General features: G+C 30.9%; 1 protein-coding gene across 1 annotated transcript; it reads left to right on the plus strand.

The window, feature by feature from the left end:
- Positions 1–24,131: 24,131 nt before the first annotated feature.
- On the plus strand, positions 24,132–41,581 carry LOC127701040 (iroquois-class homeodomain protein IRX-6-like). Its single transcript, XM_052204814.1, has 5 exons — positions 24,132–24,565; positions 26,055–26,303; positions 30,409–30,521; positions 31,266–31,630; positions 39,741–41,581. The coding sequence occupies exons 1-5, from the start codon at positions 24,506–24,508 to the stop codon at positions 40,412–40,414; spliced, it is 1,461 nt and encodes a 486-aa protein (XP_052060774.1). The 5' UTR covers positions 24,132–24,505; the 3' UTR covers positions 40,415–41,581.
- Positions 41,582–60,948: the final 19,367 nt, after the last annotated feature.

Genomic DNA, 60,948 nt, shown 5'->3' on the forward strand with positions numbered 1-60,948 from the left:
ATCTGTTAAGAAAGTTTTTCATTTAAAAAAAACGCAAACACTGGAATATTGTATCAACACGAACACAGATATTCCATTCGCAACTGCATGTTGCTGAAAATGGAAAGTTCACAAAAAGAAAACTGAACTTAAATATTTTATTGTAAATTTGATTATCAACTGACCCTCCTGTATGTTCTTAAATTGAACTGTACGATATAAAGCAGATCCTATATACCATAGATTTGTATCCATAAGTTCAAGTTCAATCAGATGAATGCAATCACCATATTAACGAAACTCTGAATTTTGCAGTGAAAGGAGTACATATCTTTATCACAAGATGAACTAAAAGAAAAAAGCTTGCATTCTTTGAATTTTTCAGCGCCTGTATGGAGTCTGCGTGTAAATAAAGGAACGAATCGACGTGAAGAGCACACAGTTGTTCAAGATAGGAATACCAACTATATGGTGTAAAACACCTTCACCATAACAAACATAACAAAAGATATGGTAATCAATAAAAAATCGAACATGTTGACGGTAGATGACGCAAGTTTCAAAATTTTGGGATATAAAGTCACGAGAGTTTTTTCATCTTTTTTGATAGTATGATTTCTCTCGTCCTAAAATCTCATTAATGAAAGCAGACTTAAAGTTAATGGTGTCAGACTCCCAATCAAACAATAAAAAATCAAAAGCCAAATAAAAACAGAACTCCATGTCCATAAAGAAAAATAACGAAAAGACAAACAAAACTACACAGAAAACTAAAGATCGATGAACATTAACACCACTAACACCGATATGAACTCAGGTGTTCCGGAAGGGTTAACAGTTTCTGCTCCACTTATTAAAAAATGCTAATCAGTCTTATGTAGGGATAAGCCATCCCACATTAGCGAAAGGGTCGATGTCTCTTATCTAAGCTTAAATATCCCCATTTCATAAACCCTTGGTCATGTAATTCTCTAGCAATTAAGCTGGTATTTTCTGGGGCATTTGATAGCTCCATCAACATAACAGTTTTAATACTTTCGAGATCACACTTAAGATAATCTGACGCGTAGTTAAATAAAAACTACGTAATCTATTATCTAATAGCTTTTATATCAACTGTGGCATATATGTGTTTCAAATCCAAGGAACCTGATACCAGGTACAGTTCGATCAAAAAGAGATAGCGAAATTCGTTATAATCTGAATGGTATGGCGACATTAATATAAAGTCATGACTTTGGAGGAATATTACAATATCCTTTAAAATTATTCCAATATAAAATTGTGAACAATAATCATATACGACTCGAGAGCAAAATTTTTGAAAGCAAACTTTACACGTTTTTAAATTTAAACCGTATGGGCCTAAACAGAAAAGCTATTATTGCAATCTTAGTTTTAGGAATATTTACATAATTGCTTTATGTTATATGTTTTCATAGAATGAACTTGTCATGCATGTATGTAGATATTTTATTCAAAGGGAAATTAAAAAAAAAACCAGACACATCATACGGTAAAAAGAAACCAGAAAAACAGACAACATCATACGGTCAAAAGAAACAAAAAAAACAGACAACATCATACAGCCAAAAGAAACCAGAAAAACAACACTCATCAAAACGCTACAACGAAAACAAGACATTCGGCAACATGAATCCTATCAAGAAAAAGACTGAGATGACCCAGAAAGGTAAGCCGTTTCGTGGCATCATTATATGTAGCTATGTCAAGTAAATTCCGTTGATAAGTCGCGTTTGGTAATAAAAGTTATTAACGAAGAAATCGGCACTGAAATGTGTCAAATTGTATCATTTTATACGACTCTTATAAGGATATCTTAAAGGATACCATAAAAACATTGGTCCAATGAATGCATGTAAACAGTAAGTATATATATCAAGGAAATGACGATCGAAATACCTGAAATATCGTATCAACTTGGAGATATATAATTAATACTAGTATGCAATGGCTGCTAGAATGCTGATGCATAACAACTGAACATTAAAACTAAGAAATTTGACCATATAAAGCATCATGAGATCTTAACGTACTTAAAAATCTGAACGCAAATAAATGTACAGACATTAATCGTTTAATAATCTTCCAAAACAGGAAAATTTATTATTAAAAGCAGCACAATATCTTTTGGATATTTCGCTCCGTACCATGAAAACATAGAATATACAGATGTGATATTATTAATCATAGACTGGAAAAGACAGTGAATGCAGTGCAAGACAGTTTTAACCATCGACCACAAATCATAAGACAGAGAGAGAAACAGATACACTATGAATATTCAAACTCATAAGTCGAAGACAATAAGACAACGTCGTGTCAAAAAACAACAACAAAAAGACAAACACAACTTCGAACCCGAAAGACTGAACGACACCAACCACACCAAAACCAGAGCTGATCTCAGGTGCTCTGGCAGGGAAAGCAAAACCTGACTCACAAGTAAGTACACATTTGGTGATCAGTCTCTATCGGTGATGTCACATTCGCGGAAAAGATGACGGGTGTGTGAGTACGATAATTGGAACATATCCATCGACATCTGTCAAACAGATTTATTCCTCCATAAAACAAGACATGTGTATCTACGTTGGTCATGCTTTAAAAATAAAGTAAGACCAATTCTTTCAATATATTGCATTGGGAATACTTAGGTAAAGGATAGAAAGTCCAATGTTATTATACTATTGCAAGATGAAAGAAATTTAGATTAAACGTACTGTGACATGCAGATTTTTTTCGTATCCGCATCTGATTCATATCGCCCTTAGAGTAGGTAATTTTCTGAAACCGGGCTTTGAAAGATGATATAATTCATAATAATAGTTTGGAAAAAGGTTTGTGGAGCACTAATATAAAATTTTATGTAACTTAGGTATACATACAAAGAAGGAAGATCCAGTTCTCCATCTTTGTTTGAATTTCCAAAAAAACATAGAACAGACCTATATTTATTCAGGATTTCCTCTTATGTAAGTGCCGTGGGGTAGATGTTGAGTTTCCGAGTTAATAGTCAATATATAATTCCTTTATCAGTCAGTTGATGAAATGTAATTTACACAAAAACACGATGTCGTTTGGGACTTTATATGCGTGGTCAACAACATATTTGTCATGGATGTAGGACAGGTGCTTATCAAAATTTGGGTCTCTGAAGATCGATGTTGCATGAATGTTCATAGACCCATTCATTTTTTTTTTTTAATTCTAACTTGATTCAACAAGCAGAATTGAAAATATTCATCACATTGATCGAGCTAGAGGAGGGACTAGATATAATACCTATACCATCAATTTTGTCATTGCAACCATATCGTGTAGTCTTCCTTTTGTCTATGGGAAGGTGGTGCAAGATGAGGATTTTAAGACATAAGTATATTGGTGTATATTCTGCAAATATAGATAGATATATTTACACTTAAAAAAAATTACTGCATCGTCAACACTACTAAACCGGGCATTAACTATAAAGTTAATCAAAGATTAAGATTTTGTACGCAAGACGCACATTTCGATTGTACATGACTTATAAGTGACGCTCTAATCAAAAAAGTTAAAAGGCCAAATAAAGTACGAAGAAAGTATAAATGTTCGACGGAAATATAATTATATTCTCCTTCCTTGCTTACAAAATTCTGAATATACGCTCCTCATCATTTGTGAAATTTATATTTTGTAACAGTCAATTGTACGGTCATGTTGACTTCATCTCGATCAGGAGTGTCTCTGCATTAAAACAATCCTTAGATGAAATACAGGTCATGAAAGAGATTCAAAAACAAAATCTCAAACAACCTTCAAAAGAAATATGTGTTACCTCATAGTTATTACTTGGAGATACTCGTTTTGTATTATGCCCAAATTGAATTTATAAAAACCCATTTTAAGTGTTTGATACATCTCTTAAGAAATCCTTTTATGAATCAAATTCCAACTATAATAGATAAGAAATCAAAAATGCATGAGTTCAATATAATAAAGTAACTGCACATTCTTTTAGTTTTTTAATGTTTTAATTCTATTATTAATATACATTTAAATGTTCTAATTGTAATATTTTATAAGACTTTAAAACTGTCAAACTGTTAAGCAAGAAAAACTGTATTGAAAATCCATAAAATGGCAAATCGTGAAAGGAAATAAGAAATCTGCCACTCAAGTTTTAGTTTTCCCACAGTTCTCGTTTTTGTTTTGTTTCAGAATCGCAGTCAGACCGGATTGAAAATTGATAACCGAGGTCCAAAAATGAAAAGCCACGGAGACGGGATACTGACGCTGATGGCTGACAGGACAGTTAGAGAAAGCTTAATGTCACCGTCAGAAACTTGTCAAGAAAAACGACTAGGGTAATTCCAGCGTGTTAATAACTTGTAACCACGGACAAATGGCTGTCAAAAGCATTGAAAACGTGATTGAAGATTAGAAAACAATATCCGTTGATATGGGTAGGATATTAAGTACGATGTCCTCGGACTGGCTAGGTCAAAGTTACCGTAGTTCCATACTGTTATATTAGATGAGGGTCTTCCTGATATTCAACGATCGGGTAAAATTGAAGTTATCATATATCTGTTTTTGTTTTGTTTCAGGGCATGTGCTATCGATCATGTCCAAATAAACGTTAAAATTACTATTATTAAAAAGATGATGGTCTCTACGGTGACGTCAAAAAGTTTCGGAAAATCCTCTTTGTATTAATTAAGGTTTAGCTAAGGGTATTTATAGCTCTCCACACATTTTTAAGTCAATTATTCGTCACAAAAAATAAACATATCTTAAGTATATATTGTAGATTTCCCGTTTGAATGGTTTTACACTAGTAATTTTTTTTGGGGCCCTTTATAGCTTACTGTTCGGTGTGAGCCAAGGCTCCGTGTTGAAGACCGTACTGTGACCTATAATGGTTTACTTTTATAAATTTTGACTTGGATGGAGAGTTGTCTCATTGGCACTCATACCACATCTTCTTATATCTATATAGATGCATTTTTCTTGGATTGAAAAAGTCAATAGTAAATACAAAAATATAATAATTTTGTTAACTTAAGATAAATTTTCGATTTAAAATTGTGGCAAAACCATAGCTTGGCTTGTTTCCATCTATATAAAAGTGTAGTTGATATTTTTCACTGTGTTCAACGTTCCCATTGTTTGGCTCCACTATTAATGTATAATATATCACTACATACTCTGTTTATTCTTAGTGGTATTGCATTCCTGACTCATGACTTAAAAGCAAACATTTTTAAAAATGTTGTGGTATTGATATTTAAAGTACAACATGTCCGGTATGGTTTATTCCGGTCAAGGTTACAGAAACTATGTCTATGTCTAAGAATCTTTTGACACTTTTTACAAGTTAACATCATAAAAATATTTCACTTTTGGGGTTTTAAGATATGACATGGTGTTTCTGATCAAAGAATATTTATATAAAGTTATGCTTATACTGTATCAATATTGAAATTAGTAAATAGGATGCACTTAAAACTTGAATGTTATTGAAGACATGTTAATTCTAACACATGTACGCAGATTACTTATCTGCATTTGGCAAAACCTTTCTGAATTTTGTGCCCTCTTTGTTCTTCAACTTCGTGCCTTATTTGGTCTTTTTAGGGTTTTTTTTATTCGAGCGTCATTGATGAGTCTTTTGTAGACGAAACGCGCGGCTGGCGTACAAAATTACAAGCCTGGTATCGTTGGTGATTTTTTTTACCTCATGTCCGTTATATCATCCATATGAAACAATAATCTGATATGTCATTCTCATGGCTCCGTCACGTCCCACTGGTTATGACTCCATAGCAGGAATTATGCACCATTTTTAATTGAGTTATACAATTCTTGATAGTTTAACCCCCAAATGTGTCTCCTCATTGCACCACACATCGGTATACTATCTGCATAGTATTCACACCTCTTTTAGTAGGTTGGCGCTTGATTAGGTTGTACATTTGACACTTCAAATACCTAATTTTAATGCATGCTTAAGAATGGCGAGAAACTAATTTTTATGTCAGAAAAGGGAAAAAAAACTTTTGCATATTAACTGCAATATTTTTCAGTCTATTCCCAATTGATGTGTCCCATAAGGAGCCACTTTGATCGTATCGATTTCAAATCCAATATGTTATCGCTATTAGCAATGCATTTGTAAGTTCATTCTGAAAAAGATGTAAATGAACAGGAAAGAACTAGTCATAACAGTGAGCACTAAATGAAAACGGCAAGACTCGATGTACAATCAATTAAAGTGCCAACTTTTGTTTCTAAACGCTGCAAAAATCATTATTAAAGTTTATGAGAAATTTGAACAGGATTGTTCATAAAGGTCAATTAAACGAATCTAAACATTTGAGATTTTCATTAAAACGATAAAAACGTTAATAAAGCGTTTAGTAAGAGGAGTGAAATTAAAAGACAGACGGATAGAAACGCACTTGTAGCTAAATATATATGCACTGACATGATCTCAATGGGACTATTGATACTGGGCTATTAATTTGTTCTATTCATTTGACTCTTTAATGTTTGCTTTTCAGGCCGTTACACAATTGAAGCAGTTTCGCTTGACTTTTTTTATTTTAAGTCAGAAAAAAAAATTAAACTGAATATATTCATGCTTCATAATTTAGGAAGTATTGACAAGTATTAATGATATTACTTATTAATCCACATATACATGAGCATTATAGTAGTAGACAGAAAGTTATGTTTTTTTCTCTAACCTGGAATGTAAACAAACTACTCAAGAAATAATTTACACATTAAACTGGTTACTCTACATGTAAAACAAAATTGTAAAAGGAAAATAATTAATTTTACTTTACTAAATACATACAAAATGTAGAAAATGTTTTAGATTGTTTTTAATATAATGATCTTATACATCCAACAAGGTTGTTTTGGTGTTTTCAAATTTTATTGCATATGTTGCATAGTTGTGGCGTTCTTTGTCAAGAAGCAATGAAAATTGTTCTCTTGCTTTTCCTCATTTTTCAGGTCTTTGTAGCATATTATTTTTGTTAAACCCATTATGACAGTTAGTTGACTGAAACATTATATACAATATAAATTTTCGAAAGTATGATAGTAGTTCTAAATCATAACTATTTGTTTTTCCTTTTTACATCGCGATGACCTTGAGGTCATTCCGATGTATTGCTATCGCCTAGATTTCCATTATGTAAATTAGTTTTGGGTTTGTAACCGATCTATAAACATGATAAATATGCGCACATAAACGAGTGCCAAATAACATTCCTTGTCATTTGATATAAATACATCTCTTCAATGAATACTGATAAAATATTTTTGTTTACAACATAAATTAATAATGTGAAAATGTTTTGTAGTTAGATATATATATATAAGTAAAAAATCATTGATAATATCAATGCACACGTACCGAAAAATTGTGTTAAAGCATGCGGAAGAATATCTCAAAGAACGTTTTGCGACAGGACCGGTAACTCTGTAATTGTTTTTGCGGGAAAATATGAATGCCTACTCGTATCCAATCTTAGAAAAATCGAATTTTTACAGAAAAGTGTCCACCATGCACTTGCATTGCACTATTATTAGAACAGTAGAATAGAATGATATACAAACGGATGCAAATCATATATATATGTAACTGTTATTTTAATATAATATATAACAACAAATCAGTGTATACTGATACTGATTTGTATCACTACAATATAATAGTTATTACGGTGAAGTTGAATTTCCTGTCATTTATTCATCATACTCGCACGCACTTGTCTAGAAAAAAATATATCTCTGTACATTAACCTCAGTTTCAAGTAAAGAGATATGTTGTTTTTTTCTGAGACAAGTGCTTTTGACCATCCTCAAGAACTTGAGGTCATCCGATGTTCAGTACTTCAGTACTTTGATTTCATGATGTTATCTAATCCTGATATTTTTTTTATTTAACTCTTGTTTTATTTTAATTCATTTCTCAACACATTTGATATAATTTATCTTTTGATAATGTACTATCTTATCGATTACTAGTCTTATGTCTAACAAAAGGGAACCTTTTATTCATTCATTTTCATGGAATAAGGTTGCCCTTTTGTGCTTCGTACCCAGGTGAAATTTCGGAGCGTTCTGATTGGATGTATGAAAAAGATAATTGTTATGTCATGTAAACAAATACGTATATGTAGTCTTACAGGAAAAATGTTGAATTACGTGGAATATTCTTTGAATTTTTTTCTTTCCTAAAAATGCTGGAAACCAAAACTAAATACCAAAGCTCTTCAAGCACAAATACCTATCTTTTCCTGGGTTTTCTTAGTAAGGACCAACTTCAGAAAAGATGAGCATAATCGGCTATATGGCTATACTGTCCAATATGCACTTCACAATACAAATAGTAAATTATTGGCTCATCATTGTTCGAACAAAAAAGAATGTATTTGGAATAACAAAATATAACATGCAAGTATATAACAGCCATCAATTCTTTACCAATAAATTCATATATCTGAAAAAAGTGCAGTAGTGGCTCCTTAAAAAACCGGTGTTAATCGATAATGTTGACAGTACAGTTTACCGATATTCAAATCTCGTAAATCGACAAAGAAGTTCCAAATCACGGTAACAACAAAAAAAAACACTGAGGGATTAGCAATAGCAATAGCAAAAAAGGGAAATAAAAGGGAGAGTTAAGAAATTTTTAGAATAGTGATTTTTTTTTGTCAATGTACCTGTAGCTTGTAAAAATTAAGGTTTTGAAATATCAATAACTGGAAATCTAATATCAATATAACAAGCTTCAAACTGGTTTCTGACCTTTTTCAATTCGCAATTTTTGGTACTGAATGCTCTTCAAATTCGTACTTTATTTGGGCTTTTAACTATTTTGATTCGAGTGTCACTGATGGGTCTTTTGTAGATGCAACTCGCGTCAGGCGTACAAAATTGTAAGCCTTGTATCTCTGATGAGTTTTTTGTTATGAATTCATAGAAGTATTTAGCGTGTTGAACATATAGATCTGGAATTTGATAAATGTTTATTACTTTACCCGTAAGATGTGTTCATCAAACGAAAATCGATAACGATCGTTGACCAGTATGACGTAGGGAACGTCAAGATATATTTCTTCAGACATTTCAGATGGATATTAGTAGCCCATTTAATTAAAGGTGTACTTGATAACGATATTTATCGGCGTCTTCTGATGGTAACTTGTTAATCCAGCCGGACAGTTTTTGACATTGGTAAATCAATTATGCATGTGGATCTTCTTCTGTTCATATAACAATGGCTATTCTTATTTTTTTTTATAACAAAAAAAAAGTAAACAGTTCATTATGCCAGTATCAAGTTTCAAGAAATGAAAAGCAATTCCAAATGTCCTTGTGTTATACTGATGGAAACAAAACTCCTGATCAATGATAAGCAAGGTCAAACAAATTTAAAGCATTGCATAATGTGCGAAAAAAAAACTAGTGGATTATGATACAACGGAACATTTATAATTTTGAACTCTTAGTGTTATGGGAGTTCTTATAACATACTTAAAGTAAAGTGCATTTTCATATAGAGAGTGCACTGGTACTCGTAATATTTACAAGTGAAAAACCTTAATGTGTCTGCTTAAATTAATGTCATAGATGATTTCAGTTAATGTCAGGTATAAATGGCCTAAGCATGATTTGGCACAACTCCTTTTGAATTTTGGTTGTCAATACTCTCAGTTCGTAATTAATTTGCTCTTTCAACTGTTTTGATTCGAGTCCTACTGCGATAAGTCTTCCTTAGACGAGTGGCCATGTCGTACTAAAATTATAAGCATGGTATATTTAGTGAGTTTTAGATTTAAGAATGTAAATGTGGAATAAACGACTAATGAAACATCAAATCAGATGTGTTTTCATTTTATATGGATGTCCTGTATTATTTACATATAATGGAGGGATTCAATTTCAGAAAAAGAACTGTTTTGTCTGTTAACTCGTTTCACAATGAATCAATTTACTCATATAAGTGTGAAATAAAAGGTTAGTATACCGATGTTCAGTTAATATCATAAATCAGTCATAGAACAGACAAACGTATGATTAAATTTTTTTAGATCGCATAAACTTCAAACGGATCAGATCTTTCGCGTCTCCTGGATTGCTTGCATTATTCGTCAATTGATTCCAAAGTTACATCCAATAAGGAACATATCCAGACAAGTGAAGATGCCAGATTGGCAAAACTGGACATGTTATCCCAGGAAAGAACAAGTCACAATAGGAAAACTTAACCGTTACGTTTTTCATAGACAATTTAACAAAATAAAAGATGAACTAACATATGCACATCAATAAATAGTAGTTTAAACGTCACAAGTGACTTAAGAAACTAAACACGTTTAATTTCAACCAAAATATGATGGCATGTGAGGTGATAATTCACATATGCATAGTGGGGCATATGTTATGTTACTCAAGAATGGGAAGTTATCAATTGGAAAACTGAAATCCTCGCCAGTTTGGTCATTTACAACACATTTAGAAAAACCTAATAAATACACATGAATAAATGGTCTTGGCATAGATGTACAATGATTTCAAACCATTGGTTGTAATTAATACATACTAAATGTTTATATGGCTTTTCACTTAGTTTATAGTCTGTTAATATTGAAGTGTGTTCTTATAGTCGTATTAGCTCTAGTAAAGGTTTCTAAATATGTAACAAACGACACTTGTTTATAGCAAATATTAAAACAATAAATTTTTGTCAATTATTAGAATGTCCACGTATTCATTCATTGACTAAGCTAATCTTTTTTTTATTTATTTTCAAAGATCTTTGTCCTATCATATCAATATAAAAATAAGCAGATGTGGTCTGATTGCTAATTAGAAAACTATTCGTATGTTTTGATTCAGAATGCATCTATTAAAATAAATTGATTTCGTTAATAATTCAGTTTAGAAAGATAACATTATTAAATTTGCACTGTATTTATTGACATTCTTTTCATACATTTTTGTTAAGTCATCAGTTTTTTAAACATCCGAATTTAAGCCTACATGAAGATTTTAGTTACAGAAAAAAACGTCTCATATACAATAAACTGTATACACGTGTGGTGCGTACATTCATTTATATACATCCACTGGCTTTATATTGCTAGTGTTAATAACTCGCTCTGTTGGTAGTGTCCGCCTTGCTGTTAATAGATCGTCTGTGGGTGTGTCGTTCTAGTGTAATTAGTATTTCTATATACCGGACTTTCTAGATATTTTTTTCGATTATTCAACATGTATACCTCCATTTTGATTCCATTTAGAAGTCCTATGGATATTTTGGGTTTTTTCTTATTTTTGTTCTCGATGTTTAATGATCTTTTACGTATTCTGTAATATATTAAAAGAATAAAAAAAAAACACAATGATGTGACTATACGTGGTAAGTAATCATCATCATTTACGACTGACAAAAATAGCAGCGTCTGCATAGTTTTCCATCTACACGCCACCATGCATCATATATTGTATTACAGTCCTAGATGAAGCCGGCAAGGAGAGTCATCACTCGATTAAAGAAAGCTATATATATATTATATTTATACCCTAGCTGATCAAGTGGCTTAGGTCGTTGGACACTGTGCAGGCGGAGTTGCAATTGTGTAACAGAAGCATGGGTTCAACCCACTCAAAGAAAGAAAGAATTTGCTTCCGCAAATTTGCGGATCAAACATCGTCTGACTTCATTTCAGACGAATATATCAATAGGGAGATGTGGTATGCTTGGCAATGAGAACAAATGGTGTGAATGTAAGCAACTATAGGTCACTGTACGGCTTTCAAAAAGTATAAGTATATACTAGAACACGACATCGCTGGTCCGTGACTGAATTAAAGTACCTTTGCCTTATTTTTAGCCTGGAGTTTTAGTATTCGTATTGTCATCTGATAAAGTCAAGAAGAAGGTAACAGGTAACTACAACAACCGGAAACTACATTTGACATATATTATTGGTATAGGTATCGGATTCGACCCGGAACTTGTTAATTATGGTAATATTAATTAAGTGGAAAACAAAAGGGCCTCGAATGGTGTAATTTTTAAACAACACCATTGTCCAGTATTAGTTACATTTAAAGTTGAATTCTTTGATTCGTCGTTTTTACGTCTTGCCGGCTAACAAATTTGGACATCGTTATTTTAGTAGTATAGAAGGATAATTTATTATATAAATATATATATATATATATATATATATATCCTTGCATCTCTCATAGTGGAGCTAGAACTTTTTACCTTTCTCGAGCTCTTGAGTTTATCTCCGGTTTATGTATTCTTTCTTTAATTGTTACAATATAACTGAGTAGTTGATTTATAATACACTACTAATCCTTGGGATCGGAACAAACTGTAACTAACAACAGATTTTCCCCTTAACATTGTATAAGATTCCTCTTATAATCCACTAGCTTGTGTTTATCGTTTTATACGTGCCCCTCAAACAACTTATTCATATACAATAAAAAGTAAAATAACAAAAATTACTTAGATAAAACTGCTGCAACGTTTTTTTCCCCCGCTGGTTATTAATTCAATATTCACTCGAAAGTGTCTGTTATTGTTTCTCCAACAAAGTTATGAGGAAGAACGACTTAAATCGACAGTACATAAGTTTAAAGGTCTCCTTCACAAATTGGTTGATGCATACGATGTATTTGTGGTCTTAGCTATTTAGATAACTGTAAAATCGTCTGATATGAAATTTTACCGATAATTAAAGTCTTATGCCGATTGTCACATTTTGACTGAGTGTGTATTCGAATGATGGGTGATGCATACATAGGAGGAAACGTTTACCTTGTCGACTCACCAAGGTCTCGCTCTTTTTAGAGTTCATGAGATTCCATCAGTATTTTGTATGCTACCTTGATTTGTCTTTTCTTAATAAATTTACGAGATTTCAACACCGGTAAACTACAGTCGCCTTATATTGTACAGTATATTATCCATAGTCTTGATTCTACCCTTTTGTCACTTTAGATGAGACTACTAAACACCAGAGGCCCAATGATGTAAAAGTTAGCAACTATAGATCACCCTACGGCCTTCGCCAATGAGTATAACTCATACAGCATAGCAGGCTAAAAAGGCCCCAAAATGACAAATGTAAAACAATACAAATCGGAAAACTAACAGCCTGATTTAAGTACAAAACAATGCTCAAAACTAATATGATAGACAGCAACAAATGACAACCACTAAATTACAGGCAACTGACTTGGGACAGGCATGTATAGAATGTGACGAGGTTAAACATTTAGTGGGCGCCCAACCCTCTTCTAACCTCGGTCAGTGGTTCACCAGCACAACACAAGAACAAACTGTACAAAACAATAAACGAAAAATAAAAATGATAAAGAGCAACAAACGACAACCAATCAATTACAAGCTCCTGACTTGGGACAAGCACATATAGAATGTGGCGCAATCCTTAAGCATGGAACAAGTTATCGTACTTTATTTGGCCGTTTTAACTTTTTTTATTCGAGCGTCACTAATGAGTCTTATATAGACAAAACGCGCGTCTGGCGAACAAAATTCATGATGAGTTTATTATCAACAGCCAATACCTTTTCCTTTGCGATTTTCCCCCTTTTTTGATTTTTCGGTTTCGACTAGGCTTAATGATGAATAAAAAAGCAAGAAATTTTGAAATGAATTCGAATAGTCGTTTGCCGCTTTTTCAAAATACTTGGTACAAAATACTTACCGAAAATTGAGTCGGAGAAAATACAAAAATGTTGAGTCCATTAAAGACATCACTTTAACGGGATTTATTTTCGCAACAGCATGAATATCCATTTGGATATTACTTTATTTACTAGTATTCTTTAACAGAGCATTAATAAGTATCAAATGAAGACCCACATGCATTGGTTATACCGTATGTTCACGATAAAGTTGGACTGGTATATTTTAATACATCGGTAGATAAATTTTAAACTGACAGTCTGCTTTCATTTTGAAATTGAATTTGTTTTACAATATACAAAAACCAAATTTGCATGCACATTAGAGCTACAGAGAAATTTTTATATACAGTTTGATTTTAAAAGAACGGTCAAAAGCGCTTAACATTTTTTACGTATTCTCAAAAAGGCAGCTTTTAAACAGTTTCTTAAATATAAGACCACATATTTTTATTGCAACTTATTGATAATAAGCCTTGAAAATCAAAAAAGCAAGACCTGAAGAAATAAAGCAATTGTATTGTCACCACTTTTGACTTTCCTGTTCGGTACTTTATGCTCTTGTCTTTTGATTTTGGCAGTTATTTAAACTAAGTACCGACTTTTGTACCGGTCTCATTGACATGCAATAATACCGCATATCCTTATGTCATGTTAATTTGATTTTTTTAAAGGTAAGATTTTACGTGTATGATAATTGTATGATAAATTTATTATTACATTAACTATTTTAACAAGAAATTTAAATGTACTTGAAATGATATTTTTTTATTTCAAATGTGTCGTTTCTATGGAGCCGCAAATATGTGTAACATGCAAAAGAAAAAAAAATGCATGTTTGTTTAGTCTTGTTTCAACCACCTTTGTATGTTGTTCCCGAACAAAACAATTGTTTCCTTATTTTATGACTCTTCTTTTCCTACAGCATTTACATTTCACAACTGATCACTTAAATCCGGGTTATAAAATTAGAATTTTTACCATTTCAGTAGCTGAGTTTGGTGATTAATGGACAGAGGCCGAGTGTTAATTGCGTGTACATATGTTTAATAGATGAATTGTTGGAACCCGTCCGACTATAAGCATCATGTTTTTATGAACGACGTTAGACATCCTCTTGACAGAATTGTTGGATGTTTTTAAATATCTCGAAATTTATACAGCCCTGTTATACCAATATTAAATTTATGTTTGATCATGATTTTGTGCAATTTTATACTGCCAAAAGCTTCCAAGATATATTATTACTAAAAAGAAAAGGTGTTTATATATTTTATAATTTTACATACATACGTTTTGTGTGTGTCCTTTTTAAATGGTCTTTCATAACCTATACTTTTAGAGTGGTTTGTGTGTGTGTTCGATGTTGTTTACTTTTTATGTAGCGTTATTTTGAAAATTGATTGTACATCTAATAATTATAATAACTAATTTTCAACTCAGAAAGATATTCCTGGATGATTTGTTTACCCTTTTCTATACATTTTTGTCTTTCTCATATTCCGTTTATCCTTTTCTTGCTCCGTCTTTCCGTTCCATCTAAATTTGTTATATCCTCGCGATTTTCGATATGGTCTTTTTATGAATGTTTTTCTCGTATTTTTGTTACTACAGAAAGATCTGTTTATTTTAATTTATTTCCATGCTATTCATGCTACAATTATCAAGACTTATTAATATTTTGACTTTTACAAAAATAGATGAAAAGAGGCTTAATCGTATCTTTTAAAGAGGTTCCATTTTAATTTATTTCAATGAAATTGATTTGATACTTAATTTACAGAGAAGAATACAGGACATCTGTCTTTTTGATAAATTCTTTTACCAAGACGAATTAATAAACTGTCCATTCTCATTAATCCTAACATTTGTAAAGCACGAGCTATTCACAATATCATTCTTTGTCAAATCCGGGTTTTAATGCTATTAAAGAATTTTGGTGTTTGTAAACACACAATTGACCATCTTCTTCTAGTATCCGACATATTAGAAATCATTGTCATTTCTGCGCTTCAAAAAGCAGAAAACTAGCAGAATATTAAATAGCAATAAAATGATTAAGCCTTTCAAAATGGGGATCTAAATGAGAAGACATTTTTTGATTAAATGATTTTAAACTATGTTTACATAGACGTGTACATTGAAATAAAACTTTAAAAATGATACTATGTATATTATATTGTATGAATTTACCGTTGACAAAAAGGAACCTATACGTGTATATATTGTGTATGTATTTTAACGTTTACAAAAAATAAATAAAAAGGAGGGAGTATGTACTGCCTAAAGAAAGTTTCAATATATAATGTTACTTAAAAAACTTGCAATTAATTTTGTTTAAATTTAAATACATTGGATTTTTAATATTCAAATAATTTTACAATGGGTGACATATGTTTTATCAAAATTTTACACAAGCGTTGTTTAACACAATATCAAATATTGTGAGTTCCATAAAATTCTAAGTTACAGCAATCCAACGATATAGGCTAGGCAAAATGGTTAAGAATTGTAGATAATTTGAACATCAAAATATATTGAATTCGGTTATCAAAGAGGTAGAAAAGGCTTTTCTGGCGAAGACATGGTAAAATTCCGTATGCTAATAAGTTCTGACAACATGTTTTTATACATTCAGTGCAAAACAACAATTGTCCGTCTACATTTGTAGAACGTCTTAACACTTTCTTAGCGTAACAACAAAAGTCTTACTGATGTTGTTAATAACAATCGGCAAGAAATTTAATATTTTGAATTTTCTCAAGTGTGTAAGGCTGACCCCAGCTGCCCTCCTACTTAAACTGTATAAAAGTCAATTAATAAAGCATCTTCAAGCAATAAACGGGTCCAGGTGATACCGATACTCTAGATTTCTTTTGAAGCTAGGGATTAGACTTTACATTTGTCTAATTACCGCCAAATCGCTCTGCCTTTATTAATATCAAGTTATACGCGAAAAAATGAATATGAGTTTTTCTGAGTATTGATTGACTTGATTGGGAAAAGCCCACCCCTTGTTTGAAGTTAAATCTTATATCAATGTGGATTAGTTTTGGTAGAATTTAAATGAAATGACTTGTGGGAATTAACCATGAAATCGACAGCTTTTTATTCTATAAGTTGACTGACATCCATCCACTAAAATTACATAATTTTGATTAAAATAACTAAATAAACTGGTGTACGGAAAGCACATGCATTTCATATATTTGCAATCAATTGTTAATTTTATTCAAAATAACCTCATTTCAGTGGTAGGTACATTTGATGATTTTTTTTTTCGGAAATAGTGAATTGAAAAACTGTCAAGTTTACTTTACAACTGTATGTTGCGTCCGCCTTGGGGAAACCTGTGGTAAATTAATATTTGATGAATGAATTGTCACTTTATTCCTTTGGATATGTTCTGTCATATGTATTTGATACATTTTACATTTTTTTATTTATTTTGAATGTATACTTTACGCAAGTAAAAGGCAACGATGCGAATATTTAATCGTTGTATCCAGAGTAAATGGATGAATCTCATGATCTGAGCCTAAGAATTTGATTCCTGCCAACCCAGAAAATGTAGACATTCTCATCTATATCATTATATTAATCAGTGTTTTTGGTAAATTTGTTAATTCCCATCTGGGACGTGATGGTTGTCTGGTATTTGTACAAACCCTCCGATCTGACATGTGCTTTTCAGTCCGTCAATATTGTGAAATTTGACCAATGAAATAGAAAATATTGTTTGTTTAATATTGATATGATCTGCTCCAATCAGTAATAATTGACAGAACTGATGCTGATTATTGATGATCAATTAACTAAGATGCACTGCGAGAACATTCGCTATTGCTGAGAATGTAACCACAGACAGGTACTCGGTCTCTTTTGAAGAGGATCAAAGAATATTCATTTAATATATATAGATATTGTTAACGATATTAATTATTTGTGCTGAGGGTCTATGATATGTAATAAGATGGACTGAGTAATTTTGGATTAAAGACTATTTATTTTATTGTTAAATTTTTTTACAGGCTGAAAGGAAAATCCTAAATGAAAAATTATTCAATTAGTATTTTTAGATGAAGACGGAACTTTGATAATGTACGTTTTACTTAGATCAATTAAGTTATCGTCAAACTGTTGATATCCTTTTTTAATGTAAGGAGCACTTAAACATGAAATATTTCACAGAGGCTGAGATGTTATATATCGGTAATAAGATGTTGTATGCTGGTAATATAGTTCTATTAAAACTATGTTGGCGACAACGTTACGCTCGTAAATACGCGAGTGAACAACTGTTCTGATGCAAGTACAGGCAGAGAAAACGTTTGTTGTCGCTCTCAAATAATGTAGAATTTATTTAAATCATGTCTTACTCAACCTGTATTCTTGAAATAACTTAGAAGTTTTTTGTTTAGCCTCTCGACCACACGAGATACCGGTCTATGAAGAAACGATTTGTACTCGAATCATGAGCATTTCATTGAAAAATGGCGCCCGTGCAATTAAGACAATTATGAAATATACATCGGTATGTCAATGATTAGAAAAAATGCTAACAACTGTTGAAATTGATATTTTCTTGAAGTTTGAAGAGTTGGGTAAATTTTAGTAATTTGTTTTATGTATTTAATAAAGACTTTCAAAAATATATGAACGCACAAAAGAAAGCTTGACTTCGCTTCTTCTACATGTCAACAACTCAGTAATGATAACACTTCTAATTTGACGGTCTTCCAATATTGATAAAAGCGACTTTTCACATTTATATTTTTTCAAATTGAAAGTTAATTAATGTGCATGTAGGTTTACAAAGTAATGTTTTAAAGACGGAAATTACTCTCAGAAAAATAAAAATCGTCTACAAAACAAGCTTGTGTTCTTCTTTCGTGTTTTTGTGAAAAATAGTGATATTTAAAATGTTTCAAGAGATCCACTTTTAATTATGTAACTCATTAAGTGCATTAAATGGCGTTTTTCCATGTTAAACAAGATATTATCGTAGCCGGAAACCATTTCTATTGACTTTAAAGAAATAAATTGCAACTTGTATTTTTCTTGGCAAATTACATGGTTTTTTATTGAAAGTTTTCTTATCCCTTCCTTTTTTTAAGTGATGATTCTAATATTTCAATTGGATGTATCGACAGAAAAATTGATTTCTATAATAACTCATACACGGAAATATAAATTGACATATTTTACATTGTACAGACTTTTATCAAACAAAAATTATTTATAACGTGTCAGATTATAATCTTTATCAATATTTTATGCATGTTCGCATAATTTACTTAAATTTCAATCGTTTGATTGACGTAAATCAGGGTCAACTTGGGGAGTAAATATGGCTAATGAGGTGCATTCTCCTGTCATTCGATTATCTTTGGCTTTATCGTTCGTCAATTAATCACTGTTTGGATAAGTGAACTTATCAATGCCGATGATAGAGAAAAGATAAACAGGAGCGACTTGAAGTCTCCATCATTTAACAGTAAATTAATTAGGATTATTAGAAGCTGTGGGTAGCCTGCTACGTTACAGATCTTTTTGAAGAAGTTCAGAATGTTAAAATCAGAAAATGTGCAGTTTTACCCTTGTTGCACATGTTACAAGTTTAAGTTAAATTGGAAGGATGTTATGTTATTGAATATTTGAAACAGATAATGATTTGTGTACAGTTAATATTGTGAATTCCCATAAACTTTTTTTTGGGCTGCTTCTCGTGAATACAAGAAACAAATTGTCCTTAGAATAAAAATATCTGACTATCATATTTAAAAAAAAATATCATTAGAATAATGCAAAACCACAAGAAAGCTTGCTTGTGATATCTGTCGATAATATGTTTTCATAAAGAAATTTAATTGCCTCCGCAAGCTTTCTATCTTCTCAGTCTTTTTGTGGAGACTCCCCCAAACTTGTATGTTTAAGTTATTTAGTATAAATCACTCTACCACTTCACTTATAAAAAAATAATCTTTAATAGATTTTCAAAACAAATCTAGCTAGTGGACGTATAAAGTTTTTGAACTTCTCTGGAATTTCAACAGGTTAGCGGCAAATAACTTGTTGATCTAATAGATCGTTACTGTTTAGTGTACTGATTTTGTGGCCGAGGTTAAATATTTCATATTTATTTAGATAGCCATTGGTATAATATTAACACCTATATTGACCACTGACCGACAGATAAGTAACAAAATAAATAAAGGATTTATGTGTAACGATAATATTTATACAGGGGAGATAATTACAGCACCTGTGTTGTGATATGTGTGTAGAAAGATTATAATAATTGTTTACAGTATTGTCAAAATAATGTTAATCACATGTAACTTATACCATAAACAAGTAAACAAGCGGTCAAAAGAATATTATATACACATGTACTGCATAGATGGACAGTCCTATAATGACATGTATCTTTCTCAAAATCAAGATCAATATATAATTATTTTGATTATGTGAGTTATCTCTCTTAGAAATTGCTAATTGGGATGCTAGATCACTCCCTGCAAGTACTTGCAGAACAGAGATCGCCACTATGATTGCGGATGTCAATTTTGCATTAATATACAAAAATTATTGTGTAAATAAACTGTTATTTGATTGCAGTGAAATATATGCGTTATAAAAAGTAATTCATGACACACCGGTTTTCATCAGTTTGTAATTGTAAATTAACAGCGGAGAGGAGAGGAGAAATACATTTGCCAAATAAAAAAACAAAAGCATGATAACACATAGCCTAAAACAGAAAGAATTATTAAACCTTTCTTTTAACTTCTGTGGCAAAGTTTTATAAATTTATCAAAATCCTTCAGAAGTTGTGTGTCAGATAGGTTTCTAATTCTGTTTAACATATTCGCTTAAGGCCTTTTTAAGCATTTAAGAAAAATCTTTAAATTGCTTGATTGGGTGATATTATTAAGAATAGTCTAACCCCAAAAGTTACGTAGTGCATTTTGCCACATGATGTACGTCTTATACAATGATTTCGATGTGAGCAAACTACTTTTTTGTCTAAGCTGTTCCCTCAGGAAAAAATTACCTTAGATGGTTTCGGCTATTTTGTGTCTTTTTTGGTCATAAAGCTCTTCAATTTTTTCTGTTCTTATAGGATAATACATCCTTGACTTTCAAATATTCGGTTTTGATCGTTCCTGCATGATGAAGGTAATTCAAGAAAAGCGCTTCGGACGCATGAAATTTTTGACGTGTTGTTTCCATTTTTTTCTGTTGCTGAGAATTAACTTTACAAAAAAACAATGTGTGATGTACATTTTGTGTTCAGGTTGTTAATGTTCACGTTTGTGTTAGGTTACAATGACATCACTAATGACATTTCGCACCGCATCCTTCCAATTAAGTTAACACAATTTTAAATTGATGGTATATAATTCAACTATTATTAAAATAATGGTTCTGTTCATACTGTCTCCTTAATATGAGTGGTGAATTGTTTTATAAACAGGGTTCGGAGTGTCCGTTTTTCTTTTACAATTCCTTATAGAAATATATCATGATAGATTGTCCTGAAACGGTTTAATTTTGCCAGTAGAGTAAACAAAACATCTGTTAAATCGAAGCTGAAATTAGATGGACACTGTTTTTGCTTCCGGACGTTTTATAGCGTAGCAGTTTAATTTTTTGTTCAATTATATTTGTATTTAACCTCAGTGAATAAACATAGGTGTATATAGAATCATTTTAACTTCAGACAATTCCTTCACTTTCACGGGAGATTTATAATAATTTATCATAAGCGTTCATGTTTTAATGTATAAACTGAACATTGGGTCATTAAACAGTTTATGATTTATAACTAAAACTCCATAAGAAATATAACTTTTACAGTATTGACTTTCTATTAGAAATCGTGCATGCTTGTTCTTGTGAAAATAATATTTTGAGACTTATCATCAAGCTAAATACTTAATGTAAATTTATGTGTAAGCGACTACGTTATTTTATTTCATCGCCATTTGGTCAAAATGAATTTGACTAGCGATCAGTTTCAGTTTTATCTCACGAAAGATGACCGATCGTCTGCTCAGCATTATCTTATGGGCTTGCAAATGATTGCAGTTTATCTATCATAAACAAGATAACATGTTGTTGAACAGCTTAATTCCTGTAAAAATGGCTTGTTAAACGGGTATACATGATATAAATTTGTAACGCATGTTACAATGTATCAACAGTATTGAACAGGAAAAACTTGTTAAAGGGTGTGTGCATATTTGGTTAATGGAAGAAACACGGTCGTTTTGTAGGTGTGAAAATGTAATAGTTAAAAGTATAAATACGTTGAAAAATTAACAGTATAAATAATGCTTATTAAATCTTATTGTAACAAAACTCGTCATATTCATTTCCATTAACTAACTAGAAGTAGAAATTAATCATATTTGATTCCTGAATCGAAATTAGTATTTCTCCTTTTTTGTTATTTTGTCGTTTTTACACTCCGATTTTCGACCATCGTTGCGAAATATCTAACCAGTATGCTTTTTCAACAGCATAATTTTTTGGGTTTTGTTGTTTTATTGGTGTTTATTTTAAATGTAGAAAGAATTCTTCCAGTTTCGACACAAGTTTAGTACGATGTATTCAGCATGAAATTGGAATATGTTTTTGACTGAAATTTTCTTTAATCCGATCTATATACCAGTGAAAAGATTGGGATACATCTTTTCGGAACACATGCATTCCCTATCCTGATTGGAATCAGTTTATCTTTGGTATGAAGCAAGCACGTCCAAATCCCACTTCGACGCCGATCTCTGATTACTAGATTAACATTGGTTCTGCAGGTCTGACACACAAGTAACATGTGTTTATTTTTATCTAAAATAATTTTCACGTAAATTGTCAGTCGATCTTTGGTCAGATAAAGTCTGTTTCCACAATCTCATTGAGGCTTTCGTCGCCCAGTTTACCACCATAATAAAAGTTGCAATTCAATGAAGCCTTAAACGACGAAGACTGACAACACATTATTATTATTATCATTACTTAGGATTTCGTCATACTATAGTAATGTACAATCTGCAAAATAAATAGAGTATGCTCTATTGAAAGTGTGTGGTCTGATTAAAGATGCATACCTTTTTCCTGCAACAATATGTGTTCATTTAATTTGTTTTTATACTATAATACAATAGAAAATAATTTTATTCAATGCATTTAACTGTAATTTATGTTATCTTGAAAAATCGCAAAATAATCATATCCCATAACCTTTTATGTTAAGATGTTTGTTTCTATTTGTTTCAGTAATAAATTCATCAAAACGCTTTGAATCTGAAATAATACTTTGGCATGTTTTGTATTCGTCATGAACAACTTCTTGTTCAATGTAAGAATTTATCTTGATCGTGTGTTATTCGTGCTAATTACTAAATAACACAAACTTACAACCTCCAAATAGGAACTCCCTTCATATTTTTATTGAATAAAAAAGAAAAACTTAATTGATACAGTTTCGGAAATCCCTGCAATCGGAAATTATTTTAATATCTGAAACTTTATGGTTCATTGGAAAGTTTTATTTGGAAGCTATACATAAAAAATTCACACGGAATATTATTCTCTGTTAATGCATTTTTGTTCGAGAAATTAATTCAGAATTGCGGGAGATTCTGATCAACGGCGTGGTACAGAAAGAATTAATTGATGTTAAAGCATAGTTGTTCTTTTTGTTTAGAACCAATTACACCCATGCCACATCATAATTTAAGAGAAAACATGACAAATATCATGTTTGACATTCCGAATTAATTTTTAAGAGTCTATATGACATCGAAACATTGTTTTTATTATGGTATTGTGCTACAGTTCCATTTAAAACGTTCGATTCCAATTTCCGATTTCCGTTTCTTTCATATTTCATGCTATTCTAAAATTAACGTTGTAATAAAATCCGTTAATATTTTTTCAATTACCAGATAAATGTTATAATTAAGAAACAAATTGTCATGTAGATTGAATATTTTGACAAAAAGCTTTCTGAAAACTTAATACATGACATCTTGGATTTTATGCTCTTGTAGTTATATATTTATAATTTATAATGTGGTTCTTTCTAACATGATGAAATATATCTGCCTCATAATAAAATATAACATAAAAATCTAGTTAAATTCAGTTAAAAAGTCATAATTTTAACATGTTTTATGGTAAAAACAAGATATTATCCCAGATAATCACTTGCCGGTAGCAAATGTTAATCTAATTAGTAGGCGGAGAGAAGGGCGGGTCGAGAAATTTATCGTCTGCTTCTCACGCGCAATGCAACTAGCCAATAGAAGTTGACAAAAATACACCGACTATCCAATCGTATTGCATATATTTATTCAACATCAGGTAGAATTTCTAAACACGGACCTGTCATGTCGATTGTCAATTCAATATTTAACAGAGGTGGAAACAAGAATCATTCTCATGTCGGCCCTATGATTACTGATAGTACACTATATCTTCCTTTGTGTACTACGTAGATTTAACTAGAGTTTACCAACATATTTATCAATGAACATCATGTATAGTTATCAATAATTTATGTAAACTTTTAGTTTTATCACAAGTTTGACTGAAGTTTGTGAATTTTATTACTTTAAAGAATTATAAGTGAACACTAACAATTGTTTATAATTTTGATATAGTTTATATCAAAATACGGAGAGATTTATTGATTCTGGATTTTCACAAAAATAACTTTACAAAACTGGATTGTTGAAAAGACGGAACTGCTTCGGTGATGTCCCTGTCTCAATTCGGATATTCGTATACCCCTACAACGATTTCAACTCCATCCCAGGTAAGCTAACATAACTTTATTATATTTATATATATATCAAATTAAATTTATTCATTTAATTGTACAGCAAAATTGTTTTGTCTAGCTACTTGAAGATAATTTACGAGTTACATTATTTGCAAAAACAATTAAAAAAAAAACAACAACAAATATGTCATCTTAAAATTCCGTAAATTATTTTGTTCACTTATAAGTAAAAAAAAAGACAATAAATTTACAGAGATATTTACATCTATAATAGACACCTAATAGTTTACTTAATTGGTTCAGGCAATAAAATATATTTGAATGACAACAAAGTGATCTCTTAACAGACATCTTGAAAAAGAGAAGAGTTAAAGCTAATTGATAAAAGAAAGTGGGAATTCATTCATGTGAAATGAATGCATTAGACACGTTAAAAAAGATAAATTTCGGAATTGCTGCAAAAGTGAATGTCTATTTTTATCATTCTTTGAATAAGTGAATCCCAAAGTATACTTAAAAGATGTTTTTCGTTTTCACTGTTACACTTGGGGCTGATAAAATCAGACATATTCAGCCAGCATCCATTTTATGTGCAAACTAAATACGTTAGAAGAATATTTATTACCACTATCGACCAGTAGATGCCAGTTCATAATGTTATTTGGAAATATGGCAAGGAAATCAAGAAATTAAGGAAAAGTTTATTACTTTTAATTTACCTCCATTTATATGGAAAGAAAGTAATTTCTATCACTTTTATTTTTTATGTATGATTTTAAATATAATATATAAAATTACATTTATCTATGGATTTGGATAATCAAACTCAATTAGTTTTGCCAAAATATATTTTGAATTAAATTAGTATTCAATAAATAATAGATGATTTTATAAGATTAAGACTAGCTTCAGTCGCAGTATAAGGACAAACATGGTGTCTTTTTATTCATTTGTTTCGTTGGGCTGTTGTCTCACTGACATGTAATGTATTCTCTTTTTATACGGTGTAAAACTTGAAAGATGAATTGTGCCGTAGTGAAAATGCATCAAAATTAATCTTCTACGAAGTTGTTGCGTCCGAGTAATTTGCTGAACGATCTCAAAAATTAGCATTGCAAGAAAACGGGTTGTGTTTTGTTCCTACCCTTTGTTATGATTGTTCAGTATTAATCAATCATTCTAAATGTTCATGCATTTTTTAATCTTTTCGGATTTTGTTAGTCTGTGTTTGTTTTCGATCAAACTTGATATAATAAACTCATTAAAAAATCGTGTATAAAAGGATAATAGGAATTATCAAAAAATTATTTTATAAGACAATATCACAGACTCCACAAACCCCAAACAGCCGACTCATCCAAGAGAGAGAGAAAATACATACACAGACAAAACATAACACAAGCCCTAGATAACATGACTTAGAAATATGAAGAAGATAAATTTATATAAATATTTAAATATTTATTTAATTTATTTTAAGAATTGAATTTGTTTACTTAACAATATATTGTTATATTCACAGATCCTAATGTCTTCATCAACGACTTCTTCAATATCGTCTATATCAACATCATGCTGTGAGAACGGACGTCCCATTATGACAGACCCTCACACGGGACAGACTGTCTGTTCTTGTCAGTATGGGTCTGGTCTACTGAGTGCATATTCCCGTGTCCCGGGATTAACTGACTCTATGTACAGCACGACACCTTACCCCTCCCAAGGTTACGTCCCTCTAGGAACCGACCCGTCTGCATTCTACTCACCTTTGGTATGTATTAGTTCTTTTCGAGTGTATTACACGAACTTATTCATTAAATCTGTTTGATTAACTCTGCAAACATATCTGAGCCCACTTCATTCAATAAAAGTAAATTTCCCTAGCTTCAACAGTGCTGAAGGGATGAAATATTTGTCAAATTTGTCAAAGTCAACGAGATACGGAAATAAGTCGGAGATAAAACCGTAATTGACTTCACTTAAAGCCACTTCTGATCATAAAAATAATGTAAATATACAAAATCCAGGTGATAAATTGCGAGTTCGGTGTACATTTCATAATCGATTTCTAATTGTTGATGTTTGGAAGAAAAATGTATAATGTTTACAATGGAGAAATGTAATTTCCTTACAATAGCTTGAGGAATGTTTGGTAATTTACAAATCGATTTACAAGCTGCATTTTGTATCCCTTAAGCTTTGTGGCTAATACTAATCTTTTTAATTTCTGCAGCTGGAAGTTGATTCCAAGGAAAAAATATTGAGGAATTCTCAAATCTTAAAATCCTTTTCACCATAGCTTGTTAAACAAATGAACTTAATATATGACATAATAAATTCTTATAGACTGAATATTAAAATAATTATGTTGATCTAAATGTCTGGTGGTTTTTCAAAAGGTACCCAAATAAAATATTCATTTCAAGAAGATTTTCGATTTTTAAAATCTTAGCACAATTTTACTTAGGGGAACAGATTAATAAATATAATTTAGTCGTCCATTTATTCTCAAATTATGAACCTTGTTTAAGGTAAACAGGATTGCATCAAAATTCACGTGTCGTTCGACAACTAAAAAAAGGAATAACGAAAAGTGAAGAGTTAATTGCTAATGCAATGACCTTTTTAGATACTTTAATTAAATTTAAATATCTCGAAATTATATTTTACTTTACGCTGGTTTAAGATGAATGTATTTCTACTGAAAATTTTCAATTATGAATTATCAGTTTTTACTAAATCAAGCTGGGTGAAAACATGACCTTAGAAAGTTTTAGCTGTTTGGTTTTGACTACTGTTTTGGTTTGATTCTCTCGAACGTTTCATTTATATTTGGGCCCCCAATCTTGTGGTCACGATGTCTGGTGAAAGTTGTTCCAGATTAACATATGTCTTGCGTACAACAATCAGTTTCCTACTTTTATTTCAAAGTATACATCGCATCTTATTTTTTCTTCTAATGTGAACGATTAAACGATATACATTGTTTTGCATTAGAATATTAAAATGACCCTCATTAATTTCGTGCTTCCGGTGCACTTTCCTTGATTTACCTTCATAAGGAAAACTCAAACCCAAACATCAAACTCCAGGGATGTATAAAGCATAAACACGTGAAGAGCTGAATGGCAAAGGGGACCTAAAAATATCTAAAATATAATATTCACGAAAGAAACATCTTTAATTATCCGACTTAGGAATAAGATCTGTAAACAGATCGCCTTATTTTGAATTATACTGTCGAAAAAGATGAAATATTTTATTCATTTTTCTCTTAAAAATATATTGATGAAGGTCGTACATTGATAGACTTTCAACTTTTAATTTAAATCAATTTAAGACGTCCTTTAATAATATTTTGCTATTCAGGTAGATTCGAGTATATATAAGCGCACGTGTGCATTCGTCAAAAATAATACAAAATTCTAAATAAGTTAGTAATATTAGTGAACTAAAATCAGAAGTCTACTTTCCTGGCAAATAGAAATACAGATATAATTTGGAAAATAACCGTATTTATATATCCAACTTTCAGCTTTTTTAAAACCTATATTTAATTTCTTTAATATGCTAAGAATGATAAAGACAATATCATTTACTTGATGTTTTTTTTTTTATTGAATCACGCCTTTTTGTACCAAAATTATTTTTGCATTCGTAAATGAGGACAGGTTTTACATGTAAGGTTTTTGTATTCTAAATTGATCGTTCGTTGTTGGATGTTTAGTTATTTATTTTTTTAAATTTTATGAGAAAAAAAGAAAAACCATTTAAAAGCTAATGCACTGTAGCAAATAAAGATAAAATGACATATCCTTTCTATATTAATCAATTACAAGGCTAACAACAAATAAAACATGGATTTATCGGAAAATAATTATTAATAATTATACCTCAATGAGTTTAGAAAATTTATGAATAATCATTGATTTTTCTGCCTTTTTAAGTGTCTTTATGAAATTGCAATTCTCACATTTTTATGTAATATTTAGATAAGCGATATAATAGCATGTCATCTGTGTATTAAATGCTGATCTTCAAAAAGTCATTTATCTGATAAAACGGCCATTTAAATCTTTTCTAAGTGGTATGGAAATAAAGATTTCATACGTTTTTGAGTGTTTACAAAAGTTAAAATCTTTTCATTTTAAAAAGAGATGATTTTTTATAGATTCATATAAAGCGGATTGAATATATTTGTCAAACATATTGGCTTAGCTGAGTAGCATTAAGATTTATTAAAAGAAATTAAAAAAATCACGAACACACAACTTCTATTGATAAGTCTACAATTTTAAATTTGACAAGAAAATGAGTAATATTTTCAAACATCTCTGAAAATCAGCAATATTTATTTCATAATATATTTCATAATCTAAATACATCTTTAGAATCCTCTTCACCCTCATCAGTTTTTCACTATTTTTAATACTAGTTTTCCATTATAAAAGTTTTAGTAATATCGATCAAGAGTGTTTTAAGTGCAAAAATATTAAATAAACATTCTTCATACTTAGTTGTCTATTTTGACTTCTCCAAACTGACGCCCTATGTAAACGTCCGTTAGTCAAATGCACCGATTTCAAATTTCAAGTGAAATAAAACTTAGCAGGAAAAATTTTCGATAAACTAACAGTTTGTTGAAAATCTGATAAAAAGACTACAAAGGCCGACTGGCTGTCTACGGAACCGTCGTGTGTTTTCCGTGCACGGTAGGGCAATTAGAAGCAATCTTGTTCACAAATTTTCTAAGTCTCTCAATCGCAGCATGAAGCTCCCTCACTTATTAGTATCTCCACAGATATTACTGGGATTTTATTACGAACGAGGCTTTTATATCAACGATTTTTTCTTCCGACTTCTTGCGACAAACTTCCGTTCTTTCTTGCATACTTAACACCCCGACCTCGCGCTAACTTGTATGAAGTGTTCCTCAAAAGTACGAAAACCGTGAGAATAAAGATATTTATGTCTAACTGTGAATAGCTTCCTCTCGAGAGGTTTCTTTTGAAAAAAAGTAATATTACAAAAGTGAAATAGCACCGTGAGAATCTCTTGTATCCTAATATAATAACGAGATCTATCTATCGTATTCAGTTTCAAGACAGAATCTTGTTACTGCAAATTAAGACAGATACATAAAAACAAGATGATATGATGTCGCTAACGAAGTACGACATATCTTTTTATTTCTAGATTCTTTGAGACAATTCTGTTATACACATAAATACTTGTGTATTTGTTTAGACTTTATTATCTAGTCTGTCTGAAAAGATATACTACAAAACTCATTTCGCACCCAAACGTAGCCTTGAACTACTAGTATGTAATTCGGTGAGCATTATCGGAAAGACCGTCAAATACCCAATTTGAGCCTGGACCTGTTCTAAAACACCACTGGTGATCCTCAATTCCAAAAATGTACCTATATCTGTATCTGTCTTCATAATTTAAAATTTGTCGTTTACTTCGATAATTGATACTATTCTGGCTTAGCTTACGTATAAATCAGACAAAATATCAATTTTAACAATTCGCTAATATTCATTATAGTATATTAAAAAATGTAAAATAAAACTGGTGTTAAGCAAATAATAATGAAAATCAATGGTAAATATTTTAAGGTTAAACTATCAATCAATACAACTGGACTTGAAATTATACTAAAGTCAGATATGCTTCTTCCTTTACCAACATTTTTTTATGCGAAATAAAATATAACTAATATATCAATAAAAAGTTAATATCAGGATGACTTTATAAATCTATAGGATTTAAATCAAAGCGATTTAGGAGTGCACGTGCAGATGTATACCCTAGTTAGAAATACACGCGACGCATAAATTAAAGATGTGAATTTGATATTTTTATTACAGAATCCACATTATGATTTGAAGGAGAATAGCGAGTCACCATGGAGATCATTGACACAGCCAACAGCCTGTTACCCATACGATCCCGCCATGGCGAGTTATCCGTATGGAAATACGTAAGTGTTAAATTAACTTGGATGTTTACATTTATATAAAAAATATATAAACGTGACTTATTTCTTTTGTCTTGGATATCTATTTGTACTTATAATAGCCAAGAAGCAGCTGTAAGATCTTGTATTAACAAAACTAGTTATAATTGTTCCTCCCAGGTTTTGTTTCCGAAAGCCAAATGCTTTAAGAACATGTAAAACGCCCGAGCATGTTCAGAACGACCAGCAAGCTCGATTCCCATAAAAGATCAGAAACAGTCAAATTTTGATCGTTTCAGAACTTCTAAGACAAACTTTTTCTAAAAATAAGTAACGGGTGGAATTGATATGTTGAAATCATTGGAGACCTTGTTTTGGGCCTTACTTATATAACTTTATTTAAGATACTACACTTTAAAGCAAAGCTATTTGGGACAGCATGAATTTTGTTATAAATAAACATATATAAATATACATTTAAACAAGTCCAAATTGAAAACAACGTTCAAACCTATGATTGCGTTGGATAAAAACAGCAATTTTGATACGTGTGCATGCAAAACAAATTTCTTGGTAGAGGGGTCTAAATACTTCACAAACAAAAGACCAAAAAAGTGAAAAAGTATATTCTAACAAATCGCATTTGGCTAGCAGGTCGAACAACGGATGTTCCTAAAACCCTGCTGACTGCCATTGGCGATTGCCAAATAAACGGATCACCAGATGTAACAATATAAAGATATATTTATATATTTTTTTGAATTTTAGATATGGTGGAATGGACTTAAATGGTGCTGCAAGACGTAAAAATGCCACAAGAGAAACTACAAACACCCTTAAAGCGTGGCTGTATGAACACCGAAAGAATCCGTATCCTACAAAAGGAGAAAAAATTATGTTGGCAATAATTACTAAAATGACTCTGACCCAGGTCAGCACTTGGTTTGCGAATGCAAGAAGAAGATTAAAGAAGGAAAACAAAATGACATGGTCACCGAGAAATAGATGTGGTGATGACGGAGATGATGAAAACAGTAATGATAAACTTGACGAAGATGACGAGGAACAAAAGAAAGACAAAATAGATGAAAATAGCAACGACACAAAAGATAACATGGACAAGTGCGACAATAGTAAGTTTAATTTGTTAAATACTTATTTTATTTTGAAATTACAATTTTTTTTCAGTTTTGTTTTTAAATAAAGTTTTTATAATCAAATTCAGTTGAAGAAAATTCAATCGTGTGGTTTTTCATGGAACAGGAAATTAAAACGTAACCATTGTAGATATTACAGCAAGTTCGGAATAAATTTGGTGTTATTGTTCCCCTATCTTTACTCATTTCTTTTCACTGCAATTAATGAAATGATTGGTACCCTTCATCACAGAATTAGTTTTTTTTTCAATAATTCGTTGTAATCTCTTTTATTTATCTAATCTGAGCGTTCTTGTTCAATGTGTAAAATAAATATCCCAATTTACATTAAAAAGTTTTAACAAAAATAACGAATTTCAACGTAAATTCAAAACATGGAGACTCCATAAAATATGACAAAATTAAACGTTAGACTATATTATTTTAAAGATATTTTGTATTGAATTTCATAGAAAATAGTACCAATGATATACCTGATGCTATCGAAGATTTTTGCATATATTCCTAAAAGTATACGTTCTTAAATTATATTTTTGAATTAAATAACAATTGAAACACTTTTTATTTATTTATTGTAAACATTTCTAGATTTAATTAAGATTTTTTATTATTGAAATAATACGTTATTACCAAATTTTAAATTAAAATGAAATGCCTTATTACATTTTTGTGTAATTGCTGAAAAACTCCAATTGCACATCTAGTAGACCTCGTACGTGTTGATTTCTCTAAAAATTTGAAAAAATCACATAAATACTCATTTATTTGATTTGCACCATGTGCATGAATGAGGTTATGCAAGAAAATGCAATTTAATAGGTATATTTTTTTCAATATTACTGAAATTGATTGTATAAATGCAAAATGCATAAAGGCTAGGAGAAATAACTGTTACTGAACACTTTAACGCATAAAATTGCAGTTTAAACGGCTCATCTTAAATCGATAATTATACAGATGTCTAACAATAATAGTGATATCAACTGATTTTAGGGAAGATAATTATGGGCTTCTTTCAATTGTAAATAATTGGTCCACCCCTGTCATGTGGTCACAAACAAACAAATTGAAATTGAATCCTATCATTTTAGTCATATGCCGATGCGCATGGCACAGTTAACTTTGTAATTTTAATGAAAAACATTCAATGATGTTTGTGGATTTAAATTCTATCCATTCACGCCATTTATTGAATTTATTTTAGAAAACACGAGTTCAGTGCGGCAACGATCAATCTCCGCACGTGTTAGTCTTACAACAGTCTATGTTGAGCGATGCCTACTTTTTTAAAACTGCTATCAGATTTAAGGAATTAAGAAAGACATTTGACATCTACCGATAATAATCGCAGTTTCATTTTAGATTGTCTTTTTGAGAATTAATACTATTTCGTGCGTGGCTAAGCATCTGTAATTGAAATCAATACAATGAAACCGAGACTCCATATGATGTCAATTGTCTTGTAGAATTGTCAATGGACGGTTTGTGCTTTTAAAATCATGCAGAGTTCTACACGATCATTCACGATGATTGCGATAAGTGCTCTAGAAATACTACTTAGCTTAATATTAACTGTTTTGTGACATTTTGTATAAAATTAATTGATGTAAAGATATGAGAAAACTATGTCACATGACTATGAAACTGACAAGGTTTTATTTACCATGGGATAAATCGCATAAAAGATTTCGAGTAAAATTTTTATCAGTTAATGTATATTGTAAAAGGAAGAAAGCGGATCTGTAAACAACAAACAAAGTTGAACAGAGAAGCTTAAAACTGTATTTAAAATGAAATACATTCATTGATATCAACGATGTAAAATGAAAGCATTTTATATGCATTGTTGACTATGTATATGCCAAGCTTTCAACAGTAATGCTCAATAGACACAAACTACAATATAAAAAGAATAAGAAGCAAAAAATACCCCCACAGTAACCGTAACTGGTGATTGTGCCTTATGTTTCAAATAAAAAAATAGTAACAAAAAAACCGAACTCCATGGTAAATTAAAAAAGGGGGAGTTAATAAACCTGACAAAACCAAACGCTCGACTATATCGACTATATCAACAAACGGAACGAATAAAATGAGCCAATTCATGAATTGTGAATATATATTGAAATGTATTAAATAAAACGTATTATTACCGAAGTACTGACTGATGAGTAAATTATTCCGACCATTACAGAAAACTGTGACCACGGACATCCATAAGAAACATACTTGCTTATTTTTGATTTAGGGGAGTTTATGGTAGCTGCATTTTTGGGATATTTTGCTTATTCTATTAGTCGGTATCATATTTGTTAAGAAAGCGATACAATAGCCATTATGTGCCACTGAAATAAAGAAGAAAAAAACTGTAAAATTCTTAAATCCTTTTTAAAATGCCCTATTTTGTTATATAGAATGGTACATCTTTCTTAAATTCTCCGATGACGAAAATAGAAATCATTAAGAAACTGAGATTCCAACTATCTCAAGCAAAGTTGACCTTGGGTGGATTTGTCTTTTCTCGTTAGGTCCGTTTTTGTAATATACATGTATTATCATTGATATGGTCATAATTATAAATTAACTGTTTACAAAACTTTACATTTTTGAAAAAACTAAGGCTTTTCTACTTCAGGAATAGATTACCATAGCTGCATTTGGCCAAACTTTTAGGAATTTTTGGTCCTCAATGCTCTTCAGCTTCGTACTTTATTTGCCCTTTTTAACTTTTTTTATTCGAGCGTCACTGATGAGTCTTTTGTAGACGAAACGCGCGTCTGGCGCAAATACAAAATGTCAATCCTGGTATATATGATGAGTTTATTTGGTCTTATACATCTTTCTCTTCAAGTATAATTCAAGAACAAAATGCATTTGTGCAACCTTGGCTTTTAATTTTTAGATTTGTGCTTTCGTGGTGAAGTTAACTTCAGAAAAACGTCTCTGACTCACCAAATTTTGAAAGTCTTATTTTCGTTGGTTAATATATTGGAATAACGTAAGACCCTAAGACTAGTCTAAGTTGACACAAAGTGTTTAGAATGGACATTTTGCGCGTGGGTTTCGGCAATATATCGTTTTGGGGTTCGTAATTGCTACGTCAAATCTGAAAATGAGTGTATTTTAACATCGTTTGCAGTTTTTCTATTAATATGTAAAGTTTAGATATTTGTTAGTGTCAGATTAATGTCGTGAACAAGATAGGTCATTTGTAAACCTTTTAAATTTTCGAATTCAAGAGATAAAAACATTTTGACTCATCATTTCTCCTCTTTTTAAACAAACTACTTTTGTACGGAAATGAAATTGCTTAAGATGAATAGACTTATTAATGAATATTCGAACCTTCTTTTATTGGTCAAGGCATATGATAACTAAATTCATGGGTATTGAACTTAGCATTGTTGCAAATCATAGTTTTTACAATATTTTGTCAAGAAGTATTAAAAAAACATGTTTTTTTTTCTCCTAGTATAGTGTAATTAGCCTGAAAAATGTTCTACGAAAAAATCAGGGTTTTTTTTCATTTAACAAAGTCCTGTATACATTCTTGAACAAACAAGAAAGGATATAAGTTTATATTTAATTTGGTTGCAAATTTGGTCTATTTTACCAAAAAAGTAATTTGTATTTAACTTCTTTGCTATAAGGGTTTCTATTCCTATAGAAACAATGTTACTTTTCCAATAACCAAAATCGTCTCACGCTTTACATTTCTCTATCAATATTTTATTTCAAGATCGCAAAAAGCTTTTTTTCATCAAGATCGCTGCCTATCCATCGAAAAGTAACATTAATCGTAGCAGATCTACATTTGAAACATGAAAAAATGTAGTTTGTTTATTTCTACGAGGTAAAGTCTGTTTTATCTCCGTCGAATTGTTTTGATGCGTCGGCGTCATTATGGCTTTACATTAACCACCTCCTTTCCGTATGTATAAATTACATATCATACTTATGTTTTCTAACTTCTTTATCCAGGAAACTAATAATGACAACTCATTTTATAAAAGGATACATTAATCAACTTGTAAACTTCGGAGCCTTCTCGACTGTTTGACAATGGATAAAACAAGATGGCGGACGTCATTTGCCGTGTCAATGTCACGGTTCAAATATTACGTTATGTTGTATATAGACCTCAAAGAAACAATGACAAGGCGACAGACATAAATTTAGTTTTTACAAATTTTGAAATACAGCCGTCTTCAGTAGAAGAAATGGACATGTTGGATCGGTGATTACTTTATGACAACAAATAATTATTACTATTTAGTGCGTGATTAATGGCGATGTTTTTAGTCATTGCCTAAGGGGCCTTCAAAGACATGTGCTATACAGAATATCGCTAATTGAATAAAACGAGAAAATTTATTATATTATACAAAAAACATGATTTATTTATTAACGTTTATTATTGTTTTGTGCAATTGTCATTATTAGAATTATGAGAAATGCATTAAATTATAAACAACTCACAATCGTCTTTCGTAAGAAACAGGGGCTTTTCACAAAAAAATCTTAGACAATAATTGATCGTAAAGTTATACTGAAATATTCATGACTTATGAGTAGTTTTTGTCGCAGACTTTACAAACTAGTTCTAATTATGGATGTTTGCGTCTGAATTTCAGAATAAAACATTAATGTATGGGAAAAAAGAGTCAAAAGTAGTTAACCGATTTTCAAATCTCGTAAATTCATATTAAATATACAAATCAAGTGAATTAAAATAAAAGGGATCACAGGAACTCTCAAAAAGGAGTGCGCTCGGGTACATCGATAGCGTATACTTCTACTACATGCACCATTCGCCATGTGAATCCAGACAGCCAAACTGTCAAAATAGGGAATATAATTACAGATCATTATTCTAGTATATTAAGATCTATAAGATCTTGTAACATTTCTCCCGTTTGTTGAGCCACAGACATATTGTATTGGTCAACTACCTTTTGGTGACAGTAAAACTTATGTAGTGGAAACTTCAGTCCTTCATCCTCTTTACCCTGCTAGAGTTTGAGTAATGAACGCACACCTGTTGATTTAGTACGTATTAAATGAATTTTAAACTGTATAAAAAAATAGAAATATAATAACAGCTAGTCCATTTAACTTGCAGAAAATACTTTTTTTTTATTTGAGCAAAATATCCAAACCTATAGTATTATTCAAATCAAAAACAGTATAAGACATAGTACTTTGATTTTTTAAAGCATGAAAAAATTTGAGCGGTTACAAATTTAAAATCCTCATGTAAAAATTTTGATATTTCAATTTATAAAACATCGCATTATAAAACGTCTTCAAGCTAATAATTAGTCCAAAACGGCCATTTGATTTTATTCTGCATTCCTTTTTGAAATCTTTTTTTAAAATGAAAGTTAATCTGAAATAATAGAACACATTATTACAAAAATATAGGGTATAAACTATTTATTATTACAATTCATGACATGTTTAGATATGAACATGTTAGGATCGATATTCTTAGCGAAACTCTTATATATATGCCAAATGCTGTGAAATTTAACACTGGAATCATAAATCCTCTTATACATGCAAACAACGATTTATTGAAATTGTTAAACATACTGTTTTGAATTCGAATATTGAGAATGCTCGAAAGTCGCAGAATGTACTTTAAAAAAAAAAAAAACTCATCATAGATACCCGGCTTAAAATTTTGTACGCCTGACGCGCGTTTCGTCTACAAAAGACGTGAATGACAAAAATTGCTTAAATATACTATTTGTTTATAATTATTATAAGTTAATACTTTTTTATCAAACTCTGCAGTTGGTTACAAATATTATAAAAGAAATAATAATGTTATTTTTTACCGAGTGTACTTCTGGAGGAACAAATTGATGCCTCGGATATAAATATATAATAAAACAGATAAGTTGCTAAAAATCCAAAAACAAAATATCTGAAAAAATGTTTGCGCAAATATGAAAGAAGTTTCCAATAATTTTTTTTAAATGTAAATCAAATGTATTCGAAGAAAATTGGATTGTTTTAATTAAAAAATTAAATGAATAAAATCCAGATACATTTACATACACGTTTTCTAGTGACCGCTGTTGTATATTTTTTTCTGTAGTTATTTTCATTTTCAGACGTCTAAATTTTTTTAATTTTGTTTTATTTTTTGTTAAAAATCTGTAGCTCCGATTAATGGTAAAACAAGTGTGTATTATTCAAATAGCAAGAGATGCATTTATGAAGTGCCCGGATCAGAACCTCTTAGTTACTGCCTACCTATAAAATTAGCTGCACGTTTTTCGAAGGTGGTGGTCCATTTTTACCTGAGTATAAATGTATTAAATTTGTCCTATGATCTGCAGGTGTTAAGAATATTGATTTTGAAACCACTTCTATTAGTCTTATACTACTTAATCTTTAATAGAATGACTTCAGACACTTTTATAAATCAATTTCCGTAATAACATATTAAACAGATTGAAATCTGTAGAAGAATAAGTCATCATATGTATTAAATGCTTAATTTACCTATACACAGAAAGCATACAACTTTCAAATTTAAAAGGCAGAACTTTCCAGCCTCTGTCATATCAAAGCTTTCCGTAAATGGTTGTTCCGGAGATCATTCAAAAATTAATATAACACCTGGGATATAAGGGTTCAACAAAGAAATTGGGAGACAATTAAAAGTAAAAGAAGGCGTTCGATTTCAGGAAAAAATATTTTCTGAGTGCATTACTATATAATCTGCATTGCGTTTGTACCCAACTTGTTTGAATAAAGTGCAACAATTGAAATTAAAATATTAATATGTCTGGAAACTAGAACAGCTTTTAATGAATTATGTCTTTCACATATACCGTTGAATTATTTATTATCACAATGGACAAAACCAGATTAAAATGTCGGTTTTTTTTTAGAATTGTCTCCTTTTTTCCCATCATAAGCTTATTTTTACGTTTTGAGTATTCAACAAACGTGATATGATAAATGTTTAAAATCTGAAAGGTTTTTAAATGAAACATTTTATTCTTCAAAATTACTAATGGAAAATCACATCGCAGGGAAGATTACACGCAGACATTTCAATAATAACTTAAGATAGAATAAATAATTAAAAGAAATACGATTTACGGTACTGGTATAATGTTTAACTGGTTTTTAAATTAAAAATTGCACTTGTAAGATTTTAATGATAAATATTGACTTTGAATTTTCAGTTTATAAATGATTTATATGAATTAAAACTAAGGATGTAATCCCCTAAAATTGTCATAAGAGTATATGGTTGATATGTTAATCTCCTTTTTAGTTTCTTGTTGGTCTGTTAAGGTCCTATTTGGTTTCTGGCTGGTCTGTGAAGGTCCTTTTTTTGTTACTGGTGGGTCTGTCTATGTCTTATTTCAATTCAGGCTGGTATGTTAAGGCCATAATTGGTTTCTGACTGGTCTGCTAAGGTCCTTTGGTTGCTGGTGGATGTGTTGAGGTTCTATTCGGTTTTGAAGCACCCAAAACGTTTTATGAACTTGTTGTCCAAATCAATTGGTCTCTACGCGTACCCGATCACGGTGGTTGTTGAAACACCTGCTTTGTGCATTGAAATCATTATCATACGTTTATTAACGAATGCATAGTAACTTTTGTCTTTTGTTCAGAGAAAAGAAAAACAGCTGTACGTGAAACTAAAAATATTGAAAAGGGAACAATAGAAAACCAAATAATGAAATGAACATGTAAGCAGAAAAGAGATTTTCAAGTTTCCGATCAGCAATTGCGTCGTATTATACAGATACTCAATTCCATCTCAATATTACATTGTCAGAACAGTATTATAAATATACTCAATTCCATCTCAGTATTACCTTGTCAGAACGGTATTATACAGATACTCAATTCCATCTTAATATTACCTTGTCAGAACAGTATAATACAGATACTCAATTCCATCTCAATATTACGTTGTCAGAACAGTATTATACAGATACTCAATTCCATCTTAATATTACCTTGTCTGAACAGTATTTATAGTTATATAGTTGTAAAATAATTCCAGATGTCTAACTTTTCAGTGCTAAAATTTTGATTCATTTATTTGCAGGTTTACTTTCAAATGCTAAAACGGACCCAGATCAGATTGACGTTACTACCTTTGGAAACAGTACTAAACAAGATATTCTTGGACTTGAACCGATTGGTATCATAAAAGATGAACCGAATGGACTTTCCCAAGGATTTTGTGGTCCAGTAACTGACTTAAAGACACCGACGATGGGTGTTGTTAAACGTCTAGATTCTCCATGTTCAAACAGCAACGATTCAGGTCTAAGCGATGTTAATAACTCTCTGTCGTTAAACGGACCTGTTCTTGACAGTAGTGATGCTTTAAGGCCAAGGATATGGTCATTGGCCCACGTAGCAACATCAACGGCTATTCCTACCTCTTTATCTTCAATGAAGGATCAAAACACTGCTATCAATTATTCTAAACCTGGATCTTCCTTCACTACTAACACTTCCTCTATGCGATCGTGGATGGACAGTGCTTTTCCAGTTGGATCATCCATGTTTTCACCTAGTCCTGCTGGATATACAAATATTTCGGGTTCTACACAAAGTGACAAATCTCCATTCTCAATAAATGGTTCAGCTTTTAATGGTGTGTCGTCTTCCGGAAGCTCGTCTTCACTTCTCCGGCCGTATCCTTCCTTGACCTCTTTGTATTCTCCTTCTGGATCTAGAGGTTCCGAAAGGATACCAAATGGAACAATATGATAACAATAACTTTAATGCATTTGTTAAATATTTACAAAAACAAAACATTACAACGAATACAGTATGGCCTATGTCCATATATTTCAAGGAATGAATCTTTCCACTGAAGAACCATCTTGCCATGTTTTTGTTGTGATATATATATCAATCTTGCCATATTAAGTGCTATATTAGTCACATATCATTGGATTAGGACACTATTGATGTCAATAAATGTTCTTTACAGAAAAATCAGTGTTTGACACAAAGTTCACCAATGATCGACTTCGAGTCAGAAACTAAATTAATCATTCCTTTCAGGCGGAAAATAAAGAATGCAATATTTATAATATAGCCAGGCTAAGATCTTGGAGGTTAAAATATAGGTTATACTGAAACACGAAATGGACATCAAATGTCGGATGAGGAAAAGCATTAAACAAATGAATAACCTAATGTACTTAAATTATAAGTGGCGGCAAAATATTCTAAGAACGTAGTTAAGAAACAGGGTATTTGTTGTAAAAAATGTTCATTTTTAATTCATTTTCTTCTAAGTTGACATATCGAATATATTTAGTATTAAAATGTCATTAATAATTATTTGTGGTTCTATTATACATGTTTTAACAAACAATTACCTATCAAACTGCATGCTTTAAGTTACACAGGTTGTATAAGAAATAAAATTAATAATATTTTCAATACAACTAATAAAATTTATATGTAGATATTAATTCTAGTCATTTGATTAATGTCTGATATTGCATAATAATTGTATAGCTATCGTTTTTTTTTTTGTCTCAAAATCTAATTGTTTCTTAATAACAAACCTGATTGATACTATTTTATAATAGTTAAATTTGCCATTTGTTTTATAGTATTCTAACGTCGAAATAAAGTTCCCGTAAAAAGTGCTAATTAATGATTTTAAGAAAAATACATGTTATGATAAAAACAAAATTACTATATTTGTTTTAAATTTATGTAACTTGAATATATGTTTTATAACCTGAATACATATATACAGTTTAAAAAAAAAAAAATTGTTAGTGTTACTTTGTTTTAACATTACCGACCACGTGATTGGTCAGGAGTGAACTTAAAGGGCAGTACGTATTATATGTTATGTTATATCAGACACATCTACAAAACTTATTTATTTGTTTAATAAACAATAAAGTTAAACTCATTATCTCATTACTTTCATTGTCTTCCATTTGATTTCCCAGATTGTCTTATTTCACAATATTATATTCCAAAATGTCATATATCACAATGTTATATTCCACAATGTCACATTCCACAATGTCAAATTTCACAATATGATATTCAACAATGTGATATTCCACTATGTCATATTCCACAATGCCAAATTACACATTGGATTCTTCTGCTTTTACTCCCATGTTGGTCTATTACTACTGAAATAACATTAACAGTACCAATTGTAATGCACCAGATGTGCATTTCGACTATTAATGTCTCTTTAGTGATGTTCGAAGCTTAAATATATCTTCGTTGTGGCTACTTGTGCAATCTTCAATTATCATTTGAAATATGTTCAGTCTTAGTGTAAACATATTTTGCCATAAAGCGCGGAGGTTTGGCTAGCCACAAAACCAGGTTCAACCCACCATTTTTTCTTAAAATGTCCTGTACCAAGTCAGGAATAAGGCAGTTGTTATCTAATAGTTCGTTTCTATGAATGTTTCATTGTTGTTTGTTTTTTGTTGCACTTCTGTGTTCTGTTATTTCGTTGTTTTCCTCTTATAGTTGATGTGTTTCCCTCGGTTTTAGTTTGTAACCCGGATTTGTTTTCTCTCAATCGATTTATGACTTTTGAACAGCGGTATACTACTGTTGCCTTTATTTACTAAATAAATTCAAACTGAATAATATACACAATTTAGCAGTAACATATTAATACAACTGAATAATTAATAGGATTAGTCTTATTCAAACACTTTAACCAAATATCGGAATGTTACACCGAAAACAAACATGATATGATCCGAATGTCCGTGAAAACAGGAATGAAAATCAGATGTCCTAGAAAGTGCAAATGTCTAGTTAAACTTGCATCAAATGTGATATAAATGACAGTGTGGCTGTGTTTGTACAGACAGTATGGGTGTTGTTTGTACCCCTCTATTAAACCGTTTATGCGGGTTGATAGTATCTATACGTATTCATTTTGAATTACGTGTGGTACAAACACAGTTAAATATGTCATATCAGACATATATCTCAGAAAATTTAATTTTCTTTCCAATTCTGTTTGTAGTTTGCTATATCAATAGCATATCATGTGATTTTCAAAGATTGTACAAAAAACAAACGTACACAGTTCAACGATAAAATTCGAGTGTGAATTTCTGCGCTGTACAAATTTTTATTTGTTTCTTTAAACAAAATTAGCACAAGGTCAGGAGGTTATCAAAATCACAATTAAAAGAACAGAGAAAGAATATTGTGATCAGATGAAAAGGCTGAAAACCAAAAATAGTCACCAAAACACTACACTACACAAAACACTACATATTGATGAAACACGAATTCGGCAATAGCCGGCGGTTAAGTCACACTTTGAAAAGTATAAAGGGGCAATTCGCAGTTTCATCAACTGACTGGACAACATTATGTCTACTGCATGTTCATCCTCAGTGGTGACCAGATTTCCCAGAATGACCTTGTGTATAATAATTAAACATGTATTATAGTGGTCGTTTAAACACCATCAAAATCGTCTTTGTTTCCAACTTACACAACCGTGTACAAAATAAGGTAAAAATAAGATGTGATTTGATTCCAAAGAAGACACCTTTTCACCAGAGACATTGGGTTAGATTGGCAAGTAGGTAGTTATCCATAAAAGATCAACGGGCAGGGTTGTTAGAACTACGAGACACCGTACGGTAAAGAAAAGTTTGTACAGTGTTTCAAATATAGGCTCTTAGTGTTATATGTAGCGTAACATGTTTAAAAATGTATTTCGAAAGAATCAAGTAAATAAATCACTGAAAACATGAAACAGTATATGATAACAACGTTTGAATATTACACGATCAGTCTCGAAAAATGACCTTAACTTTTGTGTTGACGTACGGAGCAACAATAAGCTGTAAATCACCTTTAGCTGATATTAATAATTCCTGATTGTTACATGTTGACTGAGTGTGGATTCGCATGAGGGGTTATACATGCAAAGCAGGAGACGTCTTCCCTGCCGATGCACTTAATCGATTTATAAGATTTGAACATCGGAAAACTACCCTGTTGGGATCCTTTTGGAGTTCATGAGATTCCCTCCGTTTTTGTTTTTTACCTTAACTTGTATATACTTAATCGATTGATAAGTTTTGAAAATCGGTAAATAACTATTGCTTTAATAATACACGTTTACGCTGAGGTGGACTGAAATGTATCGGATAAAGTCGGATAAAAAAGTATACTGTCGAGTACAATTTAGGTCTGGTTTACAAGTATAAAAGGTATACTGTCGAGTACAATTCAGGTCTGGTTTACAAGTAGTTTAGACACGGTTAGGCACTAATTCAGTCTTTCAAAACACACTTAAGGTTCCTATATATGATTCAGACTCGGTAAAACACTACTGCTGGCACTCCGAAGAGAACATTTCAGACACCAATGTATGATTATAAACTCGATCGAGCGGTGGTCTCAGACTCTGGAGAGAACATACCTTTAACTCTCTTATGTATAATTCAGATTTGTTAGAGTATTGCATGGTTTAACCTTAAACGAGGTTAGTTAAAACTAATCCAATATTTATAAAGAATGCTTCAATTATGCCTTTGCACTGACTATTTCAACTAAAACACTTTAGAAGAGTTCAAGTTTTTCTAACATTATAGAGTAAAAACCGGTCAATTTACGTACAAAAAATTCCGAATATATTGTCTGTGGACTAAACCGATATCAACTATCCACATTGTATCTATTATGTATACAATTAACCAAATTGGAAATGCCTGACGGATGTGCCAAGACATATTTTTCTTCAGGAAATTAAAAATATTCTGGATTACTATGAACTTTCTTTAATAAAATTTGTTATAAGTGGTAACGACATTGTTCGAGCTTTTTTGCAGCAAATACATTTTGACACAAAAAAAAATAAAAAAATAAAAGATGAATGTGTCTGAGGACACGAATGCCCCCGATCAAGCTTTGCAATTTTCCAAGTAAAAAAAAGCATAATTATAGAACTGTAAATGACTCATTGCCCAAATTCGAACTGTGTCTGTGTTTTGTGGTTCTTCGCATTGTGTATGAGTTTTATTAAATTTGCATGAGGCAAATTTAAGTTGGAGTGCGGAAACGAAATGGGACGCACAGAAAGACGAAAAGACGGAAAGACGGAAGGACAGATGGTCAAGGGTAACACTTAATGCCTCCGTTGCCTACGGCGGAGGCATAATAATACTTTGCTGTATCTTTTACTGGGTATGTTTGGCTTGTGTTTGTTTTCTTTCGTTTGGTTGACTCAATATATTTAAAAAAGTTATTTTTTTATTTTCTATTTCCAATTTCAATATTCTAATTTCTGTTGATAAAGAACATTGCATTTTTTGTTATTTTGATGATACTCATTTTAGTTGGTCATTTGTGACTCAATAATACAATACTAATGGTTAAGTCAAAACGAATAAATGATATTTCAGTCAAATTTAAAAATTTCGATAGATATTCAATCTTTCTCAAAGATTTTTATCATTTATAATAAAATTGAGATCGGACATTGTATGGACTTTATGACCATTTATCAGAAGTAAATATTTATTAATCTTCTGTTTACAAGGTGACTGATAGTTAATTATAACTATCTTGTCCAACCTCAGCGTGATATGACAATAATACCTGATATGATCCCTTTAGTGACCATCGTCTCCCATGCTGTCAATCTTTTACTGACCAGACCTAAAACAAGAATTGTCCATTTCAATGACCATAAGACGTGTCTATTTCACGTTTAAGACCCGATCTTCATCTTGAACAGATGTCCAGTTTTAAATTAAAGTGATAAACGTTTAATATTACAGAGAGATGAACAGGACTAATGTGGAATTTGGTAAAGATGGTCCGTAGTTTATGGAGCAACCCAAAACTAAAAACGTTCTTTTGAGGTTGAGATGACGTCAAATCTGCTATAAGATTTTGTACAACAAGGGCATGCGAAATTTGAACTGTGAAATGAAAGTCGAAACAAAACATAATATGTATCTCTGTTATTTTCTCATATATTATTGTACATATCTCTTTAATATGTACTCATTTGTTACCTATTCTTTTATAGGTTATAATATTCGCTGTTTTGTTAAAATAGTCATCACTTCTAACCTTCAAATCCACAGATTTTCTGAAAAATTGATATTACTGCTGATATTAAAACCCCTTTTAATTGATATGATAATTTTTTTTAAAATTGCCATTTCGATTTTGGTGTGTTGACCATTCTAATTTTTTGTTAATCAATCAAAAATCTTAGACATTACAGGGTTTCCGCATTACGCTGATTTAGAAGTTTTTGAGAATTTTCACTTCAAAACTGCACTTTGAATACATTACAAACGAATACCATGAAGTTGAGATTACATTTTTTTATTTTAAAAACGAAAAAATATATCTAGCCAGAAGATATTTATTTCAAAGAAAAATCTATGGATTAGTATTACGACCGGGACTCAGGATTTAAAGGTGATTTTTAGAAAAGTTTCCTCGATTTAACGTGCATTCTTTGAAGATGTGCATCTGTTTTCTAACTGTTCAGTCATATATAGTTAAAAGAAAAGTTAATTAATATTTTTGTGTTATTTGTAGTTTTACGTCAGTATATCCTAGTTCTATACGTAAAACCTTACACAAAATATGCGTCCATTTCCTGTTCGTTGAACAATATTACTAAAACGAAACAAAAAAAATATTTATGGACTACAATATATAAAATTGTATTTTTTCTTATTTTTCCATCATCATTAAAAAATCGTCTCACTCATTTTGATGCTTTTCTTCAACTCTGATTCCGTCTGATTTTTTAGTTTTCTTATTCCCGGTCTAATGCAACTGCATTTTATATTTTATCAAAGTATGTAAAGAAATTGTTATTGACTAAATATAAATCAAATAGTTTGACAAAAATATATGTTGTGTATTATCGAAGTATATAATGTGTCAGGACAAAAATTGCAGCGATTTTCATTTTTTTTAAACTTTTTTTTATTAATTTATTATGAAATACTTTGATAGGAATTAAAACATTTCCTGCATGAACGTTAATTAAATGATTTCTATTTGTAATTTGTCCATTTTTCAATGCATGGGGCCACAAATAGGGGGCAGTAAATACTTACCCTTTCGGATCCTTTAATGTTTGCCACCTGTTTTTATGTGAACATAATGTAGCGAAATCGTAATGTTTCTGTAAAGCATTTATTTTCTCTTTTTTTTTGCGGTTATAATGTCCAGCCTTCTTTGTCTTATAATTACTGATTGTCCACTTGATATATAATATATAATAAGTTACTTTCTTGAGTTTCTTTGGTTTTGTTACTTTACAAAAATACACAAATAAGTTTAATATAATTTTAATAGGCATTATATCTGAATGATTCACATGAGCGTTTCTGACGAAGTTATATCCGTGTAGTTTGGTTGAGAAAAAAACAGCGTTTTACTTCAATTGACTTCTTTTGCAAACATGAAATATTTAAAAAATAATTGCATTTTGGTCATTGTGTAGTCTTACATTTTAAATGAAGAAAATTATTTTAATTAGTTCATGTATTATGCCAAATAACTCAAGGTTTTAAAACATAATGGTTTCATGTATACATATAGTTATATATACATAACTATATATGTGTGTGTGTGTGTGTGTGTAGAGTTTAGCATATACATTTATTATATTTCATGATCAATTGATTGTCAATGCTATTGTTTAATACGAGGATATCATTCTACTTGACAAATGGATCAGCGAACAATATTTCTTTTGATATTGCAGGATAACCTGACAAAACAAATTTAAAAAACAATCTAAAAGACAATAATAACAGACAATTCAGTATAAGAAAATAAATAACATTTCATATCATATAAACATTAAGTACCTTCAAATATTTTATTTGACATGTCTCTTTGCAGCAATATGTTTCATGTACCATGAAAGGAAAAGGTTTTGAAGGCATAAAATATAAAAATGTGTTTAAAACCTGAAAAAAAGACTGAAAGTTAATTATTGCAATAAGTTTGGCACGTAAGCAAAGTAAATCTATTAGCTTATGTATTCAATGAACAAGTTCAATGACGGAATACTACATATATTTTCTGATACATTTGCTGCGTAATGCAACAAGCAGCAACAGAGCAAATCAAAGTTTACATAATGGTGACAAAATATATAGTAGGAATGTTTCCACGTTCTCGAATGTTAGTTGTAGCTATAGAATGTCATTACCATGTTGCACATAAAAATGTATAGTAAATCTCATGTTAATGATCATATAATCATTGGTTGTGTTGTACAAGGACTTTCAGACCAAACTTTCTAATTCAACGTTTTTTCTTAATTGTTTTCAATTTAATGGCTTTACATTTCATAGCACAGGTCTTGTAATTTGGAATAACCGACGGCAGTTAAGCTTGACACAAAAATTCCTGGAAGCATATTTATGTTTTGTCAAGCTTAGCTTCCGTCGGAAATAGTTTCATATTATGTACATTGCAATCGAAACCTTCAAACAATCTTATCAACTATGTTTTTATGTATAATGAACGAACAGTTCAACTTTGACAAGAACTCGAATTATTTGGACTAGAAATTTTTGACCTTGTGCTGTTAAATATTGCTAGACGTAGTATCAAACAAAATTAGGGTATCAAAAACCTATAAGACAGTATATATTAGTATAGATACTTAATTTTGTCTAATCTTCATCTACATGTGGTCATGTAAATATTTATCTGTGGTCGTCTGCTCTTCACATTAGAGGTGTACCGAACGTCTTAAACCCGTAGGGTATATCCTTTAAGTATTGAGAAACAAGCTATTACCGTCTTAAATATTGGGGTATATTTTGTTTGATTATTATGAGAACATTTATGTATCACTTTGCAACACCTGAGTTTGTTATTATTTCATATTAAAGTAAGTGTTCATCATATTCAGGATAAAGTGTTGATCTAATGTTGTCAGACGATACTAAGGTCATGTTTTCTAACTGTACAAATAATTTTAGAAGAATTAAATCCCGGACTGTCAATATGTTATCTAAGTATATACAGTTGTAATTCTCTTTGATTATTATAAAAATCAACATTTATTTTAAAGCTAATATTGTTATTATTTCCTTTTCTACACTTGTAACAGGCCTTAATAATACTGCTCTAATAAGATTTATTCCATATGAACATGTTATGACATATTATGCTTAATTTATTAGGATAGTTTTGTAAAAAAAGAGGTCATTTTGGTTCCTATTTTATCCCTAATACGTATAGTAAACTTTGTTTAATGATATACTAATGTTAAATCTGTATATTATCGTATATAAAAGATTCTACAATTAAATTTTAATGTTGTAAGTAACTCTGTTGGAAAAGCAAAAAAGTAATTTACAAAATATGTCAAAAAAATGGTTACATGTAAGCTAAAAACATAATTATTACCACATTTGATAACAACCACGACCAAAATATGCAGTATTAATTATTCTAAGGTCTAAATATTTTTTAGGTTGTCGATTGCACTTCAGAAACAGACGATAGATCCAAAATGCAGCATTTTCTTGTGTGTGTGTGTGTTTTTCCAAACATTTACTTCAGATCCTGTTTCGGAACCTCTATTATCTGAACTATTTATTTAAGTTTACCTTAACTTTATTATTTTCGAAAAATTTCTTGGCCAAAAATGGCTCGCTGTTCCTCTCATCTTAGTTCGGGTTTTGAGAATGTATTCATTGGGTTTAAACTTCCATTAAAAAAGAAAACATTCACATCTGTTGTTAAATTTAAACACTCACACACAAATATACATATTAAAATTTGCCGGAAATAATAGAAACTTTACTTATCTAACAATACAAAGTGATAGCAAAAGTTAGTTCTCAGACTTTGCTTACAATTCAGGTGCAACAGAAGTCATGTATAGAATTTCGTGAATGGGAAATGTCGTTTTATTTATTTATTTCTTCTTTTTTTTATGTATTGTATTGTATTTATTAGTTTTATTCTTTTTCATTTTCAGTTAAAGAAGGGATTACTTTGGTCGCAAAATTTATTGATTTTAAAAAATATATACATTTATATTAAATCTGCGTATGAAAAGTAAAATAATGAAATTTCAAATGGAATTATATACAAAATCGCAACATGTGAAAATTGTTGAAACATAATTTAAAAATTCTAATCGCGTAACAAATATCATAATCGATTGTGAGTAATGAAAAAGTTTCGCTTGGTATGTATAATTTGTATGATACGTTGTCAGGTTCCAGCTTTGCTCAGAAAAGGTTCTAGAGCCAATCAATTTGTTTGGTCATAATGCATTATTTCTTTTGTGAATATAAACATTCTGACGATTCCGGGTCATACTGTAGTCTAACTTTTAGAATCAGTAAACTCATCATAGATACCTGGATAAGCCCTTGGATGGAAATCAGTCTTCCTTTAATTGGATATTTAACATATATAAAATTGTACCGGTAAGCACAAACAGGTTCTCGTGGATTAGATTACAACACGAAAACAATATATTACATGAGTGCTTGCCCTTTAATTGCCATATCTTAATGTTAGCTTTTTGGGTTGGTTTTTTTGTAAATGGAGAAGTTAGTGTTCCTGTTGATTTACTCACAACTTTAATAGGCACGGGACGATTTAGAGATCAATATCTTCTAATATAGAAAACTGCGGGCGGCTTCAGTTGTTTCTGTGCACTAATTTATGAACAGTTCAACTAGTACTTTTCAATTTTTTACAACTTATTGTTACAATACTGAATGGATTTCAAACTTCAATATTGACGATTCTGACTTTTACCGTTCAGGAATTATGGTCCTTCGTTAAATGTAAAGTGTATTTATGTCGTTTCCATGCAATAACTAATTAACCGTTCAACCAATGCGTTTCAAATTTTAATAGGTTCTTACTAATGACAAAATGGAGGTCAAGGTCGATATTGACAATTTTCACATTTGTTGTTTAGGAGTTATGGTCCTTCATGAATTGGAAAATGTCACTTTATGTCACTTCCATGCAATCACTTGTGAACTGTTCAATCAATACTTTTCTAATTCTAATATGTTGTTACTGGTGACAAAATTAAGATCAGTTTCAATATTGACGATTTTCACATTAGCCGTTTAAGAGTTATAGCTCTTCATTACTTTTATGAAGACACATTTGTCTATTGAATGTAATAAAACCCGGTTTGTTGTTATTTTGCCTCTTTTTTCATTTTTATATATATAAACATTCAAGCAGGACTTATATACATATGGAGTTTATATCTCCCGAGTTTTACGACATCGGCAGTTTTTGACATTTTTCATTATTAGGATTTTCATATAATAGAGGGTTGGTCTAACAGAAAAGCTAATTAACCTGGAATTTTTTATAGTACAGGTGAAGTAATCTTTTCAAAAAATTTAAGGATGCCATTATTACCTGGTTCAACGAAACAGAATTTCTGTGTCACAGATGGTTGTATTTGTCGATGTCACACTTTTTTCCGTTGCCATATCTTTTTAATTGACATAAGCAAGACAACAGCTGCTAAAAGAACAGGAACAGCTTACCCTTTCGGTGCGCCTGAGTTTATCTCCTGTTTATATAGCTTCGGTTTGCTTAGTCTTCATTTTTCTGTGTAGCGATGTGTAGATTGTTTGTATTTGTTTTTGGTTTTTTTTTGGTCATGATGTTGTCTCAGTTTTCAATGTGGTCTTTTTCGTTTTTAATATTGACTGTTTTATTCTGGTCATTATGGTGTTCGTCTTTCTTGAGTTTGAGGTTTCTGGTAACATCTTTTCTTCAAACCTTGCTTTGAAATACATTCTGATCTGCAGTCATGTTATAAATGTACATAAATAAAATGATTACTGAGAGGAGATTACCGAGTAGAAGCACTTCATCAATAAATTGTAGGATTTAGATTTTTTATCAAATGGTTTAGTTTTTTTAAGCTTATTTTTTTATACAGTAAATTTGGTACCGTTAATGAGATTTATTCCAAACCTATAACACCATAATTATTGTTTTCTAACACTTATAAGAGAGAGTAAAAAGATGATTGATAATACCATTGTAAACCTTGGCAACATGAGCTAAGATTAATATGGAGAAAATATAGTTTTGTTGCCGTATTTACCCTGTCAGTGCCTACCCTATCGACACACCCGGTCTCGTTAATTTTGAGTTCATGGGAATCCCTCAGTTTTTGTTTGTAACCCTGAATTGTCTCTTCCTTATCGAATTACGAGATTTGAACATCGGTAAACCACTGTCGGCTTATTGTCCTTATCTCTGTTCGAATGCATCAAAAAATTATTTAGACAACCGTTCGTTTGCTGATACTTTCGAATTTCAGCTCACGAGTAACACAACCGAGATTTTATTTTTTGAAATACGCATTAGATGTTTATATTTAGACTCGAATTCTTGTATTTTATCTTTCAATAGTTCATCTTGCAAAAAACATATTGACTTTTTACTGTAACAGCAGCGACGTGTTCTTCAAACAAAAAAACTATGGGGACACGTTAAAAACATATAATCTGTGTTTGCACATCAGTGTTATGTTTTATTCATTTATTTTATCAGACCGATGTTGAATATTGGGAGATGTAATCAATGCGGAATATTTTCATGGTGTATTAAGTCCTTAATTTTCCCAATCGTGTTGGATAAATTGGCAATATTTACAATTAAAATTAGTGTTAAATAATCGTACTTCTACAATAAATATTGTATGCTTACAAAACCCGAGAATCTCTTTTGATCTGTAAATCTTCAATATGGTTTGTATTATAGACCTGTCGGCGGTGTAAATCATCTGTAAAATTCCCCCATACTCTGTTTTCAAACACTAACAATAGATTGTGACAAGATGGTTGACAATTCCAATGTAAACCCATTACAAACCCAGCAACGTGATTATTATCAATTACCATTAGTTCAAAACCCAGTAATTACAATGATAGGACGGATTCACTTTTTACCAGACTCTATAAATTGATCCGTGTCATTGTCAGGTAACAATGATTGAAATGAGGACGATATTTATCTGATCCGTGGGGTGGTGTATTGTTGTCGAGAATTATATCCATGGTCTGCACTTCAATACTAACCTGAACAATTCAGATATCAAAATTGAACATTTCGTCAAATAACAATGCAGTTGGAGTTTCAATTGATTGTTGCTTCCGACATCTTTGCAACACAATTCTAATTTCTCTATTTTATTGGACAAGCAAATATGGTTAAATTTAAGGTAATTTTATTAACATCCTGCAAGACTGGAAATTGAAATTCAGTAATTATTTACGTTATGCATTTTATCCTGATTCATTGATTTCATTATGGTATTAATATGAACGTTCAATAACAAATTACATGTGAAGATTTACAGTGTAATTGATATTGTATCATCCTGATTATTATGAACTGTTGAATGTCATACATTGTTAAAATTGTATAAATTGGCATATCTAAAAAGAGTTATTACATTGTAATAAAGTATCACTGCGATAATATGCACAAGGATGCTGCGTTCTTGAGTATCTTATTTTTAAACGCAAAAATAATTAAACAAGTTATTTAAATCGATATATAACAGTTTCAGTTAATGTAAATGTTCATGTTTCAATTATTCCAGTCAATCGTATCTGCATTTTCATGCATGTATATATTTTTTCCACATCGTGAGGACACGTGGAGAGGGGTGGATAGGGCTAAATATTATGACTAGCAGAAAACGATTTGAAAATAAATCTATTTAGTTTTTTGATGTGTTGTTTAGTGGTGTTTTTTTTAAAATAATTGTGGAAGTAAGAAAGTGGTAAGAGGAAGAAACAAATTGATCTTTTTATGTCGTCCTGTTTTCTATTCAATTAACACCAAGATGTCAATATTTTAATGTAATATCCTGTATTTATCATGTTTTTCCTTTAAGGTGGTACCCAACACCTTCACTAATATTAATTTGGCTCGTTTAATTTTCCTAAAATTTTGACAAAATGTTTACTTTGACCCTTTGACAAAAATATAAAAAATTCAAATAATTTGAACCAACCACTTTATCAGAAAAAATTCACTGGTTATATAGCAGTTTGACAAACACTAATTTTGATCATTGAGAAGCTTAATATTTCCTTAACAATACAACGTGATTAAAACGTTTAGTTGATTTTTAAAGAGTTATCTCCCTGTAGTGTTAGGTACCACCTTAAACAAGGTCAAATTACTTGAAAAGACATTCTCCTAAATTATTGAAGAAATTAATTTTGCATTTACCATTATATCATGGTGTAAATTAGATACACCAAATCGGACTAACGTTCAAATGTGTGTATCTAATACTTGTATATATATATACTCTTTATATATCATATAAATTTGATAATGATTCTGAGATATCTTACAATCAGTGCATGCTCTTATATGTACGTATACATGATTACATTATACTGCCCATCTTCAAAGAACAGTCGTAAAAGTTAATTTTAATTCCTATATATACCAAGTCAGGAATATGACAGTTGTTTTCCATTCGTTTGATGTGCCTGAGCTCTGATTTTGCCATTTGATAAAGGACTTTCCGTTTTGCATTTTCCTTGGAGTTTGGTATTTTTGTTATTTTACTTTTTTTTGTAACTGTATTCTGTATTTTACTTAGTTTGACATTTCGGAAGGCATATCGATTGCTTATATTGACAAAGATACTTTATCCTCATCGTAAATATTGAGTGCACATATTTTAGTTATTTAATAATTCTGCTGTATTTGACAAGTTAAGTGTCCCTACATTTTGATAAGTGCCTCAGTAACATATGGTCCACTATACTGAAGAGACTTTTACATTGAAATCATATCTTTCTCCGGATATTGTCTGTATCAGTGAAACTTGTATCACTAATGTTCAAAGAAATTGACATGATATTCAACAAGGTTTTGATAAAGCGATTTTTATTAATCGTTATGTTTCTACATGACATGTCACGGGTGCAGAGTGTATCTCCAACACAGATACATTGCATGAACATGTTCAACCAATAATAAAAATGACTGATCATCATCGCAAGCTTTAAAAAAGACACTAGAATATATGCCTACATCGTATAAGTTTTTTTTAATTTCCCCCTTGTGTCGTTAATTTTTTTGTCTCGATTTTATATCTCGAATTTATTCTTCAATACGAAGCTTCAAAACGTTAGGAGCATAATAATCTTCTCTATGACCACTATAAGATTAGATTTATTACACTCCATATCGGGATACATGTGCATGCATGAAAACAAATCTGCAAGACACTATTAAGCTCGTTTACTCCTTACGCATTTTAAATTACTTTTTGATAATCAAATAATCTGATAAAAAGGAATTAGAAATAAGAGATTCAACAATTTTTTCCATTTTTTTCATCACTTTCGAGACGTATTCTTTTGAATAATGCTCCATCTTTACATTGAAGTTCATTGTGAACCGTCAACATGACTATGTTTATCAAAATAACTTTACTAAGCCTCAGTGATATTGTGTTCTTTGTGTTGCCATATCTATATTGTTTACAGGAAATTGAACGTAATCTATTTTTAATCAACATTATAAACAACATCAAACGGGTCATGTGACTAAAATGAAAATCATGTTACATGGAGACTGAGCAAGAAAATTCATAACCATGTAATATTTTATGCTACTAATTTTACTTATGTATAATATCGTGCATAAACGGATAACTATTGCTGCAGCTGGTTGATTCATAGCAAAAGAGAAAAAACGGTAAAAATGCTCAATTTTGTAAGTTTGTCTTGTTCTGAATTTACTTTATTCCTATTTTCCTCCTATTTTACAGCATGAGTCCACGATGAATAGTTTTAAATGCTGGACTTTCAGTGTACCCTTACAGAAGTTTGTTCGAACAAATATGAATGCACGTTACACGACAGATACACAGAATGAAGACAAAAGAGCACACGATAACCAAAGGTAGACGACGAGTGAACGTATCACTAACAGTAAAAAGACGATGAGTGAACGTATCACTAACAGTAAAAAGACGATGAGTGAACGTATCACTAACAGTAAATAGACGATGAGTGAACGTATCACTAAAAATAGATAGACGGTAGACGATGAATGGACGTATCATTAACAATAGACAGACGATGAATGAACGTGAATAGACGGTTAATGAACGTTCACTAACAATAGATAGACGAGGAAAGAACGTAGATAGACAACTAATGAACCTAGAAAGACGATGAATGGACGTATCATTAACAATATATGACGATTAATGAACGTAGATAGACGACTAATGAACACATCACTAACAATAGATAGACGATTATTGAACGTAGAAAGACAACTAATGAACGTAGAAAGACGATTAATGAACGTATCATTAACAATAGATAGACGATTAATGAACATATCACTAACAATAGATAGACGAGGAATGAACGTAGATAGACAACTAATGAACATAGAAAGACGATTAATGAACGTATCATTAACAATAAATAGACGATTAATGAACGTATCATTAACAATAGATAGACGATTAATGAACGTAGATAGACGATTAATGAACATATCACTAACAATAGATAGACGATTATTGAACGTTCACTAACAATAGACATATCGACAATGGTCATGAATGAACGTAGATAGACGACCTATGAACTAAAACGACGATAAGTTAACGTTTCACTAACAATAGATAGACGATGAATCAACGTATCACTAACATTAGATAGACGATTAATGAACGAAATAGACTATACAGTAACGTAAAATGACGATTAATAAACATATTAATAACAATAGAAGGACAATTGATTAGCGTATCAATAACAATAGATAGACAATGAATGAACGTACTCGATGCCTTACAATATCGGATGAATGAGTGTAGCACTAACAAACGATATACGACGAATAAATGTATCATTGACAAACGATAGACGACGAATAAATGTATCGCAAACAAACGATAGACAATGAATAAACGTATCACTAACCAACGATATACGATTGGTGTCCGTGTGTCTAAAAATAGATAGACGATGATTTAACGTATCATTAACAATAGATAGAGGATGAATGAACTTATCACAAAAAATAGATAAATGATGAATGAAGGTAGAAAGGCGATTAATGAACGTTCACTGACAATGAAAAGAAGATGAATGAAGGTATATAGACGACTAATTAACATAGAAAGACGATTAATAAACGTATCACTAAAAATAGATAGACGATGAATGAATGTACTTGATGCCTAATAATAGACATAGGTTAATCAGCGTAGCACTAACAAACGATAGACGATGAATAAATGTATCACTAACAAACGATAGACGACGAATAAATGTATCGCTAACAAACGATAGACGATGAATAAACGTATCACTAACAAACTATATACGATGGGTGAACGTATGTCTAAACATAGATTGACGATGAATTAACGTATCATTAACAATAGATATACGATGAATGAACCTATCACTAAAAATAGATAAATGATGAATGAACGTATCACTAACATTCAATTTAGATAGATGATGAATGAACGTAGTTAAACGATTAATGAACGTTCACAAACAATAGATATATCGACGACGAATGAACGTAAATAAACAACTAACGAGCTTAAAAGACGGTTAATGAACGTATCACTAACCATAGATACACGATGAATGAACTTATCACTAACATTAGATAGACTATTATTGAACGTAGATAGACGATAAAAGAACGCAGTAAGACGATTAATGAACATATTAATAACAATAGATAGACGATGAACGAGCATATCACCACCAATAGATAGACCATTGATGAACGTATCCGATGACTGACAATAGATAGACGATGCATGAACGTGTCAGTGAACGTATTACTAACAAACGATATTGGGTGAATGAACGTTACACTTACAAACAATATTGGGTGAATGATCGTATCACTAACAAACGATATTGGGTGAATGAACGTTACACTTACAAACAATATTTGGTGAATGATCGTATCACTAACAAACGATATTGGGTGAATGATCGTATCACTAACAAACAATATTGGGTGAATGATCGTTACACTTACAAACAATATTGGGTGAATGAACGTTACACTTACAAACAATATTGGGTGAATGATCGTATCACTAACAAACGATATTGGGTGAATGAACGTTACACTTACAAACAATATTGGATGAATGATCGTATCACTAACAAACGATATTGGGTGAATGAACGTTACACTTACAAACAATATTGGGTGAATGAACGTTACACTAACAAACAATATTGGGTGAATGATCGTATCACTAACAAACGATATTGGGTGAATGATCGTTACACTTACAAACAATATTGGATGAATGATCGTTACACTTACAAACAATATTGGATGAATGATCGTTACACTTACAAACAATATTGGATGAATGAACGTTACACTTACAAACAATATTGGATGAATGAACGTTACACTTACAAACAATATTGGATGAATGATCGTTACACTTACAAACAATATTGGGTGAATGAACGTTACACTTACAAACAATATTGGGTGAATGAACGTTACACTTACAAACAATATTGGATGAATGAACGTTACACTTACAAACAATATTGGATGAATGAACGTTACACTTACAAACAATATTGGATGAATGATCGTTACACTTACAAACAATATTGGGTGAATGAACGTTACACTTACAAACAATATTGGGTGAATGATCGTTACACTTACAAACAATATTGGGTGAATGATCGTTACACTTACAAACAATATTGGATGAATGAACGTTACACTTACAAACAATATTGGGTGAATGATCGTATCACTTACAAACAATATTGGATGAATGATCGTATCACTAACAAACGATAACCGATGAGGGCATGTTATAATGATAATTTGAGTTTTAGATGTTTTGAATATTTACAGACTTGTTTCGGTAGTGAAGAAGCTTATTTGAATCGTGCCTCCTAATATAAAAAATTAGATCTGTTAATTCCATTTATTCTCACGTCGGATGAATTACCCATTCCTCAATATTCAGGGTCTTATTCAATTTCCCTCCTGATAAAGATGTGTATGTTTTTAATGATTCAATCAATTTTTAATTTAGATATGCTTTTGTTATTCTGCCATTTGCTGTTGATGGCAGAATTTTGTATTATATGAAACATACAGTTTTTGCAAAATTTCCAAGTATTCTTTTCCCTAGGTGTGATATCATCAATGTTACAAAACGTTTAAAAAATATATAAATACAAAGAATCTAAATGACTTAATTCAAAGATATTTCAACAATTTTACATATAACAATTAATTAAAAATGTTGTTTATGGCTATATGCATGGCCGATGCACATTATTTCCATACATTATTACACTTGTATTATTATGTGTTTTTGTAATGTTTTCACAGGAAGGTCATATACGGAAGGTAATAACTAATTTCACTTTTTATATAATTTGGGTTTTTGTAAAGAATACCCTTTGTATCATCTTTTAGGATAACCCCAGACCTAAAAATTTCCCCAAATCTTTCAAAAATAACAGGATAGAGTCATCTACTATATAGCATTCGCAATTTGATAACGTGTATTAATACCTTCCCAAAAAATTGATAAAATGTTAACAATTATTTAGAAACCTAAAAGTTTACGCATAAGGCTGATATACTGTGAATGTTAGAAAAGATTGAAAAGCCCTCCCTCGTATTTATTGAAAAATTAAGTTGTCTATAGACACGGGGAATTTTACAGTCAGCCATGTATTAAGACATGTAGTTTTAGATGTTGACCTCCTGAAGTTTTTTCTTGTTTTATTGTGTTGTTAGATTTCTGTCTAATTAACGTATACACAGCATCTCTTTTAATTATATATTAATGATAAAACACAGAAAGCAATATGCTAAACACAGCATGCATGTTTCTTCATCGTGTGATAATTTTTATCTATTTTTTTTTCCAATTTAGTCTCTGCCTTCCCTATCCCTACCTTGACCAAACAGTTGGCTAATTTTAAAGTATCATTGTTTAGAATCAGTTTGTGTCTAATGCATTAGAGACAATACCTGCATTCGTCTAAACTACTAAATCTCCTCGTAATTAAGCCTTTTGGTCCACTTGAATAACGCAATATTTTCATTAAGCTGATCACCCATAGAGATATTTTTAAAAAATTGATGTTTTCCAATTTGTGAAAACGTGTATCAACATTGTTTTGGTTATACAAACGATGTTCATTTCCTTTCTGGGTAGAAACCTTTCATGCGTGACTTTTAGCTAGATGGTACCTAGGCTGGTGATTCATGTTAAGTAAAAGATCTTTTAGAAAGATCAATTATCAGACAAAAAGGTAATTCAAAACACATTTTGTTTTAATTAGTGTTCAATAATCATGTCAAATATAGCGAGTTTCTCAGGTTTAGTTTTATTTTTATCCATGGTTTTGTCTTTCACATACGAAAACAAAGCTTTTAAAAAGTATACTTACATTGTTGAGAGATGGTCATGTTAGGTGCGTTTTCTTTATTTTGTTAAAAAATATACAGATTTTTTAACAGGAACAAAATGTAATGCTTTAAACTCAAGCTATATATAATATCTAACGAACTTTGTGACCGGTTTAGCAAAAATGATAGTAAAAGCACTGCTAAATTATTATTAACTTTGTGATACGTGAAGTTATGAAGAATCCATAGAAATGGTATCTTTTTTAAATAATCGATTTATAAATGTTAGATTCATTGTCTAGGTAGATTTTTTTTGTTATGTTACGTATAATTATATAATTGATCGCTTAAAATGAAAGAATCAAGAGACATTTAGAATGGGTTTGGGTGAAACAATAACAGGGTGAAATTTGGAAGGATTTGGCTGAAACAACAGCAATTACAACAAATATTTTTATTTGCAAGTCATGACGACTGGGATAGACTGAATAAGTATATAATTTAAAAATATACAACTTAGATACATAAGAAAAGAATCAAGTAAATATAAGGTATACTTCTTACAGCAACCAAATAGCACAACAAAATAATGTTATTAATTTGTTCTGATACGTTCAGAAAATCAACATTGTGCATAGTGGAGCAGAAACAGCCTATGTTTTTGGACCAGCTAAAATTTGCTGCTGCAATTCGTATCGCTCAATCATTTTATGATATGTTGAGTATACGCGAATTAGACAACAACCCAACAACTGAAAAACCGAAAGTCATTTATCTGTCTTCATTCGATTTATGGTTTCAACCAAATAGCAACTTCAGCTAGC

Source organism: Mytilus californianus, unplaced genomic scaffold, assembly GCF_021869535.1.
Source record: "Mytilus californianus isolate M0D057914Y unplaced genomic scaffold, xbMytCali1.0.p SCAF_5, whole genome shotgun sequence".
Taxonomy (NCBI): Eukaryota; Metazoa; Mollusca; class Bivalvia; order Mytilida; family Mytilidae; genus Mytilus; species Mytilus californianus.

Excerpts from the sequence above, each read along its gene's own strand:
- LOC127701040 (XM_052204814.1), top strand. The coding sequence starts at position 24,506 with ATGTCCCTGTCTCAATTCGGATATTCGTATACCCCTACAACGATTTCA. Across the intron at positions 26,304-30,408 it reads CTGCATTCTACTCACCTTTG|AATCCACATTATGATTTGAA; the intron begins GTATGTATTAGT and ends TTTTTATTACAG. Across the intron at positions 30,522-31,265 it reads AGTTATCCGTATGGAAATAC|ATATGGTGGAATGGACTTAA; the intron begins GTAAGTGTTAAA and ends TTTGAATTTTAG.